Source organism: Peromyscus californicus, unplaced genomic scaffold (genome assembly GCF_007827085.1).
Source record: "Peromyscus californicus insignis strain IS unplaced genomic scaffold, ASM782708v3 Scaffold_19__1_contigs__length_69161282, whole genome shotgun sequence".
NCBI classification, from domain to species: domain Eukaryota; kingdom Metazoa; phylum Chordata; class Mammalia; order Rodentia; family Cricetidae; genus Peromyscus; species Peromyscus californicus.
The window spans coordinates 24,400,149-24,470,237 of NW_026294491.1; the positions used below are offsets into that span (position 1 = coordinate 24,400,149).

Genomic DNA, 70,089 nt, shown 5'->3' on the forward strand with positions numbered 1-70,089 from the left:
GACATTTCTCACTGAAACCAACACAGTCATGGTCAACCAGTGTGAGGCCAGCCTGAGTGACGCAAGACCCTGTCTCACCCAGGCTGCTCTCTCTGGGCACTCTGAGTTAGTGGGAGGATGGGAAGTCAGGATGGCTGGTTTGCCTTGGTTTTCCTAGGATTTCCCCCTGTTTATACTCACAGTCCTGCATCCCTGGAAACCCCCTCAGCCCTGGAAAACTCCTATGGTGTGATAGGGACAGTCCTAGTTTAGAAATGATGATTCCTAAATCTGTGCATCCACTTTCAATTCTGGGCAAAAGAAGATGGTGGCCACCCTGGACAGAAGGGATACAATAGGGGGCAGTAATGGGGGATCCAGAGGAGGGCAGGTAGGCAGGAAGGCAGGAAGGCACCGGGCAAATCCAGTCTCAGGGTGTCATCATGAGGAAGAATTTATCCCAGATTGTTCTGGAAGGGGCCTGGCTAACATCTGTCTGGAGCTGGGGCTCACACTCAGGTGGAGTCAGGATGGTGTGAGACCCAAGCCCGACACTACCTTCAACAATGACTGAAAAAGACTTTCTGATGAAGACGTCCTAAAGATTGTGCACGTATACTTGGGGATCAGGCTGGGAAACTGAGGAAAAGACTGGGTGTCTGGTCTGGAGAAACCTCTCTCGAACTTCTCCAAACAGCTCCTCCTTCCAGAGAAGTGTGGCCCAGAGGTGTCTGTTGTTGTACAGCAAAAGCTAACTGATACATTCCGAGATTCCAAGTCATCATCATCACCATCATCATCCTCAAATACCTGTACCTATTCCTGCCTTTCCTCTGTCACCCAGGGAGCAGCATGTAATGGCACAAGGTAAAGCCATGGAACACGTGGCAACATATAGATGAACAAAAATGGGCTGAGTTTAAATGTAAGAGCTAGTCAGTGGTTAACCTGAGCTAATGGCTGAGCAGTTTTAATTAATATCAGCTTCTGAGTGATTATTTTATAAGTGGCTGTGGGGTCCGTGGGGCCGGGCAGGACCAGAGAAAACTTCAGCTACATTCCTCTTCACCCCTTGTAAATGACCTGTATCTACCTGGTTGTTCATTGCAAAAGAGTCCAAACCAAACCTTGAGATCCTCCCAAATATCTTATTGGTGAAATTATTAAGGCCACTCCACATAGTTAAAAGGGAGGTTTATTTAGTGGCGTAACTTACAAATGAAGGGATAGGTAGGTTGCAGGGTCTGGGAAGACGTAGCGCAGTCCCGCGGTGTTCTCTGGAGAACTCTGCTCGGTCTACCTCCAGCGTCCAGGGTTCAGGAACCAAGAGAATCGGCGCATCCGGATCTCGGGTCTTCAGGGTCCTCTCTTGGCCCCGCCTTGTAGGCGTGACAGTTACCAAAGCCTCAATGGGGGTTGGAACTTCCCTATCAAAGCTGGAATGGCTACCCACTACAATATCTCTTTCCTCACAAGCCACACTCTCCCATTAGCAAGCCCTGCCTCTGCACCAGACAAGTCCAATGTTTTGACGTCACAACAGGACACTGTCATCTACAAAATTCAAGCCTGAGAACCATGTAATCAAGTTACCCAAAAAAAAAAAAAAAAAAAAAAAAAAAAAAGCAAAAGTTTCCTACAATGTTCTGAGTAAGTTTATGACTTTGTATTGGGCTGAATTCACAACTACCCTGGGGTGTGCGGAGCCCTCAAGCTAGAAAATAGCCCAAACCAACCATTTGCCCCCATCTCCACGGCCTCCTCCTCAGCTCCCCCCCTGCCCCGCCCCCACTCTCGGCCCTTCACAGCGGTCTTCTAAACTACAGGTTAGAGTACTCGTCCCTTCCCCACATGAACCTTACTAGAGGCCTGCACCATGATGGGGAAAAAAACGGAACCTCTTTGGTTTGGTTCGCCTTCCACCGCTAGGCAGAAGTTGCTGTCATTTGCAAAGTTAAACAAGATACAAGAATTCCTTCCTAGGCACTGGCCCCGCCCCCTTGGGCTCTCCAGGAAGCTTGCGTGTCGGCCCTTGTACCTGCTGCGCCTTCCTCTGGGCGGCTCGTTATATCATTAGCATACACCTGCATCTGAAGTTAACCTTTTCTGTGCTTTTGCACTCGTGTGTGTGTGTGTGTGTGTGTGTGTGTGTGTGTGTGTGTGTGTGTGTTCCTGTGCTGCATGTCCCTACATTCCCCACTCCTCAATAGGATAGACTGTCTACACTTTGGAACTTTTCCTTAGAGCCCCGGACTCAAAGCAGTATACACATTCGCTGACTGACTGATCTACTAAGAAGCCAGAGCTGGATAGAAACAGTCCAGCCTCGTGGCTTCACAGATGGGGAAACACAGGCAGAGTCATGAGTCCAGCTGCATAGCAGGAGCTTTACCCAGGGCCATCAGCTTTGCAGAAATCCGAGGTTCCTCTCCTTCCATCGTCGCAGCCATTACCGACAAGGGTAGCTTTCCTCTACATGTCTCTGCCAAGTTATCATGAAGAGAGATCTCAACACATATTCCGAGGCCCATACAGATAGATATCCACAATGCAAACCTTTATGAGCAGGTAGCCACCAAACCGGTCCGGTAACTCCAGTAAAATCACCTAAGACCCCACTGCCCCTCCGTTCAGGAAGGGGCTGCTCAAGGAAATCGGGGCATTCTAGAGACAGGATTCAGGTAATGAACAGCTGTACGCACGGAACCGAGGCTCTCTTCAAGGATTTAGCCCAATGTACTGTCTCTATGTGAAAAGGGCTCCTCCATAAAGTCTTTACTCTCTTTGGACAGGAAGGGCGATGCCTAAGATCCTTTCTGAAGTCTATGCCTAGTTTATTTACGTGTGCGTATGCTTCAGAGTGACGTGTTTTCCAAAAACAAAACGAAACAAAGTAGAGGCCTGGATCCATGGCTCAGCACTCAACAGGGCTTCCTGTTCTTGCAGGGGGTTTGAGTTTGGTTCCCAGCACCCCCATCTGTTGGCTCTCCACTGGCTGTAACTCCAGCTCCAAGGAATCCACATCCTCTTCTGCATCCCGTGGTACCCACACACTCGTGTCCTTCACATACACACATAAATAAAATAACAAATCTTTAAAGGGAGAGAAATACCAGGCTTAACCCCTGGCCAGCCCACCTCCTGAACATTTCCCTCCTCTTCAATCCAGCCCAGGGAACTTGCCTATAGATGCTATTCCTATATTCACCACCAGGGACCCCACTCAGCACTTCCAGAGCTTTTGACCTGCATTTAATTACTGAATGCCACAAACACAGACTGCCTCGTTCTCAGGCTCTGGGATGAGCTAGGCTAGGTCTGGGGACAGGAAAAGAACAGAGTAGGAGTACGGCTGGGACCACTTATTGAGAAAAAAAGACTCATAGCCACCTGTGGTCTAGCTAGAAAGGCCAGGCTGGAGGGGGGTCAGACCCCCACTGACTTGTGAGGTGACTGGGTTTGAGGATGGGCCTAGAAGAGAATTTCCTGGGAGAAGCAGTTCTAGGAACAGGGCTGAGTGGGGGGGATTTCCATGGTCAGTTGGGGGAAGGATGGAGCAGATCTGTGTCTGGAAGACTGCTGCTCCAAGGGACCCCTGAGTTCCACCCTGGACTGCTGACTTTCCAGAATGCAGACCATCATTCTTACACACTCACTTCCATGTTCTTGTTTTGTGTTTTATTCGGACAGGGTCTCACATGTAACCTTGGCTGGCCTGGAACTCACAATGTAAACCAGACTGGCTTCAAGCTCAAGAGATCCGCTTGCCTCTGCCTCCTGTGTGCAGGGATTAAAGGAGCGCGTTAGGGTGCAACTGCAACCGCAACTCACTTGCACTTTTTTGTTTTGTTTTGCTTGCTCCCCCCCCTCCCCAACACACACACACACAGGGTCTCACCGTGCAGTTCTGGCCATCCTGGAATTCACGATGTAGATCAGACCAGCCTCGAACTCACAAATATCCTCCTGCCTCTGCCTCCCAAAGTGCTTCACTTGCACTTTTAACACCGTCGCAGTTAGTCCTTACCTCTTTCTCACAGTATTCATTGGCAACAGTGGAAAGCACGCTTTTTTTTTTTTTTGAGGGTGCTTAGAAACCCAGGCTAAGTTAGGCAAGCGCCCTACCACTGAACTACAGCGCCAGCCCCTGAAAGCCTGCTGTCTTATATGGAACTGGGAAAGCTCATCCATCCTCCCGCGCCTCTCCAGGCCATTAGCTCCCAGGCTGGATTCCGGAGCGCGGGTGTCTCAGCCCCGGAGCGCTCTCGCTCCTACGAGTCTCGCCCCCTCCCCTCTCCGGGTCTGTGCTGTGTCTGGAGCTGAAGACACGCCCCCCGACACGCCCCCTCGCTTCCATTGGCCGCCGGCATTGTCCGCTCCCTGGCCCGAGCGGTGATTGCCGCTCGCCTGTGTCAGTCCCCGGAGAGCGCGCCGGTGGCGGGGCAGGCCGCGGGACAGCCGCAGGTGGGGCCTGGAGCGGTGGCCGGACCTGGGCAGCCCCGCAGCCCCGCGCGGGAGCCACGATGCCCCGCGGGGACTCGGAGCAGGTGCGCTACTGCGCGCGCTTCTCCTACCTTTGGCTCAAGTTCTCTCTCATCGTCTATTCCACCGTATTCTGGGTGAGTGAGTGATCGGGATGGAGTCGGTGGAGCCCGGGTTGGAGGTTGGGGAGCAGCGGGGAGGAGGAGGGTATGGGATGTTCCACACTCCTTTGATGGCCCCCCCACACCGGATCCCGGGGTGGGTCCAGCTTTAGCCCCTCCAGGGAGGCCGCCGGGAGTGCGCAACGGCTCCTCTGCCCACTTCCCTGGGAAGCGGGATGTTGTGGCGGCCCCAGCTCAACTCGAATGCAGCCGCCCAGTCCCCAGCTTTAGAGCAGTTGCCCACAGGACGCCACTTTGTCCACCTGTGCTACTGCTTACCTATGACCACCTACCTGATGGGGTCTGCTTCGTCAGCCGTGCCTTGTGCATCCTCTGGTGGTTCTGTAGGCGGTGGGTACGATGTTGGCCGCGCCCACCGCGCTTGGAGGGTGTGACTCCCCATCACCATAGCGAGAGGTGGTCAGCTTTTGTGCTTTGTAGCCACCTGGATTCCAAGTCTGTTACTTGCCTGAACCTCCCCTCCAGCTTCCCTTGGGCGTCTTGCTTTCCTCCTTAATGGGAGGAGGATGCACCTGCCTTCTTGGTGGAGGGGAGCGTTCCACTGTGCGGCTCCTAGGTCACTGTTTTCATGAGTTCTGGCACTGCTCGCGGAAGATCAGGATTGCTGTGGTTGTGCACAACCAGGCTTTGAACACTGCCCGCCACGTTCTAGCTGAGTGATCTGGAGAAGTTCCTTCATTTTTCTGACCATAGTTTTCTCATCTGTAATCGGAGACAGTAATTATTAAACCTTTGGATGGTTGTGGAAATAAAATGAAAGTAGTCCAAGATGAGATCACAGAGGGCTCAAAAATGGGAGATAATAATATTATTTATTATTGTTGTTTTGAGACAGGATCTCTCTATGTACCTGCCTCTGTCACTCAAGTGTTGGCATTAAAGTCATGTGCAACCACACCTAACTATTATTACTATTGTTGTTGTTGTGTGTCTCACTGTAGCTCAGTCCAGCTGGTGGTGTGTGTGTGTGTGTGTGTGTGTTTGCTCATTTTTTTTTTTTTTTTTTTTTTTGGTTTTTCGAGACAGGGTTTCTCTGTGTAGCTTTGCACCTTTCCTGGGACTCACTTGGTAGCCCAGGCTGGCCTCGAACTCACAGAGATCCGCCTGCCTCTGCCTCCCGAGTGCTGGGATTAAAGGCGTGCACCACCGCCCAGCTCATTTTTTTTTTTTTTTGAGACAGGGTCTTATGCATTTCTGGCTGGCCTAGAACTCACTATATAGTCCAGGCTAATCTTTAACTCATAGTAATCCTCCTGCCTTAACCTCCCAAGTACTGGAATTACAGTTCTAAGACACCATGTCTGGCACCATCAATGTTATTATGGGCAAAGACTCTAGATATGGATGGTGTAAGCTACCCCAAGGGACTTTCTTTTTCTTTTAGATAGGGTCTTATGTTGTCTAGGCTGGTCCCCAAATCATTGTGTAGCTGACAGTGACCTTGAATTCCTGATCCTCCTGTTTCTACCTTTCACACACCGGGCCCTGGGATCACAGGGGTGTGCCACCACCCCTGGCTTACCAAGGCATTTTGGAATAACTGGATCTCAGTCTAGGCGTGAGGATATCTTTCCACAAGCTGGCTCTATCCTCACCTCTACGGAATAGGCCCCTGCCTCCAGTGTGTACTTAGACAGGCTTGTCCAGAGATCCCAAAGTGTCCCCTGAAAATAATTCCCTCCCTCTTTCTCTCTCTTTGTCTTTCTCCTCCTCCTCTTCCTCAGCTCCCCCTTGCATCTCTTCTGGTAGCAGGAGCTGCTGGGCTGGCCATCAAGGCTGACTTTGAATGGGACCCCTCTGTGAGGCAACCCTGCTGCAGCCAGCAGATCTTGATTCCAGTCCTGCTACGTCTCAGACTCACTGGCATATCGTAGGCAAATGATATCTCTGTTTCGGGTCTCAGCACTGTTCGTTCTAGTCTTTGGCTAGCTTCCAGCCCTGTTCTCTGACTCCAGGTACCCCGAAAGAAAGATAAGCAGGAGAGCTAGGGCCCCAAGGGTGGAGGGTGGAGGGGAGATGTGGGGGTATAAGTTGCAGGGAGGTTGAAGGCGGGGGTGGATGATTTGAGCTGTAATTCAGAGATTCTCACCCAAAGTCGCAGCAGAATGAACTGGGACGTTTCCAGCACGACAGATGCCCGTGCCTTGGTACAAGTACTTATTAAACTTGTACCTCAGCTTTTCACACCGATGCAGTGGGCAGTCAGGGCTGAAGAGAGCCAGCACCGGAGACCACAGTGATGCTGCTCAGTCTTGCTTTGCCTGTAAGTCAGATAAAAGGAAAGGCTAAGGTAAAGGGTGGAAAGGTGGGGGTCCCAGTCTTTCTTCTCCTCTTCAGTGTGTAACCACTGGCCGGGCCTCGTCACGTCTTCCTTTTTCCACCCGTAAAATGGAAATGTGTTATAGTCTGCCTCACACCCTACAGCATCCCCTTTTTAGGACTAGTGATGAGAGCGAATGAGGAAAGAGCTATGTGAGCCTCGCAGCGCTCAGGAGGGCTTAAGGCCAGAAGATCCCAAGTTCAAGGCCTGTTGAAGCTACAGAGTGAGTTTAAGGGCAACCTAGTGAGACTCTGTCTCAAAATAAAAAGTGAGAAAAGGGCTGGGGGTGTAGCTCAGTGGTAGAGTATCTGCCTAGCACGTGGGAGGCTCTGTGTTCAATCCGCAGCATTACAGAAAACCTCCCAGAAACCTCACCAAAACTGAAGGTAGACACAGTTCTGTGAAGCCAAGTAAGCGTGCAAGGTCAGAGTCCTTGTCCCTTGCAGCCCCTGTAGACACCCACGTAGGCTCTTGCTTTGCTTTTCTTGAGACTGAGCAGGACTCAGAACTTGGAACTTTCCCTCTCTAGCCAACTGAGCTTGCTGTATTCCCATCCCCGGCAGTATTTCTGCTTAAAAATATCTCCCTACCCAGGCCAAGAGCTCAGCTGCAGGGCAGGGCTGCTGGGGCAGCTCCAGGTGCCAGAATGTGGCTGCAGGGTGGCGGCCACTGCAGGTTAAGTAATCTGTCTGCATTGCGTTTACTGCTAATTGGAAGCCATTTACGGAAAAACCCATTATCTTGATGCCATCTCCTGCCTCACCCCTGGCAAGAGGATGGGTGGGGGCAAGGGTTACTCGCTTAATAAACCGGAAGTGTGAATGCTTGCATTTCTGTCTATAAAGAGCAAGGCAGTGGTGGTGTATGTCCTTAATCCCAGCACTCAGGAGGCAGAAGCAGGTGGATCTCTGTGATTTTGAGGCCAGCCTGGTCTACAGAGTTCCAGGACAGCCAGAGCTGTTACACAGAGAAACCCTGTCTCAAAACAAACAAACAAACAAACAACCCAAACTAAACCAACCAAACAAACAAAAATCCCAAAACAAAAACAAGGTGCCCAGCCCCTAAGTTCTTTTTAAAATAGGATTTATTTATTTTTATTTTGTGAATAAGTGTTTTGTCTATATGGATGTCTGTGCACTACACGTGTGCCTGGTGCCCACAGAGGCCAGAAGAGTAAGTCAGATTCCCCATACTGGAGTTACAGATAGTTGTAAGCTGCCAGATGGGTGCTGGAATCGAATCCAGATCCTCTGGAAGAGCAGCCAGTGCTCTTAACCACTGAACCATCTATCCAGCCCCCGAGCATGAATTCTTAATCTTTCTGCATTTACCTCTGAAACCCTGGGATGCAGGCATGCATCACCATGCCCAGCTGGCAAATGGTTTTCCTTATAAATTATCATGGACAGAAAATGCATGCAATCATGTACAAATTAAAAGTAGAAAGCAGGGGTGTCTAAGGATTTTCATTGCTGTGAAGAGACAACATGACCACAGCAACTCTCATAAGGAAAACATTTCATTGGGGTGGCTTGCTTACAGTTTCAGAGGTTCAGTACGTTATCATCATGATGGGGAGCATGGCAGCGTGCAGGCAGACATGGTGCTGGAGCTGAGAGTGCTACATCATGCAGGCAACAGGAAGTCAACTGACCACTGGGTGGTATCCTGAACATAGGAAACCTCAAAATCCACCCTTACAGTGACAACTTCCTCCAACAAGGCCACACCTACTCCAACAAAGCCACACCTCCTAAAAGTGCCACTCCCTGTGAAATTATTCGGGCCAATGGCATTCAAACTACCACATTCCACTCTCTGGCCTCCATAAGCTTGTAACAATATTATAATGCAAAATGCATTTAGTCCAACTTCAAAAGTCTCCATAGTCTATAACAGTCTCAGAGTTTAAAAGTCCAAAGTTGAAAGTCTCTTCTGAGATTAATGAAATCTCTTTAGTTTTTTGTTTTTGTTTTTTTTTTTTTTTTTTTTTTTTTTGAGGCAGGGTTTCTCTGTGTAGTTTTGGTGCCTGTCCTGGATCTCACTCTGTAGACCAGGCTGGCCTGGAACTCAGACAGAGCCACCTGGCTCTGCCTCCCAAGTGCCGGATTAAAGGCGTGCGCCACCACTGCCCGGCTTCATGCAATCTCTTAACTGTAATCCCCTATAAAATAAAAATCAAAAAGCAAATCACATACTTCCAACACATAACGACACAGGATATACACTATCATTTCAAAACACAGGGAAGAGAGCATAGTGAGGAAATACTGACCAAAGCAAGACTGAAGACCAGCTGGGCAAACTCCAAACTCTGTTCAGCTTTGTTGGCTGCAACACACTTCTTTCTCTTGGGCTGGTTCCACTCCCTGTTAGCAGCTTTCCTCGGCAGGTATCCCATGACTCTGGCATCTCTAACATCTTTGGTTCTCCAAGACAATCCAGGCTTCAACTTCACAGCTTCACACAATGGTCTCTCTACTAGGCCTCCATTCAGGAACACCCCTGACCCATGCCTGGCCTCAGTGGCTTTCTTTAGGTGGGGAGGCAAATTCCACAACCCATTTCTTCTATGCTTAACTCTAAAGTCAGAACCATGTGGTACATGTTCATTAGCTTTCTGACCTTCACTGCCTAAGCTTGGCTGTCCTGAAACTTGCTCTGTAAACCAGCCCAGCCTCAAACTCAGAGATCCACCAGCCTCTGCCTTCCCAGTGCTGGGATTAAAGGCCTCCACACCAGCTCTAAGCATTTCTTTAATTCACAAGTTGGAAAATTAGCTGGGTGGGGGCTTGCCTGGAGGTTACCACTTTCTCTATTCATTTCTTAATCCATTTATCTCCTTGAACACAGAATTGTAGTTGGCATTTTCTTTGGACCATCAACCAGCTCCCAAATAAAGACACGGAGACTTATTATTAATCATGAATGCTTGACCTTAGCTTAGGCTTGTCCCACTAGCTCTTTTAACATAATTTAACCCGTTTCTATTCATCCACATTTTGCCTCGGGGCTTTTTATCTTTCTTTCATGCTGTATGTACTTTCCTGCTTTCTCCCTGTCTGTCTGTCTGGCCCCTGGTGTCTCCCTGGTGTCTCTTTTTCTTTCTTCCTCAAGCCTAAATTCTTCCTTCTATTTCCTCTTCCTGCCTAGAAGTTCTGCCTATACCTCCTTCTTCACTATTGGCTGTTCGGCTTTTTATTAGACCAATCAGGTGCCTTAGGCAGGCAAGGTAAAACAGTAACACATCTTTACATAATTAAACAAGTGTGACACATCTTTGCATCATTAAACAAATATTCAAAACACAGAATTCACAACCAGTACACTTCCTGGTACTCTTTTTCTCCTCAAAAATTTCATTGTGTAGTTTACCCTGCTCAGCTTGCTTCTTTTCATTATACATCTTCATTAGAGTTACTACTAGTAGCCACATGACAGAGTCTATACTAGGCTGTTTTGAGATTTCTCTGCCAACAGAATTAATCCAAAACTCTTCATTTTAGCCTCAGGCAGCCTCTTCAGACAAGGGCACAAGGCAGCCACTTTCTTTACCAAAATATCACAAGAATGATCTCTAGGCTACATACTAAAATTCTTCTCCTCTGAAACCTCTTGAGTGAGCACCCCACACTTCATCAAATCTCACTCAGCACCATTATCTTCCATGCTCCTACTAGCAGGTCCATTAAGCAGCACTTAAAATGTTCAACTGCTTTTCTAAATCACGGTCCCAAAGTTCAAATTGCTACAAACAAAAGCATAGTCAGACCGATCACGGCAACATCCCACTCCTGGTACCAACTTTTGTTTTAGTTAGGGTTTTCATTGCTGTGAAGAGACACCATGACCACAACAACCCTTATAAAGAAAACATTTAATTGGGGTGGCTTGCTTACAGTTTCAGAGGTTCAGTCCATTATCACCATGGTAGGGAGCATGGCAGCATGCAGGCAGATTTGATGCTGGAGCTAAGTGCTATATCTTGCAGGTGACAGGAAGTCAACTGACCACTGGGTAGTTTCCTGAGCCTAGGAAAACTCAGAGTCCATCCCCACAGTGACAGCTTCTTCCAACAAGGCCATACTCACTCCAACAAAGCCACACCTCCTAGAAGTGCCACTTCCTATGAGATTATGGGGGCCGGTTACATTCAGATTACCACAGAGGGTCAGAGGGATGGCTCAGCCTGACATCCTGAGTTTGGTCTCTGGAACTCACTTAAAGGTAGAAGAAGAAAACTGTCTCTACAGAGTTGTTCTCTGAGCTCACATGTGCCTTGTGACCCCTGTACCCACACAAGTAGAAAAGGGTTGGGGTCTTTGTCTCAAAAATAAAAAATGAAGATGATGGCCAGTGGCAAACTGCTCTCCCCTTCCTGCTTTGTCTTCTGCAGAGGGACCTCTGCTACTAGTCTATTTTTTATTTCTGAGGTATCCAAGGCAAAGGATGGCCTGGGCACAAGTGTGCATATACCAAGTATAATATTTATTTATATATGTATATACAGACACACACTCACACTGTATAGAGAACGGTGGGGAGCCCCTCACCTTTTCATTTAATGCTTTAATGCTTTTATTTATTTATTTTTTTGTGGGGGCAAGCCCTCAGATATCTCAGGCTGGCATGGCATTCTCTAAGTACCCGAGGATGTCTTTGAACTTCCAATCCTCCTGGATGCTAGAATTACAGGTGCCCACCACCACACCCAGTTTATATGATGCTAACAATTGAACCCAGGGCTTTGTGCATGCTAGGCAAACATGACCGACCAAACCAAATCACCAGGACTTTGCTCAAAGTAAAACCTTTGTACATTTTAGATAACTGCCGGGGTCTGCCTCTGTCTTTTAATTATTTTTTATTATGTTTTATTATGTGTTTATGATATGTGGGTACATGCATGTGTTGTAGGTACCACATCTTGCATTTTGGAGGTCAGAGGACAATTTTATGGAGCTGGTAATCTCCTTTTACCTTTTCTGGGGCTCCATCTCAGGTTGTTGAGGTTGCAAGGCAAAAGCTTTTACCCACTGAACCATCTCATGAGCCCCAAGGGGATGCATCTTTCTATTTGATGGTCTTATAGACTCCACTCTAGGCTGTGCCAAAGTTTATTTAATCTGGCTATGGCTGGGGATTTCTGTGGTTGTTTCCAATCCGTTGTTGCTGTGGGTAATACAGGAGCAACTGTATTTAAGTTTGCATATGTGTGTACATGGTAATTTTTGTATCTGTTTTTAAGTTTGCTTATGTGTGTATACGGGGTAATTTTCAGAAGAATTGCTGGGGTGAAGGGCGTGTGGATGTGTCACTCAATACAGAAATATCTACACCTGCGTGGTTCCATGTGTTTTAGAAAAGCTAGCTGTGTGCCTGTAGCTGATCCTTAGCCAGTAAGAAAGGCCAAAGCCAGAAGTCCCCTCCTGCTCGCTTCAGTCACCACGACTTAATACTGCTGCAGTCATTTCTGGAACTTAGAGCCTTGGAGGGTAGCAATGCTAATTTGGCTTGGCATTGGCAGATTTCCTTCTCCCTCTTGGCCCCGCCCCCCTCCTTACACTCCACCATTGAACTATACCTGCAGCCCTTAAGTTCTGATGTTATTAAATTGCCCTGTATAGAAATAATGTTAATTATAATATTATTCACTCATGTTTCTTTTCTCTTTTTATTTTCTCCAGTTAGGGCTGTATTCTGTAGCCCAGACTACCCTTAAACTCATGGCGATCTTTGGGCCTCTCAGCCTCCTGAGTGCTGGCATTGTAGACATGTATCACCAGGCCTCGCTTCACATACTTCTTTAAACTGATTTATTTTCCAAACGTTAATTAATTAATTAGTTACCTTTTAGACAGGGTCTCACTATGAAGTCCTTGATGGCCTGGCTAAAGACAACGTTGGCCTCGAACTCACAGATCCTCCTGCCTCTGCCTCTTCCCTCCTCCCGCTGCCTCCTCCCTCCTCCCAAGTGCCAGGATTAGAGACGTGTGCCACGGCACTCAGTCCAATTTTATTTATTTCTTGAGACAGAGTCATATGTAGTAGTCCAGACCAGTCTTGATGTGACCCAACTGACCCTGAGGTTGCTCTGAATCTTAAACTCCAGATCCTCCTGCCTCTGCCTCCAGAGTGCTGGGGTCACAGGCATCCACCACCTCACCAGCTTTGGATTTGTTTTAAAAGAAGATGTTAGATGACTACTACCTGTGGGAAACCAGCACCCCATCACAGACAGCAGACAGCAATAAACGAACATAGTTTAGGGTAACGGCGAACAAGGTTATAGAGCACATCCTGGCTTGATGTGGTAGCTGTTGAGGTCCATGACCCCCGTGTTCACTGTGTGATCAAAGGCAGGTTCAAAAGTGCCCGAAGCCTGAGGGCACATATGTTACACCTAAGACTCTGAGCCGCCTATACTGATGCCCCTGGCCCACACCAAGGGGGCTTCTTGAAAGGATGTGTTCAAGATCACCCCCTCGGAGCTGGCCTAAGCCCCGCAGGTTTCTCCTCAGCCCGTGTTCCCTCCTTCTCGCCATATCCCCAAGTTGTCACTGTGAATCTCGCCCAGAGGCACCCAGAGCCTCCTCTTCCCGTATGCAGGGTGAATTATTGTCGCACATGTGCCCTGAGACCACAGGGCCTCACCTCTCATTTTAGCATTGCCCAGAATGTCCTGGAGATCTGTTTACACACTGCCTTTTCTTACTGGGCTTTGGGCTCCAAGAGGTCAGGGGTGTGGCTCTGCATACCAGGTTAGGGCTGAGCATGCAAGAGGAGAAGGAGAGCCTCGCGTGTGAGGGGGATGGAGTTTCACCTGTACCTACAAGGCCTTGATGTTGGCCAGCTTTCGAGGCTTTGAACTTGAAGTGGGCTAATCTGAACTCACAGTCACTCACTGGCTGTCTAGAAAGCCAAGCCTGTTGGGTCAGGGAGTGTGTGTAGTGTCATTGAGGAATCAGGAAGAGAAGAGAAGAAGCCGCTGTGGTGGTGGCGGGCAAATGGGGAGAGCAGGTGGCGGACGTCATGAGTGCAGGGGGAAATAGGAACAAATTGTCTTCTCTAAGGATGGGCCAGTCTTCCAAGCCTTTCCTCTGATTATTCTTTGGTTTTAAAAAGTTAATGTATTTATTTATTATGCATATGTGTGGGGGCCTGGATGAGTTTATGCACACGGCCTGTGTGTATGTGTGTGTCTGAAGAGGCCAGAGAGGGTGTCAGAGCTATTGGAACTGGAGTTACAGGCAGTTATGAACTGCCCAATATGGGTGCTGGGAACTGAATTTGGGAGCAGCAAATATTCTTAACCACTGAGCCCCCTTTCAAGGCCCCTTTCCTTTTTTGTTTAACTTTTTTTTTTTTTTTTGACAAGGTCTCATGTTGTTCAGGTTTCAAAGTCCTAACGTAGCTGAGGGTAACCTTGAACTTCTGGTCCTCCTGTCTCCACTTCTCAAGTAGCCAATTACAAGCATGCACGACCATGCCCAGTTGTCTATGTGGTGCTCGAGATCGAATCCAGGGAAGGTCTTGTGCATCCTCAGTGAGCATTTTGCCACACAAACTGGATCCCTAGTCTACAGCCTTTGGATCCTTTTGTTCCGATGTCATTGAGTGTGAACTCTGCACGCAGCTACACCTCTGAGGACTTCCCTGGGCTCCCGTGGCATTATCTACAAAATGGATAGTAGAGCAGAACACACCCAGGGTTGCCGAGGGTAAGCGGACTGATATGTAAAGGAGCCGGGAGCCGGGTCTGGCACTGTAAACACTCCACTCCTTATATACACAGGGCACTGCCTGGCACACTCCTCCTTCCTCTTCCCTGCCAGGTGCTTGACAGCCACCCTGGAAGAACAAGAGAGGTCCCTAAAGATGCCCTGGGATGCAGAAGAAACCAGAGCCTGGAGTGATGGGGGGGGGGGGGGGCCCGCACAGGGGGGTACCGGGGGAGCTGCTTCAGAGCACTCACCCAGACCAAGACATAGGTGTCTGCCCCCCACCTTCCAGTCCTCCCCGCTCCTGTAGCTCCCATCTCCAGGGTAGGAGTGGGAGGTGGTCTCTCTGGGAGGAACCACCTTCCTCCCACTCTGTGTGGGAGTAGGTGATCTCAGACTGAAAGCAAAGTGGTTTCTGACAGGCTTTTATTGCTGTTTGAGACAGGCTATCTAACCCAGGCTGACCTGGAAGTCATGATGTAGCCCAGGCCGGCCTGGAACTCCCAGTGATATTCTTGCCTCAGCCTGCAGAGAGCTACAGGTGTGTGCTTCCAGGCTCTTGCGGATTTTTACTTTTGAAAAAGAGTTCTGTTAGCGAGAAACTCATACACGTATATGCTTTTTTTTTTTTTAATCAAGCAATTTAGAAAAACACGATGAAGACAATAGTTTACCTTTGATCCTACCCCAGAAGAGGACCTCTGTCACGTTATCAATTAGCCTCTGTCTGGACATCTTGTACATATGTAGATATTTCACTTCCTTAATTTTTGCTTTCTCCCTGGTTCTTTGAGCAGGGCCAGTTTCATGTTCCAGGAAGGCGCTTCAAAGAGAACATAGTGAAACCCCAGTTGGAAGCCAGGGGCCTTCACCTTGGAGAAGCCTGCTGTGCTTAATGGGCAGTAGGGGGATGACCCACAACCTGGGCCTCCCTCCAGGGCCTCCATTGTACAAAAGAGCACCAAAGCCTCCTGAATTCTGCACAAGACCCCTTTCCCTCCTGCAGAAGAATGACTCCCTCAACCTGCAGGACCCGACCTAGCACCCGTGGCTTTTGGTTCTGAAGAAGCAGGCAGAACCACCTGCCTTCCATCCCCCCCACCCTCTTCCCTCTTGGTGACTCACAGGGGTGGAGCTCAGGGGAAACCAGATAAGGGGCTGATCTTGGCATTCCTGTGCCAGCTTGCTCCACCTGCAGGCAAAGGTATCTTCCAGGTGAGCTAGGTCACAGGGCGTTGGGGAAAGGTTTTCCCAGAGGGGACTTTGGTCTTGAGCTGGTTTGGGTTGACACCTTGGTTGGGGGCAGGAGGCTCTAGGCTAGACAAGCTGTTCTTTCTAGGGTAGGTAGGGGTAGTACAGTAATTCATTGTGTCAACAACTATTTGTCACCTCTTATATGCCAGACATTGATAGTACAGGAAACAGCTGAACAAGAAAGACTTTCAGACAGATCCTAAGTAGACATATTTGCTAAGAGGGGGGAATCAGAGAGTCAGTGGGAAAGGCTAAGGGTTCCTACTTTAGATGGTGTGGTCAAAGAAGGCCTTAACCAGAAGCTGTCATTTCAACTGAGGCTGCCTGTGACAGGGAACAGTCAGTGGAGAGCATCCTAGGCAGACAGGGTGGTAAGTGCAGAGGCCCCGAGGCAGGCCAGTCAAGGCCACAGCTGGAGCAGAAGAATTGGATATGGAGTTTAGGGTCAGAGTCACTGAGAGGGGAGGTTTTATTGTCAGGATGGGTGGCACGGGCATCCAGGGAGACCTCGTCAATATCAGCTTTTCTGTGTGACCTGGGAAAAGAATCACCTCTCCTAGACCTTTCATCTGTGGACACCCCTCAGGGCTTTTAATTTTACCCCTCCTGTAAAATTAAAGGCTTTAAGAACCCCGGGAATGCTCAAGCCCTTCACCTAGCTCAGAGAGAGCTGGAAACGTAAGGTGAGCTGAGGAGCCGTGGAAACACTTATGTTGGAGGAGGCTCCTTTCCCCCAAGAAGCTCTGTCTTCTAGAACAGGTGGTGTGAGTGTGGCCTCTACCTGAGGGGTCCAACCCAACGGGGGTTACAGGTTATAGGAGACTGGGCCCTTCCTGTCTGTATTACTTACCATCTTGTGTCAAACAATCCCACAAAAGCAATTTATAGAAGTAAAGTTTCATTTTAGCTCACAGTTGGAGGGTGTAGTCCACCATGGCAGGAGCCGAAGGCAGGGGGTCACATGACAACCGAAGTCAGGGAGCAGCAGAGGAGTGATGCTCAGCTCACTCTCTCCATTTCACTCAGTCTTGGACTCAGTGCATGGGAGAGCCACCATATGACTTTGTGGAGGTCAGAGGACAACCTTGTAGATCCAGTTCTCGTCTTCCGCCTTTATTTGGGTTCTGAAGATCAAACCCAGGCCGTCCGACTGGCCTGGTGAGCACCTTTAGCTGCTGAGTCGTCTTGCTAGCCGTTGTACTTCCATTTTCTTTTCTGTTGAAAGGAGGTAATTATTGCCTCTCAGAGGTGGGGTGGCAATGGCTAGGGTGACCCCTACAGCATGTATGGCCAAGGGTCTCACTGGATACCATGACTGCAGTCCCCTAAGCTTTCCTTCACCTCTCTGGGTTCTTGGACCAACCATTAGAGCTGGGTCGGGAGATGGGGGAAATGGTACCCCATTTTACAGATAGAAATACTGTGGCCTGAGAGGGGAAGTAAGCGACTTGTTTGTGGCCACCTTTTATATCTGCCTCTGAGATGAGAGCTTCTTTGTCAAGCGAACAGTGCCTATTGTGTGTTTCCTTTTTTCCAAAAGGGACTTTCTCACCTAGGAGACAGACATATGTGTGTCTCAACCGGCAAGAGGAATCAGTATTTGTTTTGTGAGGAGGAGGAAAACGGCCTTGGCAGAGGGAGTCTGTTTTTCCGTGTTAGAGCCTTTCCACTTCCTGCCCAGGACAGCTGCGTGTGTGCTCCAGAGTGGGTGCTCCATGTGTGCTCCAGGACGGTCACATGGCCCCTCTCTGCTGCATCCCAGCCTTCGCTGAGAGTCCGGCTATGCCAGGTGCAGCCGGGAGCCCTCATCCGCGGCTGGTCACAGTCCCATCGGACTCACGATGTGCCCTGGTGTTGCGCCAGGACCCTTTGCGAGCATGGGAACAACGTGGTGGGTGGGTCTCCAGACAGTCTGCTGGGTGCAGTGGAGTGGCCTGCTGGCTTCTCAGACTGGGTCGCTTACCAAGGTCAGAAGTCGGGACCTTCTTCCTAGAGGCTTTCTGCCCCTAGAGGTTTCACAGACCCACACAGCCACACCTATCTGTCAGAGCTGTTGACTGGTGGATCTGGGGTGCCGACAGGCTGGGCTCTGTCCCTTCCAGTTAAGGCCACATTCACATTCACAGGTTCCAGGGTGTGGGGTCAACTTCTCCTGGTGAATTTTTTTTTTTGTTCCCTTTTGGTATTTTTGAGACAGTGTTTCTCTCTGTAGCTCAGGCTAGCCTTAAAATTGTGAGAATCCACTTCCCTAGTATTGGGATTACAGGGACTCACTGTCTTTGTTTCCAGGTGGTTCTGATACCTGCTTGCCTCCTGTCTCTAGCTCACTTCTCTGCTTGGTTCTGTGGTTGACTGGAGCCACTGCTGTTGGCCTGGCCTTGTGATCAGCTGATGTAGGGACCGGTGAGCTTGGCTGAGCCCTGGAAGCATGCTGAGACCGCTGTGGACTTGGGCGATCCAGGTGGGGCCAGTGGAGGTCTTGGTCAATGACTCCTCAGGAACCCTGACGTCTGGAGGGACATTTATCAGAATTGAGCTGGGGGTCCAGAGGGGGTGGCCACAGTCATCACTCAACTCTTAACATCCCCTGGGGGATGTGTGTGTATACATTTTCATTGGACCAGCCTAGGACTTGTTTCTGTTTCTGGTTTCTGGCTGGTTCTTTCGCGCCCCGCCCCCCACTCCCTTTTTTTTTTAAAACAGGGTCTCATGTAGCCCAGGCTACCCTGGAATTTGCCATGTAGCTGAGGATGACCTTGAATTCCTGCCCCTCCTGCTTATACTTCCTGAGTATTGGGATCAAAGTGTGCATCATTGTGCCCATTTGTCTGGCGCTGGGCATTGAACCCAGGCCGTCTTGCATGCCAGGCAAGCACTCTACCCATGGAGCTCTGTCCTCAACCCCCCCGAAGCTTGACCCTTTGCAGCCAGGAAATCCCCTGTGATGTCCTGTGTCTGCTCAGGTCCGCATCCTCCTCTATTGTCTTTGTGCGGCTAACAATGAAGAGTTCTTCCGCCTGCCGCCCCCAGCTCAGCTGCTTTCTAGACTTGCTTGCATTTGCAGCCCCCTGGGAGCAGATGTTTGTCCCTGCCATGTTCCTATGAAGAGGAGTCCGGGAGGCCCCTGGCTGGCTAGTTACTTAAAGCCCGCCGCAGGTAGAGGCTTTTGTTCTTCAGGGGACACTTCTTTCTGCTCGCTTGCTCAGTTACTCGTCAAACATTTCTTTGGCATCTGGGAGTTTGGCGGTCCTCTGGAGGCTGGACTGGAAGACCCTGGGTGCTAGAATAGGAGTCGTGGCCCCCTGGGGCAGGGGCCGCTGCTCCACCAGGGAGGCACACTGACCACCGTCCAGTATGGGAAAGGAAGGAGCAGGCAGAGCCCAAGTGACAGAGGCCCCTGGGCTGGGTCCCTTCAGGCTCCCTGGAGTTGCAGGAAGCCGAAGTGGAGGCAGTTTCACAGTCCTGAAAATGGTTTTTCGTTTTTGCTTTTTTTTTTTTTTTTTTTAAGAGGATATGCCAGGGCGTGAGAACTCCTGTTCCTGGGGAGGAAGGACAGCCTTCAGTGGAGACAGTTGGCCTGGGAGCTGGGAGAACTGGGTCACAGCTGCTGACCAGTGGCTAATTCACTGTGTGACCTTGTGGGAGTGATCCCTGCGCCTCAGATTGCCATCTGCAAATGAGGGAGGGGGTTGGGCCAGACAGGTTTCTGTCTGCTTACGGCTAGCAGCCACACCACGGTGTTTGGTGAGGTGGTCCATGTGTGTATGAAATGTGGCGTGCATTCAAGAAAATAATTAAAGTGGGGGAGGGGTGGCATACACTTTTAATCCCAGCATTCAGGAGAGGCAGGCAGATCTCTGTGAGTTCGAGGCCAGCCTGGTCTACCGAGTGAATTCCGGGATGGCCAGGGCTACACAGAGAAACCCTGTCTCGAAAAAACCCAAATGAATGAATGAATGAATAAATAAATAAATAAATAATAAAAATGAAAATAATTAAGGGGCTGGAGAGATGACTTAGTGGGTAAGGGCACTTGCTGCTCTTCGTGAGGACCCAGGTTTGGTTCCCAGCACCCACACTGGGTGACTCACCATGGCCTGTAACACCAGCTCCAGGGGATATGACATTCTCTTCTGGGCACACCATGCATGTGGTGTACATATGTACATTCAGGCACATACACATCAAACAAATCTTTTTTTTAATATTTTTATTTTGTAATTAATTTAATTTTACATATCAGCCACGGATTCCCCTGTCTTCCCTCCTCCCCCAATTTTTTTTTTTAAGAAAACAATTAAATACCTTGAGTCTTTGATTTCATAGGTGTTGGTTGGGTTAGGTCAGGGACTATTCAGATTATATATATGCATATAAACACATATATAATATATATTTATGTGATATATATAAAACAATCGATAAGTACAAGCAACTGGCCAAAGCGGACATGGTAGGGGACCAGCTGGGGCTTGGCATGTCCCATAGACGTCCCCAGTGGCTGCTTCTGGCTCTTCTCTGGGGACTTTGTTATTGTACCACCTTTGCTCAGAATCCCGCCTTGTGTTTGCACCTTCGGTTCTGATTTTCTCAAAGCGGAGGAGGAGGGATTTCAGGTGTCAGGCCTTGCCCTCTCCGTTCCCCATCCCCACCCCTTTGCCTTCCTGCTGCTCTCCTTGCCTGGATGTCTTGTTTTCCAGCTGGGTGTGTAATCGGGAGGGTCCCGTTATAGCCCGTACTTAGCTCCAATTAGCAGTGGTGAAGTCTTCAGTTTGGCTATTAGTTGGGACCAGAAGAGGCCACCCACCTCCGGTCCCTGGCTGATACTCCCGACACTTCCCTGCCAGTGCCTGTATGTGCTGGGGCACAAGGCCCGCAACAGACTTCCTGGAAAGCCTAGGGCATGGGGCTTGCTTTCCTTCTTAAAGTTTTATTGTAAAATAATCAAGCTTAGGAGTAGAGTGAAAGAATGCTGTAGTACGGAGCTTGAACCACCACCCAGAGTCAGGAATTTTGACATTTGACGATTACAGAGGAAGTTGTACATACCATGTCAAGTCTCTCCAAGTATGCCAGGATGTATTTTTGTTGTTGTTGTTGTTTATTTTTTGAGACAGAGTCTCTCTATGTAATCCCGACTGTCCTGGAAATTGCTCTGTAGACCAGGCTGGCCTTGAACTCACAGACATCCTTCTGCTTCTGAGTGCTTGGCTTAAAGGCGTACACCACTATACCTGACCACCAGGATGTATTTTAAAATGTTCTTGGGTCTAAGCACACCATCTTCAGCTTCATATTAAAAGTGCTCCAGTTGTGTCTAAAACGTTTCCCAGACATTAAAAAACAGAAAAACTCAGAAGCCAACATCACAGTCCCTGGACTGCTACTGGTGTCCCTTTGACCAAAGGGTCCCAGAGCATCTGGAAACAGTCCCTCTGATCATTTCAATGCACATCCCCAGGCCTCCGCCCTCTGCTCTGAGCAACAGGCAGTCTTTGCCATGGCTCCCAGTCAGCATCCTTGATCAGCTACAAATTTTAAGGCCCGGGGACCTGCTTGGATGCTCATCCTGGGTAGCCCGGACCCTCTCTTCACCCAAGTGCCCCCTTCCCTGGCTACAATAGTAAATTGGCTTCTCCCACTGTGACTGTTAAGTGAGCTCCTTAGCCTGTCATGTTGGAAATAGAGTGGGGTGCAGAGTGAGGCCACACAGGAGCCCTCTGAGTCACGCTGGTGACATCCCACCTATTCACTTCCCGTACCTGGTGGTTGATGGCTGTGGAATGTAGAATAGGATTTGTCTTAGTTACTTTTCTTCTGCTGTGATGAAATACCACGACCAAAGCAACTCCTAGTAGGAAGAATTTATGTCGGGCTTGTGGTTCCAGAGGAAGCTGGCTGCAGGTAGGAGCGGCAGCTGAGAGCTCACATCTCAACCCACAAAGTCTTCTGAAACCCCAAAGCTTGCCTCCTCCTGTGATACATTTCCTCCAGCAAGGCCATGTCTCCAAACCCTCCCCAAATAGCCACCAAGTGGGGGGATCAAGTATTCAGATGCCGGAGACTTACTGGGATATTTCATTCAAACCCACAGGCTTCTTCCCTCTTCCTGACAGTAACCTAGGAACAGTTACAAAGTGGCTGTAATGGGAATGTGTTTTGTTTTGTTTTATTGTTTTCTGACATTTGACTTAGGTTTTGAGATGTGTGCATGGTGGTGGTGGTGCTGCACGATTACAGGAAAGAAGCGACATTTATTGAGCACCTGCTGGATGCCCAGAACTTTGGAGTGGCATTTTGGTTCTGGGGCATTGTAGTTACTCAGTCTTTGTGAGCTGACATGGCTGACCACCTTCCCTATGGCTTCTGTGGGAAGAGTGTGGTGTGTGGAGAAGGCACCCAACTTCCTGTACATAGACTTTTGGGACACGCTAGTACCTTTAAGATATGTGTGTTGAGGTCACAGTGGTAGGTATGGCTGCCTCCTGCCACCACGACACGCACATATTTGTGGACTGATCAGAGGACAGAGTTAGTGTTGCCACCAGTGAGGGCTTCCGCTGTTGCCGTCATAGACTTTGAGAAGAGCAGAGAGATCCCTTTTACCCAGTGAACTAAGAAGCATTCCCAGGGGAGGAGAGCTCGGAGCTGAGCAAAAAAGTGTGGTTTTTTTTTTTTTTTTTTTTGTTTTGTTTTGTTTCATTTTGTTTTCCAGAAAAGGCCAGGCTAGCCTTGAACTTCTGATACCCACTTGGCAGGCCTGGGGACTGAACCCAGGGCTTTGTGCATGCTTAGGCAAGCATTCTGCCAACTGAGCTACATTCCTAACTCATGTTGACTATCTTCTGTTTCTGGCTGCCAGGGTGCCCTGGGCTGGAGGGGAAGGTAGTCATGGGTTGGGTGGGAAGGAAGAGGGTCGAGTCGCAGTGGTTTGGCCCAAGGGTGTGTCTGTGAGCAGGTCTCCACCTCTCATCCCTAGAGTCTCCACGCTCCTATCCCAGAGTTCTCCACTCCTCATCCTACCATCAGTACAGCTCTGGTCCTGCACCTGGCATGCTCCTGCAGTGGCCTGAGTGGGGGACTTTCAGTCCCCAGGGCCTGATGTCCAGGGTACACCCCAGGGAGCATGACCTTCTGCTCTGTTGGCCTCGTGACCATGAGCTACCAAGGCAGAGAAGAGGTAGGTTCTTGGCAGCCACCATTATCCAGGACCATGGGGACCCTTCCAGGGAGGCAGGCAGAGGGCTGGAGAGGGCAGAAAAAGGAATGGGGGTGGGGGGACGGCATCCGGGGATGTGACTTACTCTGCCCCTCCCCCCCACCACTTCCCATAACCATTTCCATGATTTTCACATTCAGCATGAGTCACTCTCATCCACACGCCTCCAGGGCTCCCATCCAGAATGGGGACTGCAGAGAGTCTTCAGGCCGAGGAGCATCTCATGCTGCGTCTTCTCTTAGACTTATTCCCTCCCAGGTGCATGATGTCAAACTCAGTGTCTCCTTCCAGGCTGACTCCAGTGGACCCTCCCTGGACTCCCCAAGGAAGAACAAATTGCTGTGTCTTGTCTCAGCATCCTGGTGGGTCTCATGACTCCCACCTGCCCATCCTGGCTGCACTTAGCTGTCTGTCGATGGCGGATCGTGATTAAAAATTCCACTCTGCCCTGGTTAGACTGAAGAACTGGTTTTACAAACCTCCCAGCATGGCTCCCTCACTGTCTGGAATGCGCTCTTTGCGTGGGGAGTCTTCGGAATCAGCTTTCTGCCAACGGGAGGGTAGAAAAGGATGTGCCCCCCCCGCCCCCCCCTTCCTGGATGTGCACTCTGCGTGTTTTGTGATGGCCACAGCTCCCACCCATGGGCCAACTCAGGAAGGCTACAAAATGCCCCCTGAAGTCTTTCTCTGGCGTAGGAAAGCCTGAGGGAGGAAAAGAGCCCTTAAATAAGGTGTGCATAAAGAGAATGCACAAGGCACGCACTTGTAAATGCCTGTGATTCCAGCCCTGGCAAGGTGGAGGTGGGATGATAAAAGGGAGGCAGGCTAGCCTGGGGACTAGCTTGGCTACCAGGACCCTCACCTGTGTGGAACTGCCCACAGTGAAGTGAGTTTCTCCATCCCTAAGAGTCAGCAGTAACAGCCCTTTTGAGAAGAGTTTCTACTTACCTATCTAGATAAGGGAATGCGGGGGTGGGGCACGGGGGTGGGGTGGGGATCTGGCCTGAACTAGTTTTGGGTGCATTCATAGTGAGTCAAACTGTGTTCTCCTAATGAACTTTTAGGAGAATCCCCTATTGGCCATCTCATGCTTATGCATATTTGGGTGTGCATATGATTAAGATCAGATGTGTCGTGGAAAGGGACATGTGCAGTCAGCAAAGGCATTTAAAACCCAAGCCTGTCAATCAAAACAGAAAACTACCTGGGCTGCTCCTAACTCCTTCTCTTGGACGCCATCAAAGGAAGCCTCCCGTGAAGCTCGGCAGCATACCTGTCTGTTCTATCACTTTGCTTTTGAATGACATTTCCTTGTTTCTTTGGACCCCATCAAAGGAAGCCTCCCGTGAAGCTCAGCACCATACCTGTCTGTTCTATCACTTTGCTTTTGAATGACATTTCCTTGTTTCTTTGGACCCCATCAAAGGAAGCCTCCCGTGAAGCTCGGCAGCATACCTGTCTGTTCTATCACTTTGCTTTTGAATGACATTTCCTTGTTTCTTTGCAGTCTGTTTTTGCTTTTATTTCAATTATTTGATAAAGACACTGAGAACCCAGAAACATGGGATGTAGACATTAACCACTGGTAACAGGAGTTCAAGGTTATCCTCAGCTATGTTGTTAGTACTAGACCAGCTTGGGCCATATGAGACCCTTCCTCAAAATAAAATAAAATAGGAGGCTGGAGAGATGGATCAGTGGGTAAGCGCACTGGCTGCTCCTGTAGAGAACCCAGGTTTGATTGCCTGTACTCACATGGCAGCTCACAGCCACCTCTAACTCCAGTTTTGGGGGATCTGACTCCCTCTTCTGGCCTCCTTGGGCACCAGGCACATAAGTGGCACACAGACACACATGTAGACCCAACACATATATGCATAAAATTTTTAAAAATTATAGCAGCAGACTTTTTTCCTATTTGACAGGTAAGCAACAAGACCCAAAGTGAGGATATGCTATGGCCAAGGCAGGCCCAGAATGCCAGCTCCTGACCCCTTTCTCTAACTGCTCCGTCCTGCTCTCTATGGAAGAGAGCCTGGCATAGAAGCCCGGGAGACATGCTGTATTCCATCGGTGACAGTCATCAATACTGTAGGCTGCCTCCATTTATAAGACTGCAGAGAATACTCCAGTTAGAAGCAGTATTAGTCAGTGCTGTGGTACTCTAACAAGTTACCTGAGCCAATCACCTTGTGAAGAGGAAAGGTTCATTTGGGCTCACTGTTTCAGGAGTTCCAGGCCATGATCTGTTGGCTCAGTTGCTTTGGGGCCTAAGATGAGGCAGTCCATCATGGAGCGAGCACATGGTAGAGAAAAGCCATGCACCCTGTGGCCAGGGAAGTGGCAAAGAGGAAGAGGAAGGGGCTAGGGGTCAGTTGTTCCCTTCAAGGGTGTGCCCCCAGCGAGCTGAATGAAGATTTCTGATTTGGGGGACTGGGGAGATGGCTCAGTGGTTATGAGCACTCACTGCTGTCCCAAAGGTCCTGAGTTCAATTCCCAGCACCCACATGGCAACACACAACTGCCTGATGCCCTCTTCTGGTATGCAGATGTACATGCTGACAAAGTACCCACATAAACAAACAAACAAACAAACAAATAAATCTTTTTTTTTAAAAAAAAAAAGGCTTCTGATTTGGCCCACCTCCTCAAGGCTCCACCATCCCCCAGCAGCTCCACCTCAGGGAGCAAGCCTTGACCCTCTAAGGGATACTTGGTTGGAAAAAAGAAAGATTTGACTTTTCCCTGCAGCCCGAGTTCAAAGACTCCCTGAATCCATCCACAGGACAGACTTTTTCTCTCCCTCTCCTCCCCTAGTCTTGCTCCCTATCTGATTTGGATTCCTTGGGCCCCCGTGGAGCCTAACAGAGTGCCTGAAACATATCAGGAGCCTGTTATGTGCCTTAGGGGTGGAAATGGACCTCTCTAAGTGGAAAGCTCTTCCAGTTGGGGGTGAGCCAGCCAGGCAAACCCAGCCACACACTGAGGACATGCAGGTGCTGGGGCACCACACAGCATGGCTTGTTTCCCAGCAGCTTTGAACAGCTGGGCCTGTCTCTGCCCACGGGAAAGCTGAGCGCCAGGCCGATTCTGAAAGGACCCAGTTTACACTGAACAACGGGGCTCCTCTGCAGAAGGGCAAAGAGGCGGCCTGGGCTCACAGTCTGAGGCCTGGCCCACAGACCGCAGGCAGTATGTTCTTTTCCCACCGTGTCCCCAAATGGGCATGGCCTGAGCCCCTATCTTTATGTCTGTTTAGCTGAAGCTGTCCCGTTTGACGAATGGGCCGTTTGCTTCCTGCACTGGGGTTGGGGTGGCTGGCTGCCGGGGCCGGGCTATAATTAGCGAAGGAGCGGACCGGATTGCCCGCTGGCATTGACCGATAACCAGACGGATAAACTGATGTCAGCAGAGATGTAAATATCATCTTGGGAAGTTTTAAGTTCCTGGGAAGATTCATGCCTGCTTCTCGCCACGAACAGTGCCGCTCCGGACACCTGCTGGAGGAGCCGGGGTCAGCCTGTGCTAGGGTGGCGACCGTGTGAAGGATGACGCCATCTCAGGCTGACCAGGAGAGACTGGCCTATGATGGCTTGGTGCGTGGTGGTGAGGGAGTCCGGAGGCCTGGGCTTTGGCATCCGCTGGGGCAGCTTCGCCCAGGCTTTGGTGGCTGGCGCTGTTGCTACCGGCTAGCCTGGCGAGGAAATGGTCATGGCGTCTGATGGGGGAATGTGATGAGACCAAGAGGAGTTTGGTTTACTGCCAGCAAGACTGTCCTGGAGTGGTCCCAGGGCCCCAGGGAGCTTGTAAAAATAAGAGAATCCACCCATTGTCCTTCTGCGGAGGGCTGAGATCGGCTCTGTCTGAAGTTGTCCCACAGCTCTGGGATTTAAGGGATGGATTTAAAAGCTGAGCAGAGGCTCAAGCAGGAAGGAGGGGTGGGCGGGGCCTGGGGGCTGGGACCGGGTAGGAGGGTAGCAGACAGAGGGGAGAGATCAGGGCCCAGAGCCCTTCCTGGTGGAAAGAGGAACTTTTAACAACAGGATGCCTACAACTTCCAAGAGCATATGGAATCAGTTCTGGAAACATTGAAGTAGATGAGCTGTACAGTTCAGGGACAGGGTGAGGGTCAAACTTTTCACCAAAGGATGAGATAAAGCCCCACCCCTCCTGTCGGCAAGAACCTGGGTCCCGCATATTTGATTCCCTCCATGCCTGGGCTCTGACAACTCCTGTGCTCCGAGGAATGTCGTCATCTGTGGTGGTTTGAATGTTTGATCCCCATTCGGTGGACTGTTTGGGAAGGATTAGGAGGTGTGGCTTTGTTGGAGGAGGCGTGTCAACGGAAGTTGAGCTTTGAGGTTTCGGAAGCCCATGCCAGGCCTACCTAGTCTCTCTGTCAGTGCTTGTGGATAAGATGTAAGTTCTCAGCTACTGCTCCAGCACCATGCCTGCCTGCCTGCCTGCTGCCATGGTCCCTGTCATGATTGCGCCAAGCTGCAGGTGTGTCGGGGCTGACCCATCCAGGGCTGACCCATGCAGGGCTGACCCATCCAGGACTGACCCATCCAGAGCTGACCCATCCAGGGCTGACCCATGCAGGGCTAACCTATCCAGATCTAACCCATCCAGAGGTAACTCATTCAGAGCTAGGATGCTGTGAGCAGCCCTTGGGCATGGAGTCAGAAGGGGACCTGGCTTTTTTTTTTTTTTTTTTTCCGAGACAGGGTTTCTCTGTGTAGCTTTTTGCCGTTCCTGGATCTCGCTCTGTAGACCAGGCTGGCCTCGAACTCACAAAGAGTTCACCTGCCTCTGCCTCCCGAGTGCTGGGATTAAAGGCGTGCGCCACCACCGCCCGGCGGGACCTGGCTTTTTAGGCAGGTGCTCACCAACCACTTCAGACTCTTTTTTTTTTTTTTTCTTTTTTTTTTTGAGACAGGGTTTCTCTGTATAGCCTTGACTGCCCTGGACATAACTCTATAAAACCCGGGTTGGCCTTAAACTCACAGAGATCCACCAGCCTCTGCCTCCCGAGTGCTGGGATTAAGGGTGTGTGACCATTCCCAGCGTAAGAATTGGCTTTTTAATGTCTGCCCACTGTATGTCTCAGAAAACCCTGGGAGCTGAGGCCAGTCTTGCTTAGACCATGCTCTGGGTTTTAGAGTGCCTCTCACCAGAGAGCCTATAGTTACTCTTTCTCCGTCAAGGGTATAGTTTATTTCTGTGGCTGTCATTTTCTTATAGGGAGGTAGGATGTGTGTGTGTGTGTGTGTGTGTGTGTGTGTGTGTGTGTGTGTGTGTGTGTTTGTCTGTCTGTCTGTCTATCTGTCTGTGTTACATCTGTTGCCCTGTTAATTTAAAAAATCTACCTACATGGTCATTTTGACCCCTTTGCCTGCAGTTTCTCTGCTTCGGCTGACTTGTTCATATGGAACTGCTGACTGATTCTGTCCATGCCATTGGCCTCCTGGTCATGCGTACTGGAAAGACTTTCTTTTTAGACCAGGAGGTGGGTCTCAGCCGTCTTTGCAAACCAGGAAGACTCAGCTTAATATCTAAGAGGACGCTGGGTCTGAGAGACCTGGTTTCCTGGTAATTCTTTCAGCTGTTTCTGTGTCATAGTCAGTGTGACTCCTGGTATCCCTGTCACTTCTCAGTGCTCAGGCGGAAGCAGGCACTTCCTTTTCCACAGATAGCCTTGGCACTATGGAGGATACGATGGTCTGTGAGGAGCCTCTTATGGCCACTGAAAGGCTGGAAGTCAGTCGGGGCAGCCTCTGTGTTCTCTAGATGTGGCCCCGGGGTTGCCCAGTCCCCAGCATAGCTCACCAACACAGTCAATAATATCCCTCACTTCTCTTACTTTGGATGTGGCTTCTGTTGCTCCTCCATGCTTTCTGTGGACTGGAGAAGTCTACAGATCTAAGGTCCTTTCTCTGCCCTCCAGAATGCATAACCCGGATGTCGGAACCCTTGCTTGGACAGATTTGGGGAGAGTGATGTCTAATTCAAACCTTGAGATCTGTGGAAATTGCAGCCCAGGCTTCTTCAGCAGACACAGGGTGTCAATGCTGGCCAGACTTCTTTAGTGTTGGGACTGCCAGGGCGATGGGGGTGCCCCGAACTGTCAAAAGACTACCTGTCCTGGAGATTATGTCTAGGGGGTCATGGGAATAAACAGTTAAAAAAGAACAATAAAGGCCAATGAAATAGCTCACTGGGTAAAAACCTGAGTTGCCTGAGTCCAATCTTCAGTTTCACATAGTGGAAGGAGAGAACTAATTCCCAAAAAGTTGTCTTCTGACTTCCACGTTTCCCACCCCTAAATAAACAAATACATGTAAAACAAATCAAAAATAATGTATATTTCATACTAATAAGTACAAATCCCAGAGTGGCAGTGCATGCTGTAATGCCAGTACTTGGGACACAGAGGCAGGAGGATTACAGTTTAAGGTCACCCTGGGCTACACAGCAAGTTCAAGACCAGCCTGGGCTATGTGAGACCCTATATCAACAAAACAGACAAGTTAAACACCCCCTTCCAGCATGCTAATAAGCACAAAGGGGGAAAATAAATCAGGAAAAAGATATAAGGAGTTGCCTGGGGAGGGATCCCCGCTTCATCATTAAAAAATATTTTTTAGAGAGACAGAGAGAGAGAGAGAATGTGAGAGTCTCTAATGTAGCCCAGGCAGGCCTGGAATTCCCAGTCCTTCCACTTTAGAACCCTGAGAGGTGAAATTACAAGCATGTGGACCATAACAATCGGGGATTTCCAGTTTTTAATAATGTGGCCCCACAAGGCTTCATGGAGCTGGTGATAACAGAACACACACAGAGGATTTGGGGAACCGTGCCGTAGGATGTTGGGGAAGCATTTTCTTCCAAAGGGGAGCAGAAGGCCATGGGGTGAGCCTGTGTGTGATTGACAGCCCTGAGGAGCCTGGGTTCTCCTCGTGGGAAGTTACACCATGTGGCTAAGTATGTACCATGTCTCAGTGTTAAAATGCCAAGAAGGGGAGATTGCACTTAGATGTCCTAGAAATCTCCGCTGTTCTGACATTCGGCCTTCTCAGTGGTCATTCATAAGGGAAATTCCTTGTTTATGAGACTGAGTGAAGTGTCTGCTCCTTGAGCAGCTGGGAAGTGTCCTTGGAGTGGCGTGCCTGTCGAGTAAGTGTGACAGTGACCCTGTGCCCCCATGTTTCTAGAATGCTCATCTTTATTATCTCACTAAAACCTTTCAGAAAGCTGTGGGGTGAGCAGGACAGGAGTGTGTTCATATCCATTATTCAGATGAGAATGTAGACTCCTGGCCAGTGTCCCAGAGCTGAGACAAATGCACGTTCTCTGACGCTGCAGGAAGTGGCATTTCCTTGGTCCACCAGCACTGTCCGCTACACTTGGTGTCAGTCTTCGGGGGCCGTTATAACACACTACCACAGATTTTTTTTTTCCCTCATACCTTGGTGGGTTGAAGCCTCAGAAGATCAAGTTGTTGACAGAGTTCTTTTCTTCCAGACCCTCTCCTTGGCTTGCGGATGGCCGGCTTCTTCCTTCTGTGCGTTTCTGGTGCCATCTTTCTTCTTCTCCTTCCTCTTCAGACAGGGTCTTATGTATCCCAGGCTGGCCTCAAACTTGCATGTAGCCAGAGATGTCCTCAAACCCCAATTCTCCTGCTTTCGCCTTTCAAGTGCTGAACCGCCACCCCGGTTTATGTGGTGCTGGGAATTGAACCCAGGGCATCCGAGTTCTAGGCAAGCACCCTACCAAGTGAGCTATCCTCCCAGCTTGTAATCAACTTATTCTTACAAGGACAGCACTCGTATTGGATTAGAGCCACCTTAATGATCTCATTTTAACTTAATTACTGCTTTCAAGGTCCCAACTCTAAATATAGTCACATTCTGAGGCACTGGTTTGTGGGGAAAAATAATTGAGCCTAGAGCAATTGGCTCTCATGTGCAGTTCTTTGGGCGGCCCATGTCTTGTGGCTGGTACCACAGTTCCAGAGAGATCCTTGGAGTAAAGTCCTGACATCTTCCTCCTCCCTGCCCCACCCCCCTATTAAAGGCAGGGTCTCATGTAGCCAAGCTGTCTCCAAACTTCCTGTGTGAGGACTAGGAACTTCTGAACTTTCTGACCCCACTTTCTAAATGCTTGGATTGTAGGTGTGTACCACTGCCCTTGGTTTATGCTCTGTAGTGGGTCAAACCTAGGGAGACCTTCCTTCATGCTAGGCAAGCATGCTCCAACTGAAGCATTACATCTCTGCGGTCCCTCACCTTCTGGTTCCTCACCTTTTTCTTTTTTTGTGCAGCTGATTGGGGGCCTGGTCCTGTCGGTAGGGATCTACGCAGAGGTCGAAAGGCAGAAATACAAAACCCTCGAGAGCGCCTTCCTGGCCCCGGCCATTATCCTCATCCTCCTGGGGGTGGTCATGTTCATTGTCTCCTTCATCGGGGTGCTAGCTTCTCTCCGGGACAACCTGTGCCTTCTCCAGTCGGTAAGTGCTTCCTCCCAGCCCTAGGATGGAGGGAGTGGTTCTTGGTGCCTCTAAGAAAGCTGAAGAGCCTGTCGCTCTGCCCCGGCTGGCTCTGTTCCTTCTGTCTTTCACACAATCCAGCTGCCCCAGAACATTTCCTGAATCAGCCACTGTAGCACAGTGGTCCTGGTCCGCCCTGGCTACCTCACATCAGCATGTATGTACATCTGACTTGGATACTGCTGTTCCCGAGATGCTGTGGTCTCTGTATTCCCAGCTGTTGAAATGACAGTCAGCTGAGAGCAAGCAAAGCCGGGGGATGGGATGATGAATCATCAGCTCACGCAGCCAGCAAACCTGTGGGGGCCAAAGATCCTCACGGTACCACCGGGCAAGGCTGGGCAGTCTGTTTTGCCACTTCCAGCAGGACTGCTCCTGCTTCCCATCTTCAGGCACAGAATCTTTATGGCTTTTGAGTCCAGGGCGTATTACTTGGACACTCTGGCCAGAGTCCCAGTACACTGGAGTGCCTGGCTCAGATCACATGACCATCGGGTGGAGTGTTGTTGTCAACACAGCCCCTGTCTGTAGCTGAGGGATGCCACCCTAATGCTGGGGACACTGGGTGCGAAGGCCCATGTCCTCTGATGCATGTGTGTCTTCACCTCACCGCCCCCAGCATCCCTCTGATGGGGTAGCTTTATAGTCAGACACAAGCAGGCTCTTGGGACTGCCCAAGGCTGGAAGTTGCTAGCATCAATTTGGTCAATATCTTTTCTCAGATAAGGGGATGGAGTGTGTGTCCTCCAAACTTCAGCCCCCCCCCCCTTCTATACTTGGTTGAGTAGGAAGCCCCTGCTGAGCTGTTTGGGGGGGGGTGGAGTCTCAGGGATTGGAAGTGCGACCCAGGCCTGCCCCCTCTGGCTGTGTTAGAGGGGGGATAACCACTCTACATGGGGGAGGAGCCTGCTGTTCATCTAGCCGCCACTGAGGGACAAATAAGAGGAGTGTCTCCCTGGGGCAGCTCAGCCACTCTCTAGATTCAAGCCTTCTTGAGCATAGTCCTGTGTTCTGTAGGAGGGGCAGCAAGGCCCAGTCAGGGAGGCCTACCACCTTATTATGCTTGATCTTAGCGCAGGTGAGGAGTCTTTCGAGCATTCTCTCCGTTCCCCCCACCACCCCACGATTCCCCTGAATCTCTGAATCTTGTTTTCCAGTTTATGTATATCCTGGGGATCTGCCTCATAATGGAGCTTATCGGTGGCATAGTGGCACTGATCTTCCGGAACCAGGTAGGCCTGCGGGTTCATCATCAGCCCTGTGTGTATTGAGCACCTACTGTGGGTGTCTTGGGCTTTACCCAGGGTCCTGCCGTGGGCAGGGTCGATAGATGGTTTCTTTGAAGATAGATGGTAACTACTAAGAAAATGAAGTTGGGTGACCGGGGATAGCCCAGACCATGCAGCACTGTAATCATGGGAAGGGGCTGAGTGGGCAGAGGCAGGAGGAACCACTGGGCGGGCCCGCAGAACAGTGCGGATTGGCGTCTGCTCGGCCGGTGGGGTAAGGTGTAGGGAGAAGGCTGCAAGGCGAGGTTGGAAGGCTGGCGTGGGGAGTAGATAGGTCCTCAGAGGCTGTGGGTTAGGTGTCCTGGGTGACTTTGAAAGGCAGTGAGCTGTTAGAGAGCTGTGTGCAGGGAAGGAACATAACCTGCCTCACGTCTCGCTCTAGCTGCCAAGTGGAGAACAGGCAGTGAGGAAGTAAGGGTGACATGGGAGGCTGGGACAGTCATCCAGAGGAGAAGGAACGGTGGCTCCGAGGGAAGTGGAGGCAAATGTCCCCAAGCCTGACATAATGGGATTTGATGTGCGTTCTGGGCCATTGTACTGCATACAGGACTGAGGGGAGGTTGGGTGAGTGATGCCTGGCACCCAAGGCCCACCAACACTGGGCACCCAGCAGTGTCCGAAGAATGAGAACCTAACAGACCGGCACAAGTCTCACAGCTCCAGGTCCCCAATGCCTTCACTGCAGTCCACACTCAGGTGCCTCATACGAGCTGTGGGGGCCTCGGTCAGGTCACGTGACTTCGCTGACCCTGAGCACTCACTCCCGGAGTTTAGGGTGAATGTGATGAACAGGGCACGGCTCAGGTGTACACTAGACCCTCCTCGGCATCTCTTGTCCGAGATACTACTAGTGATGGTGTAGAGCCGTCTTCCGGCTCAGGGTATCCTCTTTTTCTTGGGATGCTGGGGTGGAACCCAGGGGCTGCACACACTAGGCAAGTGCTCTACCACTGAGCTGCACACCAAGCTCTGCCTTTTCTCCTGCCATCTTCCTCCACTGCCTCCTTCTGCGTTATAGGTAGGGCTTGGTCCCTGGCCTTCCAGGCACTGTTAAGATTATGTCTCATCAGGAGGCAGAGGTGGGCAGATCTCTGTGAGTTCAAGGCCAGCCTGGTCTGTATGGTCTAGCTGGTTCCAGGACAGCCAGGACTATGTAGAGAGACTGTTTCAAAACAAGACTGTGCCTCAAGGGCTGTTGCTGAATCATGTAACTTGTTGGAAGTTGATCCCAAGTCACCAATTACTGTCCCACACCCTCAAAGAGCATCATGTCTAATCCCTACTCCATTCTGCGTCGGCATGGTGGTGTTCTGACCCAGGAGGGAACGTGAACAGTGAGACCCAATCCTAAACAAGTATAACCTACCTAGGACCTCAAGGTCTGCTTCCTAATGGGTGAGTTTGAAGACATTCAGGAGAGAGGGCCAGTTGCCACTGAAGAGGTTCAGGGGAGAGTCATCAGTGCCCAGAGGGATTAAGAAATCCTTCCTTCCAAGAACAGAAAGACCCGTGTGTGTGTGTGTGTGTGTGTGTGTGTGTGTGTGTGTGTGTGTGTGTGTGTTTTCTGAGACAGGGTCTCCATAGTCTGGCGGCCTCAAACTAGCTGAATAGCAAGGATGATCTTGAGCCTACTGCCTGCATCTCCCAAATGTGGGGATTACAGATGTGTGCCACCACACCCCAGGCCCCTTTAGGTGTTTTGTTTTTTTCTTTCCACTTTTCAGCTATTCTGAGCTGGTACTGGTTCACTTCCCAGCAGTCTCAGGTAGAGAGAGGTATTCAGCCCAGTTGTATATGGATATGCTCTTCTGTGGTCAGCAAGGCTCTCAGTGGGCCAGCGGACTTGCAGGGGTCTAGGTTAGCACTTTCCTGGCTGAGCCCCAGGGCTGGCTCATGGTCAGTATCAGTCCTGGCTTTAATAAACCTGTCCCTTCCAAGGAGCAAGTCCTGCTTCTAGTATGCCTGTCCAAGGCTGTCAGAGTTGTCATTTCCCAGTGCTGTGTAGGTCAGCCATGGCCATGACATCACTTCCTTCTTTTAAATGAGGGGGCTGAGCTGAGTGAAGGCCACTGCCTTGGGAGCCTCTTGGGACCTCCAGTCCTCACAGCTCAAGAAGCCAAGGCCTGGGTCAGGAACAACTTTCTAGTTATCCCCACACCCTGTGGGCTCCATGGTCCATGAAATATGAGCTTCATAGTGTGTGAGGGAGTTCAAGGCTATCCCTCAACTCCTTGGTAAATTTGAGGCTACCTCAGCTACTTGAAACCCTGTCTCAAAACTAAACGAAACATGCCAAAGGCCAAGTGTGGTAATGTAGACCTTTAGTCCCAGCACTCAGGAGGTAGAGGCAAGTGCATCTCTGTGAGTTCAAGGCCAGTCTGGTCTACATAATGAGTTCCAGAGCAGCCAAGGCTACTTAGAGAGGCCCTGTCTCAAAAAAAAATAAAATAAAATAAAATAAAATAAAACAAACAACAACAACAGACCATGCCAAAGTGATTCTTCTCTCTCTCTCTCTCTGTCTCTCTCTCTCTCTCTCTTTTTTCTGAGACAGGGTTTCTCTGTGTAGCTTTGCGCCTTTCCTGGATCTTGCTCTGTAGACCAGGCTGGCCTCGAACTCACAGAGATCCGCCTGCCTCTGCCTCCCGAGTGCTGGGATTAAAGGCGTGCGCCACCACCGCCCAGCGCCAAAGTGATTCTAAAGGATAATGCAGAAGAGATGTTTGGGAGAAGGCAGCCCTAGCTCCCAGCACCTCCCCCAGCGCTCCCTGTATAGGACCATCCCCATGTTCAGTTCTCTAAACTGTCCCTTTGGGTCGTCATGGAGACCATGTGGAGGCATGGCTGAGGATTCTTCAGCATTCTCTGGTGGGTTTGCCACAGAACCCTCTGGAATGACCTTACCAGATGAGGATGGCTCAGAGCTGATCTCTGTGGTCCCCAGAGTGGGGAAGATGACCACTTCCGAAACCCTCCTTGGGGAACAGGGCTTCTAGGTTTTTGTTTGTTTGTTTTTTTGTTTTGTTTTTTTTTTCTGCCTGCCTTGGGGAATGGGTCATGACCAAGGAACCAAGAACAACAGCAACAAAAAAGTAAACATATAAAACAGTGACACACGCCTGTAGTCCCATGACTGGGGAGACTGAAGCAGGTGGATTGTTGAGGCTCTGAGGCCAACCTGAGCTACATAGTGCGTTCCAGGTTAGCCAGGGGTATATGGCAAGACCCTGTCTCAAAAAAAAAATCACAATCTAGTCATCATAACACTTAAAGTTGTTAGAACACAGCGGGCCTGGTGGCTCACACCTATAATCTCTGAACTTCTGGAGCCTGAGGCTGGAGGATTGCAACTTTGAGGTTTATGTAGGTTACATAGTAATTCCTTATTTCAAAAATTAAAAAAAAAAGAAAAGATCTGGAGAAACAAACCAGAGTGGATTGGGTTGGTTTATTCTCGATCTATTTTTTTTTTCTCTAGCTCCTGAGTTTTTCTTTTTTGTTTTTTTGTGGTGGTGGCGGGGAATGCTACATTAAGCAACAAAGACAGCAGCAACAACACAATCAACCAGCATGCCCCCTTTGGCTCCACTGCATAGATTTCATAAGACAGGAGCCAGGCCATCGCTGAGCATGGGGGAAGCTGCTGGGTGGGGGAGGGGGTCAGTGCCAAGGAGGGAATAGGGAAGAGGAGGAGGAGGAGGAGGAGGAGGAGGAGGAGGAGGAGGAGGAGGAGAAGGGAGGGCCCAACTGCTTCCTTGAGAGAAGGCAGATTTCTTTAGCCATTGGAGAACAAGTTCAGTGTCCAGCACCGTAGGCTGCCTATTAATTCTGAGAGTCTGCTTTGTGTGGCAACTGAGAACTAGTCATCAGGCCAGGCTCTCAGGGAGCAGCCAAGGCCAGTTAGTGATAAGTAAATGCTTGGATTTGAGAAGAAACTGTCCCTGAGCCAGGTGAGATATCTGCACACAGGGGGACCCAGAGATCAGAGTGCCGTGGCTCCTAGTCTGTGCATATGTGTGGTGTGTGCTGAGGAGTCAAGTGGGGCCGGCAGAAAAATGTTCAGTGCTTTGACCCTGGGCATAGGAAGGGGACTTGGTGACCCCACAACCTGAGCTGTATGCTCCATTCTTATTGTTGTCCTAGCTTGCTCTAGGTTTCACCAAGAGGGCATCAGGGGGGTCAGAGGTGGCAAAACTGAGCAGAAACACTGGAGGGTCTTGAGCTATAGCTGGTTGGTCTGTACTTCTCTCCCAGGCTCCCTGCCACCTCTCCCAGCAGAACAAAGTGACTTCAGATGGCTTTCTGTCTTGATCAGAGGATGCCTTGGTAATTCCTGATGCCAGGCCAGAGACTGGCAGGCAGCACCACCCTGGTTATCTTATCTTGGCATAGCAAACTAGCTGGCACTTAGGATATCTTTAAGTCAGGGGCAGGACAAAGCTGGTGGATCCACAGTCCCCTTGGCTAAGCAACTGGACGTGTAGACAACTGCCTGAGGTCTTAGGAGCTGTCCAGAAAGTGACAGAAGCTTTGGGTAGCCTACAGAGGGGCCAGAGCAATTTTATCCCTAGAGGGGCTGGATCGTCCTCGGGCAGCCAGCCTGTGGGATGCTCTTGGAATCCTTCACACTTGTCCCCTGCACAGGAGCACCATATGCCTCCGTCCGTTTAAACTAGTCCAAGACTTCTCTGGGGTGAGGCAGAGGCATCCAAGGCTAGAGATCTAGATCTAAAGGAAAATTCTGGAAAGGATAGGTCTGCATGACTTTATCTGGTGGTTTAACACACTTTGAAAGTCACGTGGCCTCTGATGTTTGCTTGCTCCGGGTCATGTGCCCCTCCGTGGTATGTGCCAGCCCTGATGAAAGGTAGCCTGCTGGCTGAAGTTGCTCCTCTTGGTGTGACCTGGTTGAAAGCTGGATGTAGTGACAGTGGTGTGGCTGTCCTCTGGGAGCAGCTACAGAAGCTAGAGCTCCCTCTTCGGTGCCCTGTCCCCGCTCTGATTGACTCTGACTCTCTTGAACCATGCATGATGAGAGCCGGGGACACTCACAAGCACTTTATGACTTGGAAACTGCACCACCTGAGTAAATCATGGGAATTTATGACTTTCCCCACCCCTTTTCAATGGCCATAGCCTAGGGGCCACCTCGGTATCCTGTTCATGTTCCCAGGAAACATATCACACCCACAATTCCAGGAGCAGTGCAGGTTTGCAGCAGCCAAAACAACTCCAAGAACCATCTCATTGAGCTGGCCGGCCCGGGACTATCTCCTCCCCCTGTCTGGTCAGGGAGGTTCCCTGCAGGTCCTTCCCCACTAACAGGGGTAGTACAGCTTCCTGGATGGAAAGATGGTCCTCATATGGGTATATGGGGTTTCCTGGTCTGTTGGTCTGTCTTGATGGGGCCAGCACATACCTCAGATACTAACAAGACTTACCAGGGGAGGGAGAATGCATTAGATAGATAGATAGATAGATAGATAGATAGATAGATAGATAGATAGATAGATAGAAGACCCCACAGGCTACCAGCCTACCCTGGTCACTGTGCCTCCTGCCCTCATCTACCCCATGGCCTGCCCTGAGGGAAGGGACTCCATGGAGATCTAGGGAGGGCGGGCCATGATGAGTCAGCTCTGTGTCCCCAGTGCCTGGAGAGTGGAAAGAAGCGGTTCACATCACATTTCCATCCTCATGGCCTAGACAAGTCCCTAACCCTGGTGTCACCCACATGCCTAGCTCAACCAATGAAGCCCTGAAGTGCATCATTCAGGGCTGTGAGCTCATTCCCTTGCCCCCTCAGGGTGGCAGACAGACCTCGCCCTGGTGTCCTGTTTCTTATTCATCCCCACCCCACCCCAGCCAGCTGGCCTGTCACCGCATCGCCCAGAGGAATAGGCAGGCAAGGTTAGATGGGAGGTCAGACTAAGATTTGGTTGCTCCTTGTTCTGCCTACGCACTGTGGCTAACAGGCAGATGCCAGTGCCAGACCCACGAAGGGCTGTGTGCTGGTGACCTCAGAGCCTCTTGTAGAAGTCCGTGGCTTCCCTTTCCTCCTAGGGTCCATGCTGCTGCTGGTCATCATCAGAGGTGTGGGGGAGGGGAGGTCCTCCAGGCTCTCAAGTCGAACTCTGTCCTCACCTCACTTTAAGGAGTGTGCATCTCAGGAAGAGGCAGCCACACCTGAGCCTAGGCTTCTTAGCTTGGGATGTGGTGTATGTCAGGCTGGTGGTCTGGCGTCTTGGTCAGCTGGGGGACCTTGGATAAGGCATATTGATCTCAGAACTGCAAGTGTCTCATGTAAGCTCCAGGAGGCTCATACTAGGGGCTACTGCTCTGGCAGGAGGTCCTTTGGGCAAGCAGTGGGCCTTAGCACCGCTGGGGACTGAGCTTCCTCTGTGACAGTATGAAGTGGCACCCTGAGGGATCTGTTCCCCATATGCAGAGATGTCTGAGTTACTGGGACCTACCGTATGTCCAGCATTTCATGAGCACTTTCAGGGGTTCAAACCCCTGACACCCTCAGAAGGCTGACTATACTTGCCTCCCTATTTTGTGGATGAGAAAGGAGGCTTGGAGATTCAAAGTGCCTGGGGCCTGAGGCAGCAGGGTCTGTGCCCCTAACCATGAGACTTGATGGTCCCTCTTAGCTTTATCTCTAATCTCTAACCCAGGGTTGGTTCACCAAAGGGAAACTAAACCCTAACAGGGCCTAGAAGCTGGCCCTTGCCGTCCCAGTATACCTCATGGTGCCTCCCCCAGGAATTGTCTGGCTGCTCTGTCCTGTACCAGAGCCAAGAATGCCCTTTTGTGCCCAGTCTCTGTTGGTGCTCCGCCTCTGCTCTGAAAGCTTTGATTGTCACAGCAAGCCTGCGACTGGGCTGCCCACTCTCCCACCCCAGCCCTGCCCGCTGTGGAGTCTTTGTATTCCAGGGACCTCAGCACAACAACCGGCTGTTGATCCCGGGAGTCCAGCGTGACTGGGAGAGGGTGACATTGGGAGTCCAGCGTGACTGGGAGAGGGTGACATTCCAGCGCTCTTCCGGGTGGAGAGTGACCGTGCCCAAACTGGGAGGAGACTGTGTGGCCTGAGGGTCAGAGTACCAAGTGATGAAGAGGGGGTCAGGGGACCTGATTCCAGTCCTGACCAGCCTGCTCGGTGACCCAGGGCAAAGTCTGTCCTCTATCCTCCCTTTCTCCCAGCCCCATAGTCCTCTTCCCCTGGGGTCTCAGTTTCCTTTTTGGTAAAGCAAGAAGAGGTTGGGTGATGAGAGTGAGGAGAACCAAAGGAAGATTCCGGCTCAGGCCTGTTGCTGGGCAGGGGAGAGAATGCATGCCGGCAATCAGGAGAGTTGAGGCCCAGCACGCTGCTTCAGAGCTGGAGCCTGGCAGTGTAGCAGGAATTTTAAAAGGTCTTATTAATAAAAACAAACCCAGAGCCAGGTATTGGGGTGAACGCTGGAAGATCAGAGAAGCAGAATAAGCCACAGCCACCTCATCTTGCCGATTCCTCAGCTGATCCTGTTTCCTCAGACTGGAGGTCTCTGAGTCCTCATCCAAATGGATCTCAGCTGAACTGCTTCTTAAAAGCCCGAAAGCTTAACCAGCTCTAGTTCCTGGTTCTCAGGCCTTATGTACCTTTCTGCTTTCTGCCATCACTTCCTGGGATTAAAGGCATGAGTCACCATTCCTGGCTGTTTCCAGTGTGGCCTTGAACTCACAGAGATCCGGATGGATCTCTGCCTCCCAAGTGATAGGATTAAAGGCGTGTGTGCTACCATTTTCTGGCCTCTGTATCTAGTGGCTGTTCTGTTCTCTGACCCCAGATAAGTTTATTAGGGTGCACAATATTTTGGGGAACACAGTATCACCACATGGCAGGCTGGCCTCTTAAGACCTGGGCCTTGAAAGCCTGGGGAATATCTGTGGGCTGGACAGTCTCAGGTGTTCAGGGTAGGGAGTGGAGGGGAACTTCTACTCAAGTAGGTGGGAACTGTTGGGCACACCTCTGTCCTAACCTGGACTTCTAGAATGATCTGGACCTAGCCTCTGATGTGTGCTCCTTTTCCTTCTGTATAGACCATTGACTTTCTGAATGACAACATTCGGAGAGGAATTGAGAACTACTACGATGACCTGGACTTCAAGAACATCATGGACTTTGTTCAGAAGAAGGTGACATGGGGAGCGTGGGTTCAGAGGGGTACTGCCAGGACCTTTGCCCCAGATCTGAGCCTCTGTTCCAGAGAGTGGGGTGAAGGGCCAGGTGACCTGTCCATTCCCAATGCAGGTGGCTGGCCTAGGGATGGCCCTTCAAACATGGGGAAACAACTCACAAGGCCAGATGTCACTCTGGCCACTTTGCAGGGCCCCAGGACCTTGCCCCCCTGGGTGACAGGGATCTCCTTCTCTCAGGACTGGCTGACCTTCCCTCAGTGTCCAGCCTACCAGACCCAGACCCTCTAGTGTGGAGAGCTCCCTTCATCAAAGGTGGGGAGAAAACTCTCCTAATCCCAGCTTCCTCCGTTGGACACAGGACAAGACCCCTCCCATCACTCTGACACATAATTGAATGTGATGATGATTGTGTGTCCTCTCGGGACACACTGTCCCTCTCCCCGAGGCCCAGCCCAGTATGTGGGTGCAACAGTCACAGCTGCATCAGGGCCACCCTTTCCTGGGGCTTGCCTGCCTCCCTCTTTGTCCTGAGGAGCAGGTTTCTTGTCTGCACCATGGGGCCAATTCTGGTCTCTCCCCTGGCTGTGACTGGGACTCCCTCGGCTTCTTTCTGACATGCTTAGAGCAGAGCCAGTGTAGTGGGGTCACCCTCATTCATTGTGGCAGCCCTGGCTGCTGGCTCTGCCCTGCTCGGTTTTTCAACATGGCGCAGGTACCAACGAGTCACGCTTACCTGCCTGATTCTGGGACGCACTATTAAGTAGCATGCCTGTGTTTTTAAGCCTGTGGCTGTGTTTCCAAGCCCGCAGACAGTGGCTAGGAGAAACCTCTTTGTATCGAGGCCCATGAGAGACTGTGGGAGTCCGAGCTGTTGCTGCTGAAGCCTACTGAGGCCAGGGGACCTGTCTCTGTACCGGGTCTGTAATGAGACCTGAACTAGAAAGCTGCTTTTGGCTCTTTGTTTTAGAACTTTTTTTTTTTTTTAAGCTCTCAGGTTTTATGTGGAAATTCTTGCCCCATGTTGGGCGCCAATTTTAGATGGAAGTTTTCCTGTGTCATGCAGCTGCTCGGTCCCAAATAAACACACAGAGGTTTATATTAATTACAAACTGTTTGGTCTTTGGCTCAGGCTTATTATTAACTAGCTCTTTCATCTTAAATTAATCCATTTCTATTATTCTATGTATCGCTACGTGTCTTGTTGCTTTCCCTGTGTTCCATTATATCTTGTTCCCCTAGCGGCCTCAGTGTTTGTCTCAACCCTACCTTTCTTCTTCCTATATCTCTCTTGGATTTCCCACCTGCCTATAACCTGTCTTACCATAGGCCAAAGCAACTTCTTTATTAACCAATGGTAGCAACACATATTCACAGCATACAGAAAGGCCATCCCACAGCAGGGGACAGTGATATTGGAGGGTCACAGGCCCCCCACACCTGGCAGTTGAGTGTTCCTGGTCCCTTGTGTGAGTCTTCAGCGGAGGCCCAGCCTCACCACACCCCAGGCCTTTGGCTCTGTGCTCCTCTGTAGGAGAAACAGGTGCAGCTTCTGGGAGAGTGTTTCCTGCCAGCCCAGACTGGGAGAGCCTGGTAGATGCTTTTGTTGGAACCAGCCTTTAGCTGGCTCGGAGATTTAATTTCTCCTTAGGTGGGGGTAGGAGGTGACTAATGCTCACTGGGCCTGGTGCAGAATGCTCCCTGCGGAGACTCTCTTACAGTCCGGTTCAGCCATACAGAGCTGGCATTGCTCTTTTTAGCAGACAAGCTTCTGAGGCCCAGAGAGGCTGAGCACCTTGCCTATGGTCACTCTTCTGGAGTGGTGATGTGAGGATTTGAATGTGTATCTGTCCAGCAGCAGAATAAATGTCCCCTATACAACATTGCACATAGGCATTTGTGGATCCCAAGGAAGTCCTGGTGGCTGACAGGGCACTGTGGAGACTTCAGAAGGGGGCCCAGTGGTGTCTACCTGTGCTCCTACCACACGGTCCTTCAGCTCCCCACTCCTGGAACACAGTCCAGACCCCGACATGGTCCTTCAGCTCCCCACTCCTGGAACACAGTCCAGACCCCGACATGGTCCTTCAGCTCCCCACTCCTGGAACACAGTCCCAGACCCCTGTTTGCTCTGCCTGGTGGGTCTCTTCACATTTGGCTTCTGTTCCCTGAACCTCATTCCCTCTGCTCACTGGCGTTTCCACCTGCTGCTGAAGAACAGCCTCGCTTCTGCACAGGGCCTTTGCACATACATGTTCACTGTCTTTCCCTTGTTCATGTTTCAGATGAAATGTCCTCTCCTTTGAGCAGCCTTTCCTGTCCTCCCAACATAAAGCCACCCCTCCCCCCACTTCCCTGTGCCCAGGTATACAGCATCCCTTACTGGTCACCCTCTCCTCTAGGTGGTTTTGGTATAGTTCTTTTTGTTTGTTTGTGTTTGTTTTTGTTTTTGAGGGTCTTATACTGTAGCCGAGGCTGTCCTAGAACTCACTATGTAGCCCAGGTTGGCTTCAAACTTGTACCATTCCTCCTGCTGGGATTCCAGGCATGCCCGCATGCTTGGCTGTGGCTCTCATCATTTGGCCAATAGGTCTGTCTGTGCAGAGCCCAGGAGGAAGCCATCCAGCTAGTCCCTCTGTACAACTGTTCTCTGCCACCACCCCCACCCCCAAGCTGGCCCTGGCACAGAAGGGAGAGGTGGGAGGGGGAGGCTAAGGGGAGAGCCTAGGGTAGTTTATTCAGGTTTCCAAGGTCAGGATGGAGCAGAGCTTCCCCTGGCTGGCCTCTGAGGCTGCTTCTCCAGCTAGACCCCTACCCCCGGGGGCTTGATGATGAAGGAGAAGATACAGACCAGTTGCCAGGGACAGACTTCCTTTTAGTGTCTAGTCACTACCTCGTGTCCAGTTGAAGGAGTCCAGCCTTGCCTTGCATGTCTCTTCTGGGTGGAGAGCTTACCCCCTTTTGGATGGCCATGCCACTTCTTGACAGCTCTGGCCTAACAGAGTATGACTTCATGAGGCCCTGGCACTCCCTCCCCCACCCTGGCACTCCCTCCCCCATCCCGGCACTCCCTCCCCCACCCTGGCACTCCCACCCCACCCCCAGTACTCCCACCCCCACCCTGGTACTTCCCTCCCACACCGACACCCACCTCATCAGCATCCTCTTAGCCGGAGCTTCCTGCCTCTGACCCTGGCCTTGGCAATGACTGCGGATCTTTCTTTGTGTTTTCCTCCTCAGTTTAAGTGCTGTGGCGGAGAGGATTACAGGGACTGGAGCAAAAACCAGTACCACGACTGCAGCGCCCCCGGGCCCCTGGCCTGCGGGGTGCCCTACACCTGCTGCATCCGGAACACGGTAACCGCGGTGGCGTGGGGCTGGGCGCGGGATCGCCCATTCTGCCCATGTGGAGCGGGCCGTGGGAGTGGGCCGGAGGTGGTGGTCGGCTCTGGCAAAGGGGAGCTAGGTGGGCAGCCTCCTCTGTGAGTGTGTCAGTGAACATCTCTTGAGCACGTGCATGTGTGGGCGTGGCCCACGTCTTTGTATTCCCTCGGCCCTTACAACAGCCTTGGGGAGGCCGGGGGGGGGGGTGGATGGGTGCTGTTACTCTACCCCCTTTAGAAGGCTTGCCCAAGGTTGGCAGGGCTGAGATGGGATGCAGCTGTGTCAGGCTAACAGAGGGCCAGGCGCTCAGCAGGGGCAGCCAGCTCCACCCTGCAGGCAGAGCGCTGTGCAGGCGTGGTGAGCACCGGCCGAGCTGTGGCCAGAAGGGACGGTGATGTAAATGCCAGCCTCCACCTTGCCCCAGCGGGAGCCTCTCAGCTGTCACTTCCCCAGTCATCTGGGATGCCGAGCTGTGCCGTCACCGCTCACACACGTCCTGATGTGTGTGACAAGTATGTCAGAAACTGCCCGGTTTCTAGACTAGAGCAGAAAAGAAAAGCCTGACAGTTAACTCCCCCACCCCACCCCCATACTCCCCATGCAAAGTCTCTTGTTGATGGTTTCAACAGCTGTGCCTATCACCCCAGCCTGTAACCATGGCAATGGAGTGGCTGTGGGTGGGGCCTCACCCAAAGTCTGGAACAGTGCCAAATGAACTTACCCAGTGAGAGGCGGGGCTGAGGGACTTTGGAACAACCCCCCCCCCCCCCCCCGCTGCTGTTTTAGTGGGGGCGGGGACCTCTGAGTCAGGTGAGTGCTGTGAAAGGTTCCCAGGGTCTGCAGAGAAATGCAGAAGGTGAGCCTGAATTCATCACCCCTGGGTGCACTTTGGGTGCCCAAGATGAATTATAGAAGCTCAATGTGTCTTCCTTCATTTGTTCATTCATTCATTCATTTTCAGCAATCATTGATTGAAGACCTACTGTGTGGAAGACATATTGCTAGACTCTGGAGGGATTGCAGGCACACATATAGAAGTCTCTGCCCAAATGGAAATGGCATAGTGAGGGAAACTGCCTGGATTATGAGGAAAACCCGGTATGGATTAGATACAGAGATGGATTAGGAGGACAACCCTGAAGCAGGAAATTACACAGGTGTCTGGGGAGAGGGGGATTCCTGGCAGAGGGAGTGTCCAATGCAAAGGTCCTGGGGTGGGGATTGCCCTGGTGTGTTTGAGAAACAGCAGGAAGGCCTCTGTGGCTGGAGCAGGCCGAGATCAGCAGGGGTTAGGGGAGATTCAAGGTGGTACCCTGAAGACCACAGGTGGGGGCTGGTGTCCTCCTGAGTGACAGAAGTCAGGCCTGAGGTGCTAGCAGCAAGCAGCAGGTGTAGCAGGAGGTTCTGAGGGATCCACCAGTGCTGGAGGGCAGGCTGCGGTGCACACAGAAACTCACGCAGGGTGGGAGGGTGGGTGGGCACTGGCGGAGGTTCGGTGCCGTTTGGGTGGGAGTCTCAGCTAAATCTATACATATGATCCTTCCAAGTTGACTCGTGCTGAGGCAGGGGAGTCAGGCCCTCACACTACCATGTCCTCTAGGTGTCCTGGAGTCCCGCCTCCAGCTGCCCACTGAGGTCTCTCTTGGTTCCTCCTTCTCAGCTACGTCATTTTCTAGTTCATCGCCTTCTCTCTAGGCTACCAGTGCTGAGGCGGGGCTTCCTTTTGTCCTCTGTGCCTCAAGTCCCTAAAACGGTGACTGATATCCAACAAATGCTGATTAACGTTTGTTCAACGAGTGAACGGCTGGACCTGCCTGTAGGGGTCAGTGCCATGTGAGCGCTGGGCACTGCTGGGTCTGAGGGCATCCAAGGGGAGTGTCTTAACTGAGAAAGGTTATTTTATGCACGCGCCAAACCCTGCCACTTAGAATGACCTGGTGACTTCCGGGGCCGGGGTCTCAAGCAGTGTCACCCTGGCCAGAGCCCATTCATACACTTGTCACTGTGACAGCACTTTACCTCCTGTGTGTCTCATATGTGACACACACACACACAGCACATGGGGCGGGTTCACAGGTCACAGTCCCTGACTTTCCAGAATCGGCTGGGAGAACTGCACATCCACTCCCCCACCCCACCCCTGTATCTGTCAAGTGCTGCCTCCTCTTCATCCTCTTGGGGGTTGGATCTCAGAAGCGATGCCAGAGGCCATGCTGGCTACTCGGCTGCTCACCTGCCTTGTCCCTGGCGCCAGGGGCTCTCTGGCCGAGCAGAGGCCTCACTTATGTATGCAGGGACTCAAGCTGGATTCAGGCTGGACCTGGGACTCTGCCTCTCCCCTTATGGCTGAAGATACGACCAAACAGGGCACAGGCAATGATGGGGAGTGTAGGGGGCCTACTTGGGAAGGAATTGGATGGGGGCTAGAGTCCGGCCATAGGGTTCCCATGTGTAAGTCAGTCAGCAGGGAGCCCTGGAGAGCCGCCCTCTTTTTCAGAGAAGAACTTCCGTGGCTCCTTGGTGGTGAATGAAGCCACCGTTGAAAGGTCAGGGAAGCGTGGCCAGTGGCCCAGCCTTGCCCTCAGGTAAACCACCACTGGCAGGGGCCCAGTTGTGGTTTGAGAAGTTCCTTTCTGAGAGCCAGTAAAACGAGAGCAGCGTGGCTTGAGACTGAGAAGTACAGATGGGTCAGCAAGGGGGTGCCTCAGGGTGCTTCCAGCTGAGAACTTAGACTGCTGCTGGTGGAGGGGAGATCTCCCACAAGCACCCCCAGGAAGCAGGGGGCGGGGGGGTGGGGTGGCGGTGCGTCTGTGCTTAGTTCTCCACTGGGCATTTCTTGGGAGAGGTAGCTATGAAGCAGGCTCCAGCCTGCTGCTGGAGGTGGGAAATCTCAGCTCTGTCCACACCAGACTGTACACCCACCCCTTGGCTCTCTCATCTGCAAAGGGCGTGTCCTTCAGATTGTAGCCTGTAGAGTCATGGCTTGTGATATGTTTCTGTTTCAGACAGATGTCGTCAACACCATGTGCGGCTACAAAACAATTGACAAGGAGGTAATGGCTTGGGAACCCTTTGTCCCCAGAAACGGCGCCCCTCTTGTCCCACTCCCCAGGTGATTGATGGAGGGCTTCTAGCGGAGGGCTTCTGGTTGCTCATGTTTCCCAGCGCTCCCTGGTCTTCAGTCACAGAAGGGCCCAGGGAGCTGGGGGAGGCCACCTGCCCAGGTTTGCTGAATCCTTACTCCAGGCAGGCTTATCTGTGTGATCCCTCCCAGGGCCCCTCACATGCTGCCTGCCCAGCCCTATAGTGTGTTGACAGCTCACACTGCCTGGCACCCAGGAGTCCCTGGGGAAGAGCAAGTCCTTCCTGGATATCCCCCTGCATCAGCTTTCTGGACAGATCCCCAGGAAGCTGGGGCGGTGCTGGGGTGGTGGGTCTCCCTATGGAGCCCCCAAAGCTTCAAAATGTGATGTGGAACTTCATATATAGAGATTAGGTTGGCCTTAAACTCACAGAGATTCTCCTGCTTCTGCCTCCCGAGTGAGTGCTAGGATTAGAGGTGTATACCACCATGCCCAGTCCTTTTTCTTTCTTTTTTCAATAACCCACTGGGTCTAATTAGTTCTGCCCATATATACATGAGGGTGGGGGAATCCTCTGGAACATGGGTAGCCTGCCAGCAGCCACACCCCCCAAATGACGTTTTTAATAATTTTGGGCATGAAGCCAAGTTTCATGGATGTTTCACTTGTGGAAAAATCTAACATAGTAATTCTGGAAGCTTCACTACCCATTAAAACAGTGTAGTTGTGGGATTTTTTTTTTTTTTTTTTTTTTTTTTTTTTTTTTTTTTTTTTTTGGTTTTTCGAGACAGGGTTTCTCTGTGTAGCTTTGCGCCTTTCCTGGAACTCGCTTTGGAGACCAGGCTGGCCTCGAACTCACAGAGATCCGCCTGGCTCTGCCTAGTTGTGGGATTTTGTTGATGCTTTCCCACATATACCTGGAGTTGGCTGTTGGCTCTGGTAAGAGCGTGCAGTGCTGGGTGGCACCTGAGAGGCACATGGGCATACTCTGGCATCCTCCAGTTCCCAGACGTTCTGACCACCAAAGTGCTGCCACACTGCCCTCAGTGCTGTCCCAGGAACAGTACTGGAAAACCCAGATCCACCCCCCCACACCCCACCCCCACCCCCGTGCTGACACCCTCCTCCCGAACAGCGCCTGAATGCACAGAACATCATTTATGTCCGGGGCTGCACCAATGCCGTGCTGATATGGTTCATGGACAACTACACCATCATGGCGGGTCTCTTACTGGGCATCCTGCTTCCTCAGGTGGGTAGTCTGTGGGTGCAGATGAAGCCAGGCTGGGTGATGAAGGTGGATGTTTAGAGCCCCTGAGAGGGAGGCCTGGGGGGGGCTAGAAAGAGAGGCAAATGGAGTGACCTCAGTTGCTCTCTCTGCACTGGCTCTGGCTTCAGTCCATCGGTGAGATTTGATTGGTCACCCCGTCCACTTAACAGAGGTGGAGGCTTCAAAATGTGAAGTGACTTTCCCAAGGTCCCCTGGATAAAGTGTGACAGAGTCCGGGTGGAGGCAGATGGCCCAGCACAGAAGGGCCTTTGCTAGGGAGGCACAGGAAAGTCTCCATGTCCCTGGGAGGGCTAGAAGAGGTCCAACCTGGGGCTGCCGGGGCAGTGCATGCTGGGATGCCTCACTTTCCCCCGCCACCCAGTGTCATCCAGGGAACTGTGTAGCTAGAATTTTCCTGCCGGGCCCACAGTCAGGACAAATCTCTCTCACCTGCCAGTCCCACGGCCGCTCAGACCTGACCAAGTAAACACAGAGACTTATATTGGTTACAAACTGTATGGCCATGGCAGGCTTCTTGCTAACTTTTCTTAACAGCTTAAATTAATCCATTTCTATAAATCTATACCTTGCCACGTGGCTTGTGGCTTACCGGCATCTTCACACGCTGTTTCTCATCCTGGCAGCTGGCAGTGTCTCTCTGACTCAGCCTTCCACTTCCCAGCTTTATTCTCCTCCTTGTCCCGCCTACACTTCCTGCCTAGCCAATGGCCAATCAGTGTTTTATTTATTGACTAATCAGCAACACATTTGCCATATAGAACATCCCACAGCACTTCCCCCATTTTTTTTTTCAAAAAGGAAGGTTTTAACCTTAACAAAGTAAAATTACATATAATTTGGGAATTTGGGCGTAGCTTCTCTTACTACTTCCTGCTGGAGGGGGGTGCTGTATCTTATGGGGACACAAAGAAAATTTTAGGATTATGGAATAGTCCATGAGGCTGTATTGTCTGAGCCAGATACCTTCAAACCATTCTGGATGTTGGATCATCTGGGTCATGGTTTTTTTTTTTTTTTTTTTTTGGTTACAAACTGTATGGCCGTGGCAGGCTTCTTGCTAACTTTTCTTACAGCTTAAATTAATCCATTTCTATAAATCTATACCTTGCCACGTGGCTTGTGGCTTACTGGCATCTTCACATTCTGTTTCTCATCGTGGCGGCTGGCAGTGTCTCTCTGACTCAGCTTTCCACTTCCCAGCTTTATTCTCTCCTTGTCCCGCCTACACTTCCTGCCTAGCCAATGGCCAATCAGTGTTTTATTTATTGACTAATCAGCAACACATTTGCCATATAGAACATCCCACAGCAGAACTGTCAGGAAGGGATGCCGTATGTCTGCAGATTCTCACCTGCCTTCTCTCTGTCCTCAGTTTCTTGGTGTGTTGCTGACACTATTGTACATCACCCGAGTGGAGGACATTATCTTGGAGCACTCTGTCACCGATGGATTGCTGGGACCCGGTGCCAAGTCCAGCGTGGACGCATCGGGCACCGGGTGCTGTCTGTGTTATCCCAATTAGGACCTGGTCTGGCACAGCGGCCTCAGCAGGACTGTACTGCACGGCACATCCCAGTCTTCACAAGCCAGCCAGGACCAGCTCCAGCTCCTCTGCCCACTCGTGGGACCGGCCAAAGCCCAGGGTGTATGTGCCTGTGTACAGTGTCCGATGGCCACTCCTCCCAGAGGAAGGCTGAGCCTTGTGGAACCCCGGGAAACAGGGATGGCCCAGCTCCAGTTCTGGGCCCCAGAGAAGGAAGCTCAGGGTTCAGTTTATTTCTGGCGGTGCCTTGGCCAGTGGTCATTATGCTCCTTCGAGAGCAGGTTTGCAGTGATTTTTGAGGAGAGAGAATGTGTTTGTTCCACGGGGCAGGAAGTACTGGGTTCCGCCTCTGGGACCACTGCTCCAGGTGTGAGATTGGACCATGTCTCAAATTTCCAGGTGCCTTGAGCCCTCTGTAAGGCTCCTGCTTTGCCCACCCATTTTGTACGTGGTTTTTATAACATTTTTTGTACACAATTAACAAGAGTTTCTGGCTACTCAAAACTAGCCACCCCCCCCCTACTCCCCAGTCCACTCATCCCTCCGAGTCAGTTTATTAATCAAACAATAAAGAAGTGATTTTTTTTGGGGGGGGTCGTCTTTCATTTGTGCTATTTGAAAGTCTCTTGGTACAGGGGTTGAGGGAGAGCTGCTCTGGAGAGAAGATTGGTATAGCTTGGGACACTGAGGCCAGGGAGGCAGAGGGGACGGCACTGGTATTTCACACACTAGGGAAAACTGAGGCTGAACAGTAAGACATAAAGCTCCATAGGTGGAGAAATGGTCACATCTCGGAGAAGTAACTGAGCCCAGGGCTGGGGAAGGAGAGCGGTGTAGGAAATCTGCAGGTTGTAGCCAGGGACCCACGCCAAGCAAAGCTTGGTGCTGGTCGCCCTCTGCTGGAAAGGGTAGGCCTTGCAGAAACAGTCGACCCAAGTGTGTGTGACCCCCCAACCCCCACCTGGGTTCTAGATTTTTTGTGAGGTTCTTAGTAGATGGGTCAATAGAAATAAAACAAGAATCTCAATGGTATGAAGAAGGGCAGGGGCGGGGCTTTAAGAGAGCTCCATGGCAACGAACACATCACAGAGGCCACTTGAGGCCAGGCCTAAACATCTAGCATAAATGGTAACGCCTTTAATGCTCACAGCTGTTGGCAGTCTTTCCTGTCATCTCTATTTTGTTGATGGGGAAACAGGCGGAGTCGTTAAGTGACTTGCTGAGGCACGGGACTGCTTATGAAGCACCTCTGTCTGAATTGTGTCTGTCCATAGATTCTCCTCCGTGTGCAAAACCAGGCATGGCCGGGACGGCTGCTCCCATGCTCACTGTGGACGCTTCTGCCTATCCCCCTTTGGTTGTTGAGATAGAGTCTCATGCAGCCCGGGCTGGCCTCAAACTCACTGTGTAGCTGAGGATGACCTTCAGCTTCAGACTCTCATGCTTCCTCCTCACGAATGCCGGGGTTACAGGCTTGCACCACCACACCCTGTTTATGGAATGCTGGGTCTGGAGGCTCTTTATATCCTTGGCTCCACTGAGCCCCCTTTGCACAGGGCTAACTGGTGAGCCTTCTAGATCAGGTTGTTCTCAGAATTCTCTGTGCCCAAAGGAGAGGGCAGATATCTGTGGCCCAGCAACACGGCCGGAACACTCAGAAGGGGTCTGGGACTACTCTGGAGCCTGCTTTGAAAAGGCTGCTACTCCGAAGCCCGGAGTCTGGTGATTCTGGTCATTTCCTCTTTCCACCACGAGGGCTGGAGGTTGGTGCCCACCCAGGCCTGAGTTCCCATGTGCTCTCTTAACCAGCAAAGCTGTCCATTCCTCTCCTTTGCCAGCCAGTCTCAAAAGACTCCCATGCTGTGGCCCTTCCTGTGACCCAGTGTCAAGGACATCATCTTGCCACCTTGTCTCTCAAGACTAGTCCCTAACCCACCCACATGGGCTTCAGCTTTGAAGATTTTTGTTTCATTTTGTTGTTTTCAAGACATGATTTTTCTGCGAAGCCCTGGCCATCCTGGATCTCACTCTGTAGACCAGATTAGCTTCGAACTCAGAGATCCACCTTCCTCTGCCTCCTGAGTGCTGGGATTAAGGGCTTGTGCCACCACTGCCTGGCAGTTTTGAATGTTTTGTTACAAGAAAAATGCATTTGTGAATGCTGAGAGGTTTCAAACCTAGGACATATGGCTGAGGTGCCTAGTTAACATATCAAAGCGGATGCTAACCGCTGGGTTCTCCCAGCACCCCTCAGCCCCTCCCTGTTACAGGGTCCTCCTGGCTTGCATACTCTGCCCCCCTACCCCAAACTTCTCCAGCCCAGGGCACTGTCTACATGTGAAAATTCTAAATCTGTTCTGGAAACTTCCTTTTGAAGTATACCTAAATAAATATGGTTTTTCCAGGCATGGGGGATGCACGCCTGTAATCCAGCACTCAGGAGGCTGAGGCAGGAGGATTGAGTTCAAATCCAAACACCTATGTAGTATTGTCCTGTTTCCATCACCTCTGTGCCTTTCCTTCTGTGGGCCAAAATAAACCCTTTGTTAAATGGCTTCTGTAGGGTAATTTGTCATAGCTGTGAGAAAAGTAACTGAGCTGGGACTCCAGAGTTTAAAGAGGCAAACGCAGGTGCAATTTAAAAGAACAAGCGTATGTATTCACTGCTCTAAAGAACTTCCTCCTAACCCCTTCCTCCCAGCCCTCCCCAGCACGGCCTGCTCCCCACTCAGGTAACCCCTATCTGTTTTCTGCCTCTGTGTATCAGTTTGTCTTCACTAAAGATTAGACTCACATGCACTCTTCGGGATCTGGCTACTTTCATATAATTATTTTGAAAGTCATTTATTTCTATGGCTGAGTTGTATTCCATTGTGTTGACAGGCCAGAGTTAATGTACGCATTTACCAATCTGGACATCTTTGTTGCTTATTTTTTTATTTTTTTTATTTTTTTGGAGACAGTCTCATTATGTAGCCCTGGCTGGTCTGGAACTCACTGTGTAGACCAGGCTGGCCTTAAATTCACAGAGATGCACCTGAGGTTAAAGGCATGTGCTGCAATGTTCAGCAACAACTTTATTCTGTGATTGCAAAGCTCTGAACATTTGCACATCTTTACAAAAACATGTTCCTGGTTTGGCAAGAATGCTCTCTAGTGAAGGGCACTGGCTGTCAAGCTTGATGATCTGAGTTTAGTCATTGGAATCCACACAACGGAAGGAGAGAGCCAGTTCCTATAAGCTGTCCTGTGACCTCTATACTTGTTCTATGGCACAATGTCCACACATCGACATTGTGCACGTGCGTGTGTGCGCACGCACACACATGCACACACAATACACTAAAAATATTTAAACTGGACCTTTTGTTTTCATATTACATACTCGTATTGGAGAACTCTATATATTCCATATAAGCCCTTTTTGCATATGTATAATATGCAAATTCCACCCCCCCCCCAATCTTAGTGTTTAGGAGCACTGGCTGTGGAGTCTAGTTCAGTTCCCTGTACCCACATAGTGGCTCATAGCTGTCTGTAACTCCAGTTTCAGGGATCCAACGTTCTGGTATCCACAGGCACCTACCTGCACATACTCGGTGCACATACAGATTAGCAGGGACACACGCATAAATAAAAATAACAAATCACCCCATGTGGCACATGCCTGCTGTCCCAGTGGCTTGGGAGCCTGAGGCAGGAGGAGTTCTGAAGCCTAGGAGTTTAGAACCAGCCTGGGTAATACTGAGGCCCTGCCTCTTAAGAAAGAGAAGTGTACCCTTGTGAGTGACTGTCCTCCCAGCCAAGCAACCGTGATCTGGGGAAGTTCTGCTCTGCCTCCTTGCAAAACAATTGTCGCAGCTGGACTTGTTGACTGCTTCTGTCCCCTGATGGAGGGGTTGGGGAGGATCAGGAGAACCTCACCTGAGTCTCCAACCACTCCCTACCACCTGCTGTAGGCAGCGCTGCCTTAATTGCAAATGGCCTCCGGAAGTGGCTAGGGTATATAGGCTGGGGACCGGCGCTCCATCCCTGCAGCTGTGGATAAGTTATCCCTGCAGGGTGAGGGCTTTCCAGGTGCAGCCCTTTGGGGGAAGGAACCCCTCACCTATGCCCTGTAAGAACGCCCCATAAATTCACTGGTTCCTCGGAGTGAGCTTTGGCGGAATCGTGCCTTGGTCTGTCCTTGCCACCTTAGCTGTTACTCACGTGTCCCTCTGGGGAGGAATTTAGAGAGAGCCTTCATGCTGCCCTGCGGTGAACGCCCCTGGACTTGAAGTTGCACGTACAATCATGCCTGGGAGCCCCTAGGGGGAGCTAGAGTCGCAGTCTTGAGAGCCCCGGAAGGCAGAAGGCACAGGCAAACGCAAACAGCAGCAATGGAAGCATGTAGCCATTAGGTGGCGCTGTCCCCGCACGCCTCAAAGTCCAGCGCTCTGCCACTGCGCTGTCCCAGAGGCTAAGCCTCACCCGGGGATCAGGTGGGGCCATCAATGTGTCCCCCACCTCCTCACCCAAAAGGACAGCCACAGGTAAGGTAGGCTAAAGTCATCACAGCCACCGCAGTGTAATGGCTTCTCAATAAATAACTGTTCAAACCTGGTGTGCTGGCACAGCCAGGCCTGTAATCCCCGCGCTTGGGAGATAAACGGAGGCAGGAGGTCCAGGAATTCGAGGCTAGCCTCAGCTACACATTGAGTTCGAAGCAAGCCTTGGATAGCTTCACACTGAGTTTGAAGAAAGCCTTTGCTAGCCTCACATTGAGTTTGAAGCAAGCCTCGACTAGATGAGACCCTGTTTCAAACAAATTGTTGAGCGAATGGATAACATAGACTAGGGGACCCAGGCGGTAGTAACTAAGGTGATTGTGGACGGTCTTCTTACGCTACAATGTATCATTCAGGACCTAGGGGCTCAGAGAGGCTGCGAGACTCACCAAGGTCACACAATCAGGAGAATAAGCAGACCCAGGACTTGAAGGCCTCTGTCTGCAGCTCAGTGACACAGGAGGACTGAGGCCACCTATTAGTCTTTGTGCTCCCTCCTCACCCCACCCTAGCAGGGCACCGGGTGAATGCAGTTCCTCTCAGCCAGCACAGCCTGCAGTATGCGGCCACTAGAGGGAAGTCTAGGCCTTTGCATCCATGAGGGCCGAAGGAAGCCAAGGAGAGAGGACTTCTCTGCCAGAAGGAGCCTGTGGGGGCGCTTGGTCCTGGTCATCCTTATCTTGACAGGATGACAGGAGACTAGACAGGGAAGGTCTCTTGAGAGGGCGCTCAGTACTTGTCCTGCACACACACACACACACACACACACACACACACACACACACACACACACATCATAATGCAGTGGGTACTGGGCTTGCATTGCTATGCATCGCTTGTGAGGCTCCGTATCCCCCACCTACAGCCAAGATTTTGAGCTGCTGTGCGTGCGCGCATGCTCTACTGTCTCCACAGAGCTGAGATCGTTCCAGGAGCACGGTGGACATAAATAGCCTCTGACTGGAGGATGATGGGCAGTGATTGGAGCACACTGGGATGGCCCCGGGGCTCCTGGGATAGAGTGGGCTAACTGCATTCCTCCACTAATCAGCGGAGGACCAGGCTAAATGTACAGTGCGCGGCTGCCAGCCTTGCCAAATCTTTGTCTCCCTCTGAGCCTCTTTCTCCTCTCCCAAGGGAGCATCCGAGGTTGCTGGGTGTGATGGTTCAAGGGGTGACCGTGCCACGTGTAAGGATGCCCGTGTATGCTACCTGCTACCCTGATGGTGGCTGTACCCCTTTTCCTCTCACTGCTCTGGTGTCCTCCTCTCTGTCTGCCAAAATCGGCATTCTTGGCCCCAACAGGGCGCGCGCGCGCACACACACACACACACACACACACACACACACACACACACACAGACAATTCATGATAGGAACAATAGTCAACAAAAGGTATAGTATCTTAATTAAAATTAGATCGGGGCTAGGGGCATGGCTCAGTGGTTAAGACATATGCTGCTCTCGCAGAGGACCTGAGTTCAGCTCCCAGCACCCATGTCAGGCAGCTCTGTAACTCTAGCTCCCGGGGATATGACGCCCTCTTCTGGCCTCCTGCAGCACCTACACTCACATGCATGTGTACGCACACAATGAGCACTGACAAGCCCACACACAGTTAAATACAATTGGATATGAAAAATGGTAGTCCGAAATGTTTGGAAATCTAGTGCAAGATGTAGAGGATCAGCTGGAGAAACATTTCCAGGATCTAAAGGGAGAGGATGTAAGGACAGAGCATCTCACGGCAGGCGCTCCCTGCTCTGTCAGACACTCCTCCAGAAAAACAAACAAACAAACAACAAGAACAACAAACTTCAGCCGTAATAAAAGTTACCAAAGACGTAAGCTCTTTTTAATTTTATTTTTTTCTCTTCCTCCGCCCTCCTTCCTCTCCCTTTCTCTCCCCGCTGCTGTGATGTGTGCTATCACACCTGGCCTTTTTGGAGCACTTTTTTTTTTTTTATTTTGAGCCATGTGGGTGCTGAGAACCAAACTGGAGTCCTCTGGGAGAGCAGCCAATGCTCTTAACTGCTGAGCCATCGCTCTGGCCCCTCTGTGTGTGACTGTTAATGTGTTTTGCTTGCTGGCGTTGCTATAAGAAGGGAAAGTATTACGCTGAGGAGTGGAAGGAGATATTTCAAATTCACAAGTCTCTGAGGGAAAGAGATGGAGGAAGGGACGCAGTGGGATCTCAGCCTTAACCATATGGCTTTGCTTCCTTCCTTCCTTCCTTCCTCCCTCCCTCCCTCCCTCCCTCCCTCCCTCCCTTCCTTCCTTCCTTTTAAGGTTTATTTTTAATGTATGAGTGTCTATGTGGATGTACAGAGTTGTCTGCAGAGACTAGAAGAGGCTGTGAGATCCCCTGGAGCTGGAGTCACAGGCAGTTATGAGTTACTTGGAATGGGTGCTGGGAACTAACTCCGGGTCCTCTGGAAGAGTAGTATGTGCCCTTAACCCCTGCGCCATTTCTCCAGTCCCCAACTCTTTATTTTATTTTAAAAAAATAAATTTTTAAAAATGTATTTAAAAAGCTTGGGATGCGGCTCAGCTGGTGGAAACAGAGCTTGTCTCAGACACACGAAGCTCTGGCTTTGGTCCCCAGCACTGCATAAGCAGATTGGCACCCGCTTACAATCCCAGCGCTCAGGACGTGGAGGCAGGGGGACCAGAAATTCAAGACCATCCTCAGTTACATGGTTTATTTCAAGGACAGTCTGGGTGACATGAGTCTAAAAAGTCAAAAGTCATAAATAATTGAAAATTTTAAAAAAAGAAAGAAAAACAAGATGTTTACATGTAAATTTTGGTCCCTTTGGGCTACCTAGAGATGAGAAATTTCCCAGTTGCTTTCTATGCGTTTGTGTTACTTGATTCTTTTGCTTTTACTTTGTTTTATTAACTATTTTATTGTGCTTCTAAAACTTTGTTATTATATAGTGTGCATGGTGTGGGGCGGGGGCATTCATACCATGGAGTATATGTGGAGGTCGGAGGACAACTTTGTGGGGTCGGCCTCACCTATCTTTACCGAGTTTCTGGGGATTGAACTCAGGTCTTCGGGCTTGCATGGCAAGTACTTGACCAGCTGAACATCACGTCTTCTCACCCACAACCGGACTTTTGTTAAGCGCTATTGATGACAACTCTCTCTCTCTCTCTCTCTCTCTCTCTCCTCTCTCTCTCTCTCTCTCTCCTTCTCTCTCTTTTGACTTTTTGAGTCAGGGTTTCTCTGTGTAATTTTGGTGCCTGTCCTGGATCTCGCTCTGTAGCCCAGGCTGGCCTTGAACTCACAGAGATCCTCCTGGCTCTGCCTCCCGAGTGCTGGGACTAAAGGCATGCACCACCACCGCCCGGCGCCTTCTCTTATTGACTCCACCAGTCCATCTTCTCTAGGGATCCCTGGACATGGCCATATGTGTTTAAAGTCTACTTACTGCCTATATCCTAAGGCAAAACAAAGAGTCTGTAGTCGGTAACATTCAGTTCCATCTTTGGTCTTCTCTTCCATTTAATAGGAGTTTTGTTTCTGATAATTGTTTTCATCTGTATAAAATAGGTCTGTGATTCCTTATAAGATTACCTTTGAATATAAATAATAAAGTGGTTGGCCCTTTCTTTGCAAGCACAAAATGCAGCCTGCCAGTAAAAGACCTGACTGAGAAGAATACCTTGCTTGCCTACACTGTTAATCTATAACAAATTGCTTGGGTATGAATGTAGGTGGGTTCTTGGGATAACTTGTTTTTCACCTGTAATACATAAAATGTTTAATCATGTAAGGGAGATGGACAACATGCTGTTTCTTGCCTGTATTCATTATAATCATTCACTTGAAAAATAGAATGCAACCACATGGTAATTTTTATATTGCTTCAAAGATTTTGCTGGGGTATATAAGCTGTAAGGGAAAGAACAGAGAGAGAAGAATGAGAGAAGAAAACCACCAGGAAAATCAAGAATAGAGAATAGAGAAGAAGAAAGAAGGAAACCATGGAGAAAGTGTGTCTTTTCCCTTACCTCCTCAGAGGAAAAAAGTCATTGTAAGCAGACTCTGTTGATTCCCTTCCAGCCCTGTGTGCCTGGAGGCTGGCCCCGGGGCAGCAGGGTGTGTGTGTGTGTGTGTGTGTGTGTGTGTGTGTGTGTGTGTGTGTGTGTGTGAAGGGGGAGGCAGACATCACCCCCAACAGTTCTGATTGTCCCAAAGCTAATCCAAAGGCAAATGAGCAAGCCAGTCCAATGGGAGCATCAGGAAGTGGAATTCTCTGGGCTGTGGTCAAATCAGTCTTTATCGTATCTCACCAAATCAGAGCCATATCTGGGAAGAGGAAACCCCAATTGAGAAAATGCTGCTAGCTAGATGGCCTGTGGGCAAGCCAATGGGGCATTGTCTCAATTGATGATTGATGTAGGAGGGCTCAGCTCACTGTGGGCAGTGCCATCCCTGGGCTGCTGGTCCTGGGTTCTGTAAGAAAGCAGGCTGAGGATGCCACGGGGAGCAAGCCAGTAAGCAGCACCCCTCCATGGCTTCTGCTTCAGTTCCTGCCTCCAGGTTCCTGTCCTGTTTGAGTTCCTGTCCTGACTCCTTTGAAGATGAACAGTGATACGGGAGTATAAGTCAAATAAACCCTTTCCTTTCCAAGTTGCTTTGGTCAAGGTGTTTTATTGCAGCAATGGTCACACCCACTAAGACAGCCATCTTGTTATACCAGTATGGGAAGAATTTACCCAGTTGCCAGGGGTGAAGGGACTCAGGGCTGGCCTCGAACTCATCCACCTGCCTCTGCCTCCCAAGCACTGGGATTAGAGGTGTGAGCCACCACCATGGACTGGAGTTCTTGCTCAGCTGCTGGGGAGAGACTTCAGTTGGATTTCATAATAAGTGCCCCTTTTTCCTTCTTATTTGCGCCCAATTTCCCCTGCTTCCTATCCTTCCTCAAGGCTACTAAGGTGGTTTTCAAAGACTTAAGAACCAACTTAGAAGGCTTCCATTAGCCAAAGTAAGACAGCGTGAGCTTTGGTGGGGATAATATCTGTCACGGGTTGGAATCTGCCAAATACTTAACCCATGAGTCAATAGTGATGCTGAAAAATATAAAGAAGAGGAAAAAGAAAGAAAATTATCTCTCATTTGTCCTCTTTGGAGAATGCCAGAATTGCCATAAGCTGGACCAGTCAAGGGAAAGACTCGGCCATCCGCTCTCCCGGAGTACTATTCTACTCTCCTGGGGTACTATTCCGCTCTCCCAGGATACAGACTCAGAATTGGTCCTCTGGAGTTCCAGAAGCCACAGGGCAAACTTGTCCTCTGTGCTGGACCTAGCCCAGTGGAAGATCCAAGACAGTCAGCATGGAGCCCTTCAGAACCTGGGCACACTTGGTAAGAGGGAAGGCCAGAGATTGAGTCCATCCCCCAGTCTCCATGCCATGAACAACCTCCTCAGGAAAGGAAAAGGTCTAATGTAGTGTCACCAAGCACTGGCTAGCCAAGGAGACTCAGCAAACAGGCTCTACCTGCCAATCGATTGATCGATCGATCGACCACAGCCTGCCCTCCCTGACCTGAGTCCCAGTTGCAAAGTCAGCTAGAAATATTCTCGCGCCTCTTGACTGGCAGAAGGGTTGGCTCCACCAGGTGACTGTCTTAGCTACTTTCCCTGTGACTACGATAAAATGCTCTGGCAAAAGCAGTTTAAAGGGTTTCTTCTGGTTCAGAGTTACAGTCCATCACGGCCGGGAAGTCAAGATGGCAGGAGACTGAAGCAGCTGGACACATCACATCCACAGTCAGGAAGCACAGAGTGATGTACATGCGTTCATCTCATCTCTGTGTTACTCAGCAAGCACTCTGCATACGGAGGCATCTCCCAAAGCCCCACTCTCTCCTTTTTTTATTCAGTGTGGGACCCCTGTTCGCTGGATGGTGCCAACTGCATCCACTGTGGGTCTTGCCTTCTCAGTTATCACCTGGACGAGCGTCTCCATGGTGATTCAAGTTGATAGTGATTAACTGTTCTGATACCCATCTTCCCCAAACAGCATCTGTCCTTTGTAGCCTCTCCTGCTTTTCAAGTGCTCCCAATGTTACTGAGCTCTTCTCACTCCCCACCTGCTCAATCCCATGTGCCCAAAGTTGGGGGTGGTATTGGGGGGTGCACTTAAAATGAAATTCCTCTCCTGACCAAAGGGAGTTCCGGAAGTCCCAGACTCCAGTCACCCAGCTCCAGATCTGACAGGGCTACTCACAGGCTGGCATGCTGCTAGGCCAGAGGGGAAGAGGGGCATTGTCAGGGAAGAGAGCCGGCAGCTGCCCCACTGGGAGGCTGGAAGGTCTGAATAGCTTCACAGCTCTGGACTTGGTTGTTGAATGGGGGCTTGGCCTCTCCCTGGCGGTGGACTGGAATAGATGACATTTTCATTGCAAGTTAACAAGGGGAGAAATCCAATTACCTCACAGAGGGGCTCCTGAAGGGGTGTGCAGAAAAGAAGGGGGGAAGGGAGAAGGAGAAGGGAACCTGGCATGTGTGTGGGAGGGGGGTGAGAGAGCAAACCTGTGTGTGTGTGCGTGTGTGACTGAGTGTGTACATGAGTGAATTATGTGTGAGTGTGTATGAGAGTAAGAGAGTGTGTGAGAGAGAGTGTGTGTATGAGCTTGTGTGCAAGTGTGTGAAAATGTGTGTGTGACTGAGTGTGTACATGAGTGAATGTGTGTGTGTATATGTGAGTGAATGTGAGTGTGAGCTTGTGCGTGAGTGTGTGAGAGAGTGTGTGTGAGCCTGTTTGAGTGTGTGTGTGAGAATGTGGCTGAGTGTGTATGTGAGTGAATTGTGTTTGTGTGTGTGTGTGTGTGTGTGTGTGTGTGTGTGTGTGTGTGTGTGTGTGTAGGAAACTGGAGAGGAACAAAGCCCCAACGGGGACTTGGGGACCTGTATTCAGGCAGGGAGATGAAATGTACCATTGGCCAGAGCTCCAGGTCCCAAGGGCCCCTCCCCGCAGAGTCATCTGAGCAGAGAAGACAAGACTCCAGGCTGCTGAGGGCAGCTCCTCCTCATAACTGTCTGTCACCACCTCGGTCACCCACGGAGTGACCAGCCCACAGCTCCTCACATCTGGCCTTTGCCCTTCCTTTACATTTATTGAAAGTCCATTATTTAAACGTGGCATACAAAATAAAAATAAAAAGTCCAGGTAGCCGGCTCAGTGGGTAAAAGCCCTTACTACTGAGTCCAGAGGCCTGAGTTCCGTCTTGGGACTGGGACCCACAGAGTAGAAGTAGAGAACAAGTTGTCCTCTGGCCTGCACATGTGTGAGCAAACACACACACACACACACACACACACACACACACACACACACAATTAATTATTAAATGTAAAAAAGATTTTTTAAAAAAGTTTACATCCTAGCTGCAATTAGAAAAAAGTAGAAACTAATTCTAAAAAGAGATGATTAGAATTACCCAACACTTGGACGCTTCAGCGGGTGTTGGGGTGGTCAAGGGCCTGAGTGGAATCTGGCGCTCTCTGGAGTGGTTAGCAAACCCGGGCATCTCCTGGACCTCATTCCCTGTGGCAAGGATGGAATAAAAGCATCTCTCTAGAGATTAAAAGAGCTGCACCAGGCAAGTCTATGCTGGAGGTGTCCTTCCCCCTCTCCAGGGCCGCGGGTGTCTCCACTTCCAGGCTTGCTCTTAATTTTGCTTATCTGAACCTAAGTGCATAGTTTCCTCTCCAAAAAACAGGGACAAACTGGGGGTTCACTGCGTTACTTGGTGGATCTACTTTGCACTCCTTGGAGGAGCCACGGGGCTCCCAGGAGGAGTCAGGAGCTAGAGGAGGCAGACAGTTGCAGGCCCGGCCCCCTCTTTCCTTCCCCTAGGAAGGAGGGGCTGCAGACCCCCTTGTGAGGAAATTAGCTCCGGCTTCCTCCCGCCCAGCCAGAGCAAATCGGCCTTCAAAAGCTCTGAGCCTCCAGGCCACACAGCAAGTCCCTTTGTCCCCAGCCAGCCCGCCCCTCTCCCCTGCCTGAACTCTCCTGTTCCGAGGAGACTAAATGGGACTCTTACAGGACACAGGACTGAGGGACCGAGGGCTTGGACGGCGGGAAGTTGGGGCGGATAGGGGGTTGGGGGTGCTGTTGGAGAGAGGTGTCTGTCTGTCTGTCAGGATTTTTAACTGCCGAGCCAATCCTCTCTCGAAATTCAATCCCCTCTCCAAATTGGTGTATTGCCTCTTCATCCACAATGTTAAAGGTTTTTTGGGGGCACTCTGGCCCCCAAGGTGCTTAGTTCCCAAGGATGATACAACTCTGACCCCTGTCACCTAGGACTTTCAGGCAACCTGAAGAAGGGGCGGGGCTTGTTGGGGCGGAGCTCAGATCAAGCCACACCCACCAGAACATGGACACTTTCTGGGCTTTAGGCCGGCACACACATACATCACCCCTGTTCTCAGAATGGTTGCAGAGAAGAGTCTGACCCCCAATAATTCTCAGAGGGTCTCGAATTAAGTCAGCTGCTTAGGGAGGAGAGGGAAGGGGAAGAAGAGAGAGGTGGGCAGGTTGAAGCAGTCAGGAAGCATGGAGCAAAAGAAAAAAAATCCACAAATAGTGAAAGCAGCAGCCAGCACTTCCCAGACCCCTTCCTGCCTACCCTCCCTCCTACTCTACCCCAGTGGGCCAAGAGGTTGTTGAAGCTGGTTTACTTGACAAAGAACCCGGATGCAGATACAGTCGTGGCTGTGTGGGCCCCAGCATTTCCTGACTCCCTGCCTATGACTAGTCCCTTGACTCTGGTGAAGCCTCTCTCTTGGTTAGACTAGGCTTTCTTTCCTTTTCTTTCTTTCTTTCTTTCTTTCTTTCTTTCTTTCTTTCTTTCTTTCTTTCTTTCTTTCTTTCTTTCTTTCTTTCTTTCTTTCTTTCTTTCTTTCTTTCTTTCTTCCTTCCTTCCTTCCTTCCTTCCTTCCTTCCTTCCTTCCTTCCTTCCTCCCTTCCCTCCTTCTTATGTGTGATTTCACATCAGGCTGATGGTAACTCCACAGACCCCCTCTTCCCCCTTCCCCAGTGCTTGGGTTAAAGGCAGGTGCCCCGCCCAGCTGACTCAATTTTCTTAACTTCAGGACTCCATGGCTGCCTCCCCCTCGCTCCACGGTGTGGTGTTCTTCTCCCTAGGAGCCACAGGTTCCTCACAGAGAGTCTGCTCAGTATTTCTCCAACTGCTAAAGGGACCTCTCTAAACATAAGTCCTCTGTTGGCAACAGTGGTGTTGAGGATCAAAGCCTGAGTCCTGGACAAGACAAGTAAGTGCCACCATGAGCCACATCCCCAGACCAGACCTAAATCTTAGTGCAAAGATCTCCTGTTCTAGGGTTTTGTGTGCTTTCCTCCCCTAAACGTGTATCATTTATTTCTATTTTGAAGAATTGTTATTATTATTATTATTAGTGTGCTTGTGTGCATGCATGCATTCATGTGTGCGGGAGTGCACAAGTGTGTGTGATGTGCATGTGTGCATGCCTGTGTGCAAGTGCCTGCGTGCATGTGTGTGTGTATGTGTGTGTTGTATGCACATGTGTGATGTGGGTGTGCATCCAAGTGTGAAAGTCCCTGCGCACGCACGTGTGTGTGTGTGTGTGTGTGTGTGTGTGTGTGTGTATGTGTGTGATGTGTGCATGCCGTGGACAACTTTGTGTAGTTCTTTCCTTTCATCCTTTTGTTGGTTTCGGGGATCAAACTCAGGTTAGCAGGCTTGCTTCACGAGCGCTTTACCTGCTGTCCTGGATAGTTTTTTTTTTGTTTTTTTTTTGGTTTTTCGAGACAGGGTTTCTCTGTGTAGCTTTGCGCCTTTCCTGGAGCTCACTCTATAGACCAGCTGGCCTCGAACTCACAGAGATCCGCCTGCCTCTGCCTCCTGAGTGCTGGGATTAAAGGCGTGCACCACCACCCGCCCGGCCCTGGCTAGTTTTGTGTCAACTTGACACACGCTAGAGTCATTTGGCGAGAGGCAACCTCAACTGAGAAAATGTCCCTACCAGACTGGCCTGTAGACAAGTCAGTGAGGCATTTTCTCCACAAGTGATTGATGTGGGAAGGCAGCTGGGTTGGGGGACTCGGTCTGCGTAGCTTCTGACATTTCCAGGAGACACCATCTCATGGCACACTCCCTGCTTCTCTAGCCCTTACCGTCTTTCTGCCCCTTCTTCCAGATCGACCCCTGAGCCTTATGGAAGTCATGTTATTTTGATAGGTTGTGGTTCTCCGTAGTGGTCTCTGTTGGCTGTAAAGGGAAGTTTCCTTGATGAGGGGTGAGACTACACGTATCTGCGGGTATAGGGACAGATATTTGGTATGTAGTTAGGGATGACATTGGTTTAGTAAAGTGTTGGCTGCAGGTTCTTCTTCAAGATCCACGACCTCACTAGCCCTGGGTACTCGGCTAGGTTCCCAGTACCAGGCATGGTTTCTCTCTTGTTAAGAGGGTCTTAGGTCCAGTTAGGGAGCCGTTGGTTATCACCAAGGTGTGTGCACCACTACAGCACCCTTAGGGGTATAGTGCCGTAGGTAGTGGTCATTGTGGTAGTTTATAGGCATCCCAGTTGGGTAGGACTGCTGGTTTCCTCCTTTGGAAGTATGGCATGGCTTTCTAGTCCTATGAAAGCCAGTCTTCAGGAGGATGCCTTCAGGTCAGTTCCAGCTCAGGGATCTCTGAGCCCTGTTCTGAAGTGCAAGGTGTCTTCAGCAATAGGGACTTACTTTCTACCTCGGGGGCGCGGGGGTGGGGGTGGGGGGTGGCGTAACCAAGGGCGGCAACGACAGCCTGAATGCTTTGGGGGCCTCTTGGATGACCCTGACCAAGAACTCCAAAGAGGGCTGGCTTCTCCTGCCTGGTGTTGGTAGTTTGTGTTGGATGGTCTGTGGCTCTTGGAGGGAACATTTTCAGCCCAGAAGAACGTTTCATTTACACTATATATGCTTATACACGGACCTGTGAGTATTATAGGTGTTTTTAGGTAGATAGTTAACAGTTTGATTCCTGAGGAAATTTTCAGACACCCTTACTGTAATTTTAACTCTCCCTCTCTTATTTGTTTCTCTCTCCCCTCCCTGGAGTCCCTAGATTTTCCAGTGTTCCCCTCAGGTCATTGTACCCTGCTGTTCCCCCTCTCTTTTCCCAAACCCGCCCGCACAACGGTCCCTTTTTACTTTCCCGGATTCTGCAGTTACTCCAGGATATGCACGTATAACTGAAGATTTGGAGCTAGGAACCTCAGATGAGAGAACATGTAGAATGTGTTTCTCTGAGTCTGGGTTATCTGACCAAATGTGGATTTTTCTAGTTCCACCCATTTACCTGCAAAGTTCATGATTCCAGTTTTCTTTACAGCAGAATAGTATTCCACAGTGTACATGAAGCACATTTTCAGCATCCATTCGTCTGTTGAAGGACATTTAGGCTGTTTCCATTTTGTAGCTATTGTGAGTAAGCAGCCATGAACATGGCTGAGCAGGGATCTGTGGAATAGGATGTCAAGCCCTTTGGGCATATGTTGGGGAGTGATATAGTTGTGTTATGTGGTAGATTTTTTTTTTAAAGCTTTCTGAAGATTCTCCACATTGATTTCCACAGAGGCTGCCCTGGTTTGCGATCTTGCCAAGAGAGATGGAGGGTTCCCTTTCCCTCACACCCCCCACCCCCAGCATTTGTTACAGGGTGTTCTGTTGTGCTTTGCCATCCTGGCTGGGGTGAGATGAAATCTCAAAGTTCTTCAGATTTGCATTTCCCCAATTGCTTGAGACAATGAACATTTTTGAGATATTTCTTATTCGTCTTTTTTTCTTCTTTTGAGAACTCTGTTCAGATCCCATATTTTGAAGGGGTCATTTTTTGTCGTTTTGGTTTTGAGCTCTTTATTCTGGATATTACTCCTCCGTCAGATGCACAGCTAGCAGAGGCTCTCTCATTCTGTGAGCTCCCTCTCCACTCCATTGTTTCTTTAGCTGTGCAGGAGCTTTTGAGTTTTCTGAAGTCTTGTCAACTGTTGGCCTTAGTTCTTGGGCAAATGGAGTCCTATCCGGGAAGTCCTTTCCCACACCTATTTCATGTAGGGCGCGGCTGCATTTTCTTTTTGAAGTTTCAGTGTTTTATGGTTAGGTGTTTGAGCCATTTGGAGTTAGTTTTCGTACAAGGTGGTAGATACAGGTCTAATTTTGTTTTTCTGCGTGTGGACGTCCAGTTTTCCCAGCACCGTTTGCTGAAGATGCTCCCCCCCCCATTCTCTCCAGTGTGTGTTTCTGGCATCTTTGTCAAATATAAACAGGTGAAGTTACATGTGCTCATGTTAGGTCTTCGGGTTTGTTCCATTGGCCCACATGTCTGGTTTTGTGCCGGTGACATGTTTATGTCCTTGCCATGGCTCTGTAATGTATCTTGCGGTCTGGAACTATAATCCCTCTAGCAATCCAGGGTCTTCTGTGGTTCCATATGAATTTTAGGATAGTTTTTTTTTCTATTTCTGTGAAGAGTGAGATGGAGACTTTAATTGGGATTGTATTGGGACCCTATAAATAGCTTTTGGTATAATGGTCATTTTCAAAATGTTAATTCTGCCAATCCGTGAGTGTGGGATGTCTTTCCACTTTCTAGTGTCTTTACCTCTTTCTTTAGAGTTTTAAGGTTTTCATTGTAGATAGATGTCCTTCACCTCCTTGGTTAGGTTTACACTTAGATATTTTCTGAGGCTATTGTGAACGGGAGTGTGTCCATGAGCTCCTTCTCTGTGTGTGTGTTGTTGGTGTATGTCATAGAACAGCTATCGGTTTGTGCAAGTCGATTCTGTATCCTACCCCATTGCTGAACTTGTTTATCATTTCTAGAAGTTTCCTGGTAGATCTTTTGGGGTCTCTAATGTATAGGATCATATCATCTGCAAATAGGAATAATTTGACTTCTTCTTTCCCTCTTAGTATCCATTTTGATTTCCTTTTCTTGCCTTAGTTCCAGATAGCACTTCAGCACAAGGTTGAAAAGGAGTGGGGATAATGGACATCCCTGTCTCATTCCTAGGCCAGTGGAATTGCCTCAAGCTTTTCTCCAGTTAGGATGATGTTGGTTGTGGGTTTCTCATGTGTAGCTTATATTACATTGAGGCATGTTCCCCCTAGTCCTACATTCTCTAGGACTTTTATCATGAATATATGTTGGATTTCGTCAAAAGATTTTTTCTGACTCTATTGAGATGATCATGTGATTTTTGTCTTCTAGTCTATTTATGTGCTTTATTGACTTTTGTGAGTTGAACCATCTCTGTGTTTTAGGGGCAAAGCCAACTTGGTGGTGGTGGATAACAGTTTTGATGTATGTTTGTGTTCTGTTTGCAAGGATTTTATTGAGCACTTTTTGAGTCTACGGGCGTTAGATTGGCCTGTAGTTTTCTCTTGGTGTTGCACCTTTACCTGGTTTGGGGGTTAGCAATACTGGCTTTGGAGGAGGAGTTTGGAAGTGCTCCTCTCTTCCTTCCTTTCTTTTTCTCTTCCTTTATCTATCTATCTATCTATCTATCTATCTATCTATCTATCTATCTATCTATCTATCTTTCTTTCTTTCTTTCTTTCTTTCTTCCTTCCTTCCTTCCTTCCTTCCTCCCTCCCTCCCTCCCTCTCTCCTCTCTCTCTTCCTTCCTTCCTTTCTTTCTTTCTTCTCTTTTCCTTTTTTTTTTTTTAAAAAAATAAAAACAGTTTAAGAAGGACAGCCTGTAAATCTTCTTTGAAAGTCTGGTAGAATTCTGATGTGAACCTATCTGGTCCTGGACTTTTTTTTTTAGTTGGAAGGCTTTTTATTACTTTCTGTCTGTCTGTCTGTCTGTCTGTTTGTCTCTCTCTCTCTCTCTGAGACAAGGTCTCTCCACGTATCTCTGGCCATTCCTGGAACTTGCTATGTAGACCAGGCTGGCCCCAAACTCAGGGCTATCTGCCTGTCTCTGACTCCCCAGTGCTGGGATTAAAGGTGTGGCCCATCACACTTGGCTCAATCTCCTCATTTGTTATAGGTTTGTTTAGGAAGTTGACTTCTCATTTTGACTCCACCTTATTTTTGGGGTATGGTCTCTCACTGAATATGATACTTAACCATTAGGGTCAACTGGCTGGTCAGTGAGTCCTGGGGAATCCTCCTGTCTCCACCCCCCAGTGCTGTACCTAACTTCTATGTAAGCACTGACATAGAACTCAGGTCCTTATGCTTGTCTAATACTTGCCGATGGAGTCATTGTCCCAGTCCCCATACCTGTCACTTGAAGGACTAGAGCAGTGGTTCTCAACATGTGGGTCGCAATCCCTTTTAGGTCATATGACCCTTTCACAGGGGTCACCTAAGACCATTGGAAAACACAGATATTTACAATATGTTTCATAACATATTGTAGCAAAATTACAGTTATGAAGTAGCAATGAGCATAATTTTATGGTTGGGGCGAGTCACCACACATGAGGAACTGTATTAAAGGGTTGTAGCATTAGGAAGGTTGAGAACCATTGGACTAGAGGAACATAGAGCAATTCCTCATTAGTGGAAAACAAAATCCAGCACTTTACAGCCAATTGAAATTACTCAGATTATTTTATTTTATTTTAAGTATCATGGGTCATAGAGACAGCTCAGCAGGTAAAGGTGCCTACAGACAAACCCGATGACCTGAGTTCGATCCCTGGAACCCACATGATGGAAGGAGAGAACTAATTCCTGCAAGTTGTCCTCTGACCTACACACACACACACACACACACACACACACACACACACACACACACTCACTAAATGTCATATAGTATTTTAAATTAGTATTAATGAAGATGATGGTGTTGATGAGTGGCAAGCTCTTGCCTGGCATGCATGGGCCTTGGGGTTTAAATTTCATCATGGCAAAAAGGAAAGAATAAAACGAAAATCCGTGTTTACCAACACATTTATCCTCCCTGCCTCCCTACCCCCACCTTGGCAGCCATACACAGTGATGGGTGGTGACTCGTCTGTTAGGTTTTAGATGGAAACAGGATACTGGAGTCCTGTCCCCCC

At 50.2% G+C, this 70,089-nt stretch overlaps 1 protein-coding gene and 2 long non-coding RNA genes across 5 annotated transcripts; 1 reads left to right on the forward strand and 2 right to left on the reverse strand.

Annotated features, from left to right (window-relative positions):
- Window positions 1-1,778: 1,778 nt before the first annotated feature.
- On the reverse strand, window positions 1,779-8,838 carry LOC128114689 (uncharacterized). Of its 2 annotated transcripts, XR_008219862.1 has the most exons (5): window positions 8,507-8,838; window positions 6,733-6,904; window positions 4,916-5,345; window positions 3,636-3,756; window positions 1,779-3,040 (listed from the first exon to the last, which is right to left on the reverse strand). It is a non-coding gene; the product is annotated as an uncharacterized LOC128114689 (long non-coding RNA). The 2 variants fall into 2 exon arrangements; XR_008219861.1 differs by lacking the exons at window positions 4,916-5,345; window positions 6,733-6,904; window positions 8,507-8,838 and adding an exon at window positions 3,878-4,273.
- On the forward strand, window positions 4,392-51,066 carry Tspan15 (tetraspanin 15). Of its 2 annotated transcripts, none has more exons than XM_052744875.1 (8): window positions 4,392-4,598; window positions 31,484-31,669; window positions 32,866-32,940; window positions 41,080-41,175; window positions 44,416-44,532; window positions 47,565-47,612; window positions 48,778-48,894; window positions 50,306-51,066. In XM_052744875.1, the coding sequence occupies exons 1-8, from the start codon at window positions 4,503-4,505 to the stop codon at window positions 50,453-50,455; spliced, it is 885 nt and encodes a 294-aa protein (XP_052600835.1). In that variant the 5' UTR covers window positions 4,392-4,502; the 3' UTR covers window positions 50,456-51,066. The 2 variants fall into 2 exon arrangements, with proteins under 2 accessions (XP_052600835.1, XP_052600836.1); XM_052744876.1 differs by lacking the exon at window positions 4,392-4,598 and adding an exon at window positions 26,556-26,756.
- Window positions 42,496-44,431, reverse strand: LOC128114690 (uncharacterized). The gene is made up of 2 exons (XR_008219863.1): window positions 44,327-44,431; window positions 42,496-44,170 (listed from the first exon to the last, which is right to left on the reverse strand). It is a non-coding gene; the product is annotated as an uncharacterized LOC128114690 (long non-coding RNA).
- Window positions 51,067-70,089: the final 19,023 nt, after the last annotated feature.

Excerpts from the sequence above, each read along its gene's own strand:
- Tspan15 (XM_052744875.1), top strand. The coding sequence starts at position 4,503 with ATGCCCCGCGGGGACTCGGAGCAGGTGCGCTACTGCGCGCGCTTCTCC. Across the intron at positions 44,533-47,564 it reads CCTGCTGCATCCGGAACACG|ACAGATGTCGTCAACACCAT; the intron begins GTAACCGCGGTG and ends TTTCTGTTTCAG. Across the intron at positions 48,895-50,305 it reads TGGGCATCCTGCTTCCTCAG|TTTCTTGGTGTGTTGCTGAC; the intron begins GTGGGTAGTCTG and ends CTCTGTCCTCAG.